Here is a 72,089-nt window from a genome sequence, read left to right on the forward strand (position 1 = left end):
ATCTATCCTCTTCCTGCCAAATGAGAGAGAAAAATGTAGTTTATATACTTGTCATTTAGGGCTGATAGACTGATTTTCCCGACCTTAGGCCGACTAGGAAAGTTAATTTCCAAATTGCAAACAAAAAGACTTGAGCCCCTTAGGAGACCGGGCCCAAAATAGGACCCAGGGACCAGGGCGCTGGGCGCCCTGGTCCTGAGGGACCAGGGTGCTGGGCGCTCTGGTCCTGAGGGACCAGGGTGCTGGGCGCTCTGGTCCCACCTCCCGGGACAGCAGGGTGCAAGGAGGTTCAGGCCAGGGTGCTTGAAAAATGCAGTTTTCAGTGTCATGAGCAAGTTTTAGGGTCTCCATTCAGGTTGCGTGTTGCGTCGCCATCGTGAAGACCAAAATGCAGTCGAAATTGCAAGTGTCGCAATTTTAGGACGCTACACAAAGGAAAGAGGAAAAGGCCCTTGGAATGAGAAGTCACGAGGGAAGTCAAAGAAAGGACGCTCTCAATCTAGAGGAAAGAAAGATTGCTGGTACTGCAGAAAGCCTGGTCATCTAAAGAAAGACTGTTGGTCTCGGAAAAACAAAGAAGGAGACAAAAATGAAAATGACAGTAAGGAAGCTAATATTGCGAGTAATACTTTACGAGATGCTTTAATCTTATGTTTGGATAATGTTAATGATTCATGGTAATAGATTCTGGGGCTTCATTTCATGCTACACCCCATAGAAAATATTTTCTAGATTATGTTCAAGGTGATTTTGGACAGGTATATTTGGGTGATGATGAGCCTTGTCAAATTGTTGGAAAAGGAAAGATAAAGATCAAGTTGCAGAATGGAAATGACTGGTTTTTGCAGGAGGTAAGACGTGTTCCTAACGTAAGAAGAAATTTAATTTATGCAGGGCAACTAGGTAGTGAAGGTTGCATAGTTACCTTCTTAGACAGTATCTGGAAGGTCAGTAAAGGATCATTAGTAGTAGCTAAAGGTGCGAAGGTAGGCACATTATATCTATGTATTGGTAACACTTACTCTACCTTAGCTACTACAGACAAAGTTACTGCAAGGACAACAACAACAGATGTTGCAAGAACAGATTCGATAATGTGGCACCATAGGCTTGGGCACATGAGTGAGAAAGGGATGAAAATACTTCACTCCAAAAATCTATTGCTAGGACTAAAGAAGATTGATTTAGAGTTATGTGAAAACTGTGTTTATGGCAAACAAAAAAGAGTCTGATTTCTCAAGGTTGGGAAAGAGAAGAAGAGTGATAAGTTAGAGCTTGTGCATTTAGATGTATGAGGACCGAATCAGGTATCATCTCTTGGTGGCTCTTGTTATTATGTTATTTTTATTGATGACTCAACCAGAAAAAAAACATGGGTATATTTCCTAAAACAAAAATCAAATGTTCTTAAAACTTTTAAGAAATGGAAAGCTTTGGTTGAGAATGAGACAAGAAAAAAGTTGAAGTGTCTCAGATCGAATAATGGAGGTGAGTATTGTAGCAAAGCATTTGAAGATTACTACTCCTTAAATGGGATTAGAAAGCAGAAGACAGTTCCAAGAACTCCACAGGAAAATGGTGTGTCAGAGAGAATGAATAGGACTATCATGGAACGCGCGAGGAGCATGAGATTGCATGCTGGATTGCCCTTACATTTTTGGGCAGATGTTGTACATACTGCTATCTATTTGATAAATAGAGGACCTTCAACCCCTTTGGATGGTGCTATTCCAGAGGAGGCATGGACTAGTAAAAAGGTAATTATTCTTTTCTAAAAACCTTTGGTTGTGAAGCTTTTGTCCATGTTGATAAAGAAAACAGAACCAAGATTGATGCTAAATCTTAGAAATGTACCTTCATTGGATATGAGATAGATGAATATGTCTATCGGTTATGGGATTTTGAAAATAAGAAAATAACTAGAAGTAGAGATGTTATATTCAATGAGAAGGTTATTTATAAAGAACAGATGCAGGAAAAGAAGTATGAACAAGACAAGCAAGAATATGTGGTGTTGGATGAGATTCCCGAAAATGAAATGCCACAGGTACCTAATGCTCAGTAACATCAAAATGTCTCACAAACTCCTGCAAGTGTTAGACATTCTATGAGGTCAAGTAGACCCCCTGAAAGATTTTCTCCTTCTTTGTATTCTATATTATTAACTGATTCTGGTGAACCAGAAGAATATGAAGAAGCAATGCAGGTGGATGCCAAACAACAGTGGGAGCTAGACATGAAAGAAGAGATGGAATCCTTGATGAAAAATAAGACTTGGGACTTAGTCCCTTTACCTGTAGAAAAAAGAGCCTTGCCTAACAAATGGGTTTATCAGCTAAAGGAGGAGGAAGGAGGTCAGAAAAGATATAAGGCCAGACTTGTGGTAAAAGGTTTTGCACAAAAAAAGGGTATAGATTATGATGAAATATTTTCTCTAGTTGTAAAAATGACTTCAATTATAATTGTGCTTAGTCTTGTGGCTGTAGATGATTTACATCTTGAACAATTAGATGTGAAAACAACTTTTCTCCATGGAGATTTGGAGGAGGAAATTTACATGTTGCAACCACAGGGATATGAGGTCAAAGGTAAGGAGAACTTGGTGTGCAAGTTGAAGAAAAGTTTGTATGGCCTAAAGCAAGCACCCCAACAATGGTATTTAAAATTTGATAGTTTCATGGCTGAACACGGTTATCATAGATGTCATTCTGATCATTGTGTATATTTTAAGAGATTGGATAATGGCAGTTATATTATCCTGTTTCTTTATGTTGATGACATGCTTGTTGCTGGGTCTAACATGGAACACATAAATGATCTTAAACAGAAATTAGCCAGGTCATTTTCTATGAAGGATTTGGGTGCAGCTAAGCAAATTCTGGGTATGAGGATTACAGGGGACAGAAAAAATAGAACCTTGAATTTGTCCCAAAGTGAGTATATAAAGAAGGTGTTGAAAAGATTTAACATGGAGGATGCAAAAGCAGTTAGTACACCTTTGGCTAGTCATTTCAAATTGACTAAGGAGATGTGCCCAAAGGTATAGGAAGAAGTAAAGAAAATGTCTAACATCCCGTTTTCATCAGCTTTTGGCAGTCTGATGTATGCAATGGTATGCACAAGGCCATATATTGCGCATGCAATGGGAGTTGTGAGCAGGTTTATGAATAATCCAGGTATGGAACATTGGAATGCTGTGAAATGGATCCTTCGGTATTTGAAATGAACCACTATGAAGGTATTATGTTTCAAAGGATCTAATGCTGCTCTGAGTGGATTTGTTGACTTTGATCTGGTAGGTGATATTGATTCACGAAGGAGCACTACAGGGTATGTTTTTACTATAGGGGAACTGCAATCAGTTGGATTTCTAGGCTGCAAAAGGTTGTTGCACTTTTAACCACTAAAGGTGAGTATGTTGCTGCTACAAAAGCCAACAAGGAGATGATTTGGTTATAATTTTTTCTAGAGGAATTGGGTTAGACACAGGAGGATTGCCCATTGTATACTGATAGCCAGAGTGCCATTCATCTTGCGAAGAACTTTGCTTTTCATTCAATGACAAAGAACATTCAGCTCAGGTACCACTTCATCCAGACTGTTTTGGAGGAGGGTCAGTTACAGCTTGAGAAGATTCACACAAGTGAGAGTCCTGCCGATATGTTCATGAAGGCAGTTCCACAGGAGAAGCTGATTTCTTCATCAGTTTTTGTTGATCTTCTTGATTGATAATTGTGGAATTTATACCAGTCGAGTCCTAGTGTTTTATCCAGCAGATGTTGCATGTACAATGGTGTCGTGTAGTATCAGTCTCCAAGTGGGAGATTGTTCGGTGTGAAGCCTGATCAGTCTCCAAGTGGGAGATTATTGAAATGTGGCGACTGATCAACAAAGTACTGTACACTCAGCATGTATCCTTGCCAGGTTCTGGGATCAAATTTTTTTTTTTTTGGTATTTTTTTTGATGAAAACTGACATTGTAATAAAACCCTAAAAAGGCCAACTTTGTTTTTTCCCTAAAAATGCATGTTATAAGCGGTTGGGATGCTTAAGGCATTGTAAGGTTGATGTACTATTTTTGCTGGATAATAAGAAAGATTGGACGACTGTGTATGGTGGACGTAACCCATTCTGGGTGAACCATGTTAAATCTCCGTGTTATCTGTGTCCTGTTTTATTCCTTTATCTTTTGTATTTAAATCTACATATAATTGTTGGTTCATATTTGCTTTGGATATGCTTGAAACTCTAACAATAAGAATCTGTACCAACTTCTGAGATCTAAACAAAGCATGTCCTAAGGATGATTTCCCATTACCTAATATAGACATGATAGTTGACTTAACTGTTGGGAATGAAATGCTAGATGGTTTCTCAGGATATAACCAGATCAGGATTGCACTAGAAGATCAACACAAGATGACATTTACCTATCCATGGGGAACATATTGCTAGAATGTCATGCTTCTTGTTCTCCATTTTGAAAACTTCTGTTTCTTCTCTTTAAAAGTGAAAGCTACTGCCTCTGTGCTGTAATGGAAGAGAACAACAAAAAGTTTGAAATAAAGACAAAAATATGAGGTTCCAAATGAGGAAACCTCCTACACTTTAAGCCTTTAAAATCTTGTGTAGGTGAACCCTTTTAAGACTATTTCATTACAAAAATAGCAAAAGGTTTATAGAAAACCAGTGTAAATTCCTGTAAACTTCCCTTTCTAACTGGTGCAACTAAAACATAAATGGAAAGTTGATTTGATCTTTTGAAAAGGATCACAAAATGCACCCAAAAACCATCAGGTAAACCAATGCCTTATCTGGGCACTAGAGTCATCTACAACATACTACAACCTGACAAAAGAAACTTGTACACAAATCACAAGTTCCCGATCTATCAACTCTGAATATGCCTGACATATACAAAGTCCTAATCTGAACCAGACTTCATCATCAAATCCATACCAAAATTACTGATATCAATGACTTTGTTTAAAGTAAATTTATATTTTCCTCCTTGAGAAGAATACTAAAAACAACTTCATTAGATGCATAGCAAATCATTCAAATAAACAATCCTTAATTATTTAAGTAGAATGAACATCAGTACAATGACATAGAGACAATAAAAGTCCGAGTTTAAATTCTCTGGACTGTATATTTCATTCCTATGTCAAAAAGGTTACAAGTACATCATATCTGACTTAGAAATTGCTAGGAAAATTGCCTGGATTGATTTTGCTAGAGTTTAGCTACAAAATTTTGTGACCCTTTTCAAAAGATCAAATCAACTTTCCATTTATGTTTTAGTTGTACCAGTCAGAAAGGAAAGTTTACAAGAATTTACACTGGTTTTCTATAAACCTTTTGCTATTTTTTTTAAGAAAATGGTCTTAAAAGGGTTCACCTGCCCAAGATTTTAAAGGCTTAAAGTGTAGGAGGTTTCCTCATTTGGAACCTCATATTGTTGTCTTTATTTCAAACTTTTTGTTATTCTCTTCCATTGCAGCACAGAGGCAGTAGCTTTCACTTTTAAAGAGAAGAAACAAAAGTTTTCAAAATGGAGAACAACAAAAGTGGCGACTCTGCTGGGGACTGAATGAACTATTGAGAATCTCTGGTAAAGAAAAAATTGTTTAATATATAGTTGAGATTATCCCATCCGAGTCACAACAAAAATGGTGACTCTACTGGGGAACGACAGTGTCTTGTAATTGCATTTTCAGTAAGGCTGAGAGAAGTTGTATTCACCTTGTTGATTGCAGACAAACCCATAAGTCTTGCCAAAATTGATTTGGGGAAGAGTCTTAGAAGTTTACAAATTTGAAAGTTATTTTAAGATTTGAAAGTGTATACCCTGGAAGGTTTTGTTGTTGAGAAATTTTTAAAAAAATATTATGTGACTCTGCTGTGTGAGACCTAGAAATTTGAAATTGTTTTAGAGTGAAGATCAGTGGTTAAATTTTATTCTTCAGGGAGGTGGCGACTCTGTAAGAACGAACCTGAGATTTGGAGGAGTTCCTCAAATTTTCAATCAGAGGTGAAGTGGACAACAACAGTAAATTTACTCCAGGTATTCCTCATTTTTGAAATAATTATTTGTTCCTTATAAGGTGAAAAGGTCACCATAGAAAGGAAAATAAATCTGCACTTCACATACTTCTTGTTTTGAAAAGTTTCAATCAGAAATATTGTGAGAAGTATTTCAGGTTTTGAAGTTAATGACTGCATATGTTTTGAAAAGTGTTTGCAAAACATTAAGATGTATTGTCATTGTAATCGTTTAGTAGATGTTTCAAATTTGATGGATCTAGAGGCGGTTCCTAGATCTAAAATTTCTTTGTCAAATTTGAAAGACATTGATAGGGAAATTGAGATATGTTTTCAAAAGATCCAAGAAAAAATCATCTTGTTTTTAAGAAGGAAAATAGGGAAAAGAAAGGAAGAATCATCATGTCTTTTATGAAAGATTTAGTGCTACATTAAATGAGCTTCCAATTGATGTTAGACTCCATGAGTCTGTTTGGATTGAGTTATTCTTAGAGCTTGATGAGCCCGACTCAGTCAATTGGTCTACAACCTTGACAGAAGAAAGTGTTGCACACATTAAAGAGTGGATAGATGAGATTGAAATGAATAAATCTGAAAATGCACATAATATTGAATATAGTGATGGAGATGAATCTGTGAGTGGAGATGTCTCATATGATGCTGAAGATGACTCTTATTCTCAGCATGACAGTGCAAATATGTATTCAAAGCAAGACAAAAATTGTGAGAACATAAGTTGTTGTTCAAATAGCCAGGAGCCTGTTGAGGTTTCAAATTTGAATAATATAGATCATCTTGTTGTTTGTTTCAATCCACAAAGTGTTTGCAACCAGGGTTATGAAACCATGTTGCAACATATTGCAACACTTTATGAGCAACATGATAAAAGTAATGATGCAGATACAAGTTGTTGTAATGATGAAATAGATGTGCACAAATACATGAGAACAAAATATTTAATGCCTGCATCAGATTGGGACAATGTTTACAACACAGAAGGTAAAGCCAAGGAAAATGAAAATAGAGGAGAAGGTTCACTAAGTAGTGAACAAATCTCTGAACTCTTAGCTGCTGATCTTCAGAGGTATGCATCCAAAAGTGTCCCCAATCTCTCATACCCAACCAATATACATTTTGATACTGATAATATTTTTGAGGGTGTGAAGTATGATACATATACTGTTGATTCTCTCCCTATAGTTGATTTGAATAGTAGACAAGGTGAAAATGCATATAAGGTTGATATATGTGATAAAGTGGATTCATATGCTGATATGAATTCAGAATTTGATATGCATTGTGTGGATTTTGCTGTTAAAAAGAATGATAGATCTGAAGTTGTTTTCCTAGATTTGCAAGTGGTTAATGAACCATTACTTGATGATGTATTTCCATGTGTGCAAAGTGTTGATAGAAAATGTGATCAACAAGATCTTGAAATGCGGTCATTTTATGAGGAAATGTTCCTCTCTAGTTTGCAAGACAATATTAAGGATGAGTTTTGTCCTTTTGTGCAAACTAGTGGTCAGGAAGATAAAATTTTGTGACACTTTTCAAAAGATCAAATCAACTTTCCATTTATGTTTTAGTTGTACCAGTGAGAAAGGAAAGTTTACAGGAATTTACAATGGTTTTCTGTAAACCTTTGCTATTTTTGTAAGAAAATAGTCTAAAAAGGGTTCACCTGCCCAAGCTTTTAAAGGCTTAAAGTGTAGGAGGTTTCCTCATTTGGAACCTCATATTGTTGTCTTTATTTAAATTTTTTTGTTGTTCTATTCCATTGCAGCACAAAGGTAGTAGCTTTCACTTTTAAAGAGAAGAAAAATAAGTTTTCAAAATGGAGAACAACAATGCCGTTTGCTCTGAAGAATACATAAACAACATATCAAAGGGCTATGACAACACTCTCTCATGACATGATCCACAATATCATGGAAGAATATGTGAACGATCTACTGGCTAAATCATAGACAAGAGAAGGTCACCTTGAAGTCCTGGAAAAGATATTTGATCGATTAGAGCAATACAATGTTAGGTTAAACCCAAAAAAGTTTGTTTGGTGTAACAACAGGTAAAATTTCAGGCTTCATTATGTCTAACAGAGGAATTGAAGTAGATCCTGCAAAGGTCAAAGCAATCATGGATATGCACGCTCCATCAATACTTAAGCAGTTAAGAGGGTTACAAGGAAGACTATAGTTTATAAGAAGGTTCATAGCACAACTAGCAGATAAATGTCATCCATTTCAGTATTTACTTAGAAAAGGAGTTACTTTCAAATGGACAGAACAGTGCCAAGAATATTTTCAAGCTTTAAAAGGTTATCTTTTGAATACTCAAGTATTAGTTCCACCTACTCAAGGAAAGCCCCTATTACTATATATATCAACAATAAACTCATCTTTAGGAGCCTTGTTCACACAACATTATGATCAAGGAAAGGAAAGAGAAATCTACTATATAAGTAGAACCCTAATTTGATATGAGCTTAATTACACTCCTATAGAATGAGCATGTCTAGCAGTGATCTTCACATCTAAAAAACTTAGAAATTATATGCTAAGTCACAAAGTCCAACTCATCGCATGTTTTGATCCACTCAAATATTTGTTAAGCAGAGCAACATTGACTGGAAGATTGGTTAAGTGGGTCATGATTTTAAGTGAGTTTGATATAGAGTATGTGGATAGAAAGACAATCAAAGAGCAGATTATAACAGATTAGTTAGCAGAGGATCTCTTGCAAGAGAGTCACCCGCTACTAATAGACTTTCCTGATGAATCTGTGTTTACATTGACAACATCCACCATGTTGAAATTATACTTTGATGGGTCCTATACAAATCATGGAGCTAGAGCTATGATTCTTTTCATCACCCCTCAAGGTGATTCTATCCCTAAATCATTCAGAATAAATTTTCCATGTACGAACAATATTGCTGAATATGAAGCTCTCATCATAGGACTTCATACCGCTATACAGTGGAGGAAAAAATAATTAGAAGTCTACGTTGACTCACAATTGATTGTAAATCAAGTCAATGATGACTATAACACAAAAGATGATAAATTGCTGCCTTATAAACTATTGTGTTGTCATTGATGTCAATTGTAACCAGTAATGATGTTGTAATGATGTTGTTTTGCAACCGATAGGTGAGAAAGTGAAGGAAAAAGGTATTACTTTAGAAGCAGTGAGATCAACTGGTAACCCTACCTATTGATGTGCCAAAACCTAACCGATGGAGCTTGGTGAATTGGTTATATTGATTTATGATCAAATGGTGATTGGTAATGATTATGCCACATATGCATGTTGTATGTGTTAAGTTTCAAGTGTTTTTTGGCACATAGAGATAACGGTTTTATCTTGGGAATGATCAAATACATTGCATGAAGAGGAAATTGCATGATGAGTTATAGGAATCAATGAAGGAGAGATCAAGGAGTGGTTGAGGTTGTCTTGAACAATGTGCAATGATTTCTATGTAATCCAACGGTCATACTTGAACCAATTTGTTTGTAATCTCTATGAGATCTTAGGTTTGTGATGTGTTATCGACCTATTGTTTTGCTTATAAGGTCGATGAGTTGTTTTGTTGTATTATTGAAAATTTGGTTAAGTGTCAGTGTGATTGATTGCTGAACTAGGAGGAGTATCTGCAGTATGTGTGAAGGAAGATAGAAGCATGAAAAGGATCCGATCAAGCAGAGTAGTGCTATTTACCATATCAACAAACCCTGTTGTTTTCTAACAATTACAATAGTTAAATCCCTTAACCAGGTAAGATTTAACAAGCTTGGTGCTTTCTAAATCCTATAACTAGGTGATCCATTAGCTTGGATTTCAAATCCTCTACCAAGGTTACTCCTAATAGGGTATTGCTTCTAACAGGGCATTATAGTCAATCCCTTAACCAGGTGGTCCCTAACAGGATCTGTGTTGGCATATGCACACTCCAATGAGACATTGTATGTGATTGAAGGTTTTGTCATTGATGGCAACCTTGCAATCTTATGGCACCGACAAAGGCATTATATCGGCATCAACATATTACACTCTACACCGACACCGACACAGAAGAAAAGAAGTATACCGGTACACAAGAAAAGAAGTATACCAACACAGAGGCTAACATGATTTTTGTTATACAATATTTTGTTTATTATTGTAAGTCAACTTGGAAAATTGTAAAATGACTCTTATATATAAAGTAGATCATTGTAGACATTTTGTAATGTAAGGAGAAAGTGAGGTAGGAGCATAAAAGAAAATATTAGGTAGACCTAATGTGCGAAATATAGGTCAAGGGGTATATGTAAAGAACAGAGCAGGAACCGGTACTGAATCTGGTATTTAAGATGCTATTGTAAAGCAATATAAGTTATTGGATTTGTATAATCTTTATTGTAAGTCAGTGTGACTTCCCATTGAGCAGTGAGCTCTAGGCAGTTGGCCTTCCTGCATGTGCAGGCCCCTATTGTAAGTAATATTCTCTTATTGGCTAGTGAGTGAATATTGTGGGTCACAAATCCCACCGAGGTTTTCCCCACACTGGGTTTCCTTGTTAAAATCTTGTGTTATGGTGTGCTTTTCATGTGGATGTACTTGATTTTGTTTATTGCATTATTTCTTGCATATCGGTACACTGTTATATTATGTTCTGCATGTTTTAAGTTAAGAAAATCTAAATACCAGTTAGATATTGATTCACCCCCCCTCTTAGTATCTGTGGGACCCCTAACAATTGGTATCAGAGCCTGGTCCTCTATTTTCAGAAGCCTAACAGCTTGAGGAAGATCTTGACACCGGTAAAAATGGAAAATCTGATGAAGCAACTTGAAGGAGCTCTTACAGACTATGATGCAGAGAAATTGAAAAATATCAAACTAGAAGATGATTTAAGGGCAGCTCAGGATATCATTCAGGCACTTCAAGAAAATTTTACTGTTGCAAGAAATAAGAGAAGAGAACTTTGTGAAAAATTGCAAAATGAGAATGATGAAAAGGAATCACTTAATGATATGATAAGCAAGTTGAAACAAGAGAACATGACAACAAAAAATGAAATGTAGGATATGACTATGAGATTTTGCAAAGAGATTGAGAACAAGAAGAAGAATGAAGAAGAATTGACCAGAAGACTAAGTGATGCAGCAAATGAGAATACAAGACCTAGCTATGAAAATGACATGTTGAAGACAGATCTGATGCATACTCAAAATGACTCAAATGAACTGATGAGACAAAAAGAAATCTTGGAAAGAGAACTTGAAACTGCAAATCAACACAAAGAAAAATTCAAGAAAAGCTTAGAGGAACTTGGCACCTTGCTGAAGAATCAAAAACCTAAAGGTGACACTTCTGGAATTGGCTTTGAAGTTGGTGAAAGCTCTGGTACTGCAAATACTCAAGATCACAGCAAACCGGTAAGACAACCTAATGCTTATAAATTCAATGGTAAATGCTTTAACTGTAATAAGTATGGTCATAGAGCAAATGAATGTAGATCTAGAAATTATCAGAATATCAACACACCCGCCAATTAATGTTCCAAATGCAACAAAGTTGGTCACAACTCTGAAAACTGCAGAATGAATGTGAGATGTTATGTTTGTGGAAGATTTAGACATTTATCTAATCAATGCAGAACACAAACCGACATAGGTTATGGGAAAGCTATTCAGAAGAATAATGTAACTTGTTATGCATGTAACAAGATTGGGCATATTGCTAAATTTTATAGAAGTAAAGGAACATCGGTAGACAACAAAATTTCTAGCTTGAAAGGTAAAGAAAAAGTTGAAGAGGTTAAGAAAGAATTCTCAAAACAATGGATTAGAAAAGCTGATCTAAATATTGGGAATCTTCTCCACCGGTAGAACAAACCAATGCTTCACCGGCAGGATAGAGTGATGCTTCACCGGAAGGAAAGAACAGTGCTCCATTGCCAGGAAGTTCTTCATCCAATTGAAGAAAATTTCCTTGAGGGTTTGGCAATCTATTGATACATGTGCTATTATTCCCTTGGTTAAGATAAGAAGTTGGAAATTACTTATTACCGACAAACAATGTTAAGTGAATACTTAATCGGCATGCAATTAATGTGGTAGATGGCGAAAAGACACTATAAAGTTAAGGTTTTGGCTCCATTTCATTTCACCAAGATTTCAAATTTTCAGAGAGCACGAAGACTCCTAGCTAAGGCATTTCGAGCAAGAAGCAAGCACACTCCAAGCAATCATCCATCCAAGGTAGTAAAGGTATTTAATCATGGCATCCACCTCTACAATTGAATACAGAGCAAACCCTACTGTTGTTGAAGTAATAAAGAGACCTAGGCCCATATTTCAGTTAGTTCCTAAGATAGCAAAGAAGGATGATACCTTAGGTGCTTTTTCTCAAATTCCTAAGGGAGTTGTTTATGCTGAAGACCCCCAAATGTACATCCACTATAACATTGAAGAGTTAGGAGATGAGGAAATCAAAACCATGTATAAAACCGTGAGATGTGATAATACCAACAATGTAAAGGATGAACACAAAATCATTGAGACCCTAGGATTTACAGAAATCCTTAGTATTCCTGAATTTCCAAAGGATGTTATTAGGATAGTTTTAAGCAGGGTACATGGAGAATTTTTCTGGTTAGATGCAATCCATAAGATCACCAAGGAAGTTGTAAAAGCTATCACAGGGTTACTGACCACCGGTAAGAGACTAGATAAAACCAAGAAGGTTTCCAATGACCTAGTTATTAACCTAACTGGTGCAACATTTGACAAGAGGTCTCTAAGGGTTAATGATGTAAAAGATATCAATGTGAGATTTATCGGCATGATATTAGGGTATAAAGCTACTCATGCTAATAGACTTAATTCAATTTCAAGTTTATGCATTAAGAGTGCTTATGACATGGTCACAAACAATGCAAAAATTGACATATGTGAATGGTTAAAGGATGAACTAATTGACAACCTTGGAAAGATCAAAAAGGACAAGAAAGGAACTTTCAGATTTGGAAATCTGTTAGTATGTCTAATGCTACACATAACAAAATAGGTTCCCAGTATAGGTTACAAATAACTTGGATATGACATACCGGTAGGAAAACAATTGACTAAACTATTCAATAACATGGGTGAGAACAAGGAAAACAATATTAATGACTTCTTTCAAGCATTAAAAGCTAAAATGAAGAAAAGAGTAAGACTATCTCAGAAGATTGTAGACAAATACAAAGATGATATATGCTTTGTCATCAAGAAAGATGAAATCAGGATGGAAGCGGTCATCCCAAGGACAGTCTGGGTAACCGAGATGGGATATGAAATAGATGATCACATAGTTGAAACATATGCCAAAGCACTTCTGGAAGCCCCTAGAGAACCAAAAGAAGAAATATTTGGTAGTGTTGAAACCATAGAAAGCCAAATTCAATCAAAGAAAATAGTGAAAAATGTTGAGGCAGTTGTGAGGAAAGGATCCAGACAAGTAAAATCCATTAAGGAAGATGTATTGAAGAAAACCGACATAACAGAGGATGAGTTAGCAGCTCCACAACCTGAAACTCACCTATCACCAGGTACTTCTTTAGGAAGTGACATGCTTGCAACTTTTAAAAGAGTTGTAAGGAAAAGAGATCCTTCACCGGAAACCACACCTTCACCTAGGAGGACAAGACAAAAGCAACAAGCAGTGAGATCTCCGGTTAGAAAGGCCACACCAAAGAAGAAACTAACACCTAAGAAGAAGAAAAGGACAAACAAAGAATTGGCCCCTCTTGATATACTACTAAATGAAATCATAGAGGAAGGTAAACTAAAGAACATAGAGAAAATATATGACACTCTAATAGCTGATGAAAAAGAGCAAGTTGAGAATAGTGTTATATTACATATGGATATGTACAAGAAATTTTTGATGGAAGTAGTCAATGAAATTCCTGATGAATTATTCAAAAAACTAGAGGCAAGAAGACAGGCAATGATAGAATTGGATAAGAAAATAAAAATTGAGAAGCTACTTGCTGTATATCCGGTAAACTCTCCATAGGAAATTGATGATCTGATTGCAAAGGCCAACTAGTCAGTATTCTCTACCGCACACCGACATATTTCACTAATGGCAGGAAGAGTTAATGAAGTGACATAGGAAACAAAAGATGGATGGGATATATTCCTGGATGAGAAAGAAAAACAAGAAGAGTACAGGAACCCTAAACCTATAAAGGTATATCAGAAAGACAGAGACAAGGGGAAAGGTAAAGTTGGTGGACCACCAAGTATCAAGGTTAGAGACAACTTACCCCCACGTTCTTTAAATACTCCACCGGTGAAAACAACAACTACTGAAGATCAACCGACAACCGAAAGTATGGATGTAGACGATAATAATCCTAATTTTTAAGTCCTATATACTGTGGATGTTGATACTCAGAAGATCAACATAGTAGTAGACAAAGATACAACTGAAAAGTCAAATATGGCTAGTGAGCCTCCGATAGCAGGGGAAATTGATAAACCAACAAATGATAAAGAGAAAAAGGTAGAGACTGAGTCATAGACTGAGGCAATTCAACATACTGAGAAACAGACAAAGAAAAAGGCTCCAGAACAATAACAACCAGAATAGGTACATAAGGAAATAGTGCCACCGACAACTAGTGAAGGAGGAAAACCAGTGCTTAAAGAAATGCAGACACAAACTGACCTACCAGAGGTCAATACAAGATTGGTAACTTCCACCGGTACTCAGATTGTTGGATCGTCATCAACATACAAATCAACAAATGTGACTGAGGCATTACTAGATTCTATCAAGAAAATAACCGACTGTAGCTCACAGGCTTACAAAGCAATTGATGATACCATACCAATTTTGAAGGTAATTGCACCTAATTGTAACATAGATAACAAAGATTCTTTAGGACAATTGGATACATTGTGTAAATATATCTGAGAGAACATTGAGAAAATAAAGGAAGATTCAGTAAAGGATAAAGTAGAAGTTGAAAAATAGAAATTCTTTGATGAACAAATAAAGAAGTGTAATAGAGATTTTGACAGACTTCTACTGGAATTATGTAGTTTGTTGAAAGAGTACAAAAATTTGTATAAAGATACCTATAAAACAAACTTTTTGACTGTAGATATTGACAAGAAAATGAGCAAGGTACAGGATGAGATCAATGAACTTGCAGATAGCTTTGTCAACTCACCTGATACACTATCAATTTTTGAGGAGAAGATAACAAATTTTGAGGAAGAACTACTCAAATTGGAAAGGGAGAAAGAAAGAATAATAAATAAGGCAAAACATTTGAGATCTAAACTAAGTCCAAGATTGGACTATCTAGCATCTCTGCGGAAGAAAATTTTTCAGGCATTAATACAGGGAAGCAAAACACCGGCAGAGCATTTGCAACATCTCATCGGTATAGTGAAGAGAACTGAGACAACAATAAAGGATAGTAAGAAGTTTATGGATAGTATAAACTTGATTTTGGGAGATCTTTTTCAGATTATAACTACCCAGCTACAAGATTGAGTTTATGGATAGTTGAAACTACAAACTCTACTGTAATCTTGACAACCTTTGTCATTGATGCCAAAGGGGGAGTAGTGGGATGAGAAAGTTCAAAACACAGGAATCATATGCTCAGGGGGAGCTCTCACATTTTTGGTAACATTTTTTGGACTGCACACTTTTGAACACTTTTTGAAATTTCTCATGAGTGTTGCCATCAATGCCAAAGGGGGAGATTGTTGGCATATGCACACTCCAATGAGACATTGTATGCGATTGAAGGTTTTGTCATTGATGGCAACCTTGCAATCTTATGGCACCGACGAAGGCATTATATCGGCATCAATAGATCACACTCTACACTGGCACCAACATAGAAGAAAAGAAGTATACCGACATAGAAGAAAAGAAGTATACCAGCACAAAGGCCGATACGATTTTTGTTATACAATATTTTATTTATTATTGTAAGCCGACTTGGAAAATTGTAAAATGACTCTTATATATAAAGGAGATCATTGTAGACATTTTGTAATGTAAGGAGAAAGTGAGGTAGGAGCATTAAAGAAAATATTAGGCAGACCTAATGTGCGAAATATAGGTCAAGGGGTATATGTAAAGAACATAGCAGGAACCGGTACTGAATCTGGTATTGAAGATGCTATTGTAAAGTAGTACAAGTTATTGGATTTTTATAATCCTTATTGTAAGTCAGTGTGACTTCCCATTGAGGAGTGAGCTCTAGGCAGTTGGCCTTCCTGCATGTGCAGGCCCCTATTGTAAGTAATATTCTCTTATTGGCTAGTGAGTGAATATTGTGGGTCACAAATCCCACTGAGGTTTTTCCCACACAGGGTTTCCTCATTAAAATCTTGTGTTATGGTGTTCTTTTCATGTGGATGTACTTGATTCTGTTTATTGCATTATTTCTTGCATACCGGTACACTATTATATTATGTTCTGCATGTTTTAAGTTAAGAAAATCTAAATACCAGTTAGATACTGATTCACCCCCCCCTCTCAGTATCTGTGGGACCCCTAACAATCTATCCCTAATATGAAATTTTGTAAAGCATTAACAAGATTGGCTCCTAACAGGGTGAAATTCAAAATAATTTAGAATACTTGTGGGTATTCATTCTCGCTATGGTTTTTCTCATTTGGGTTTCCATGTTAAAAATCATTGTGTCAAGTGGTGAGCGATTTTTGTGGTTATGTTTGATATGGTTAATTTTCTTAACTATTAAATCCACTTAGATATGTTAAGATGACTGACAGTTATCTAAAATGTTCTTTTACTATTGTTAGTAAAGTATTTTGATGTTTTGGTTAAATGATTTGGGAGTTTCAGATTTGTTATACTGTTATTTTGATATGCCAATCAAACCGGTAAACTGTCAGTGCTATTGCAGTTTGTAGCTCAATGTTTGAACCAGTTTGTTTAGTGATTGACTTGTGAGATTGTTTTTGAGTTTGGTGAAAATTTAGTTAGTTTTCTATCTACTGATTCACCCCTCCTCTCAGTAGTTGTCTAGATCCTTATTGATTCATCATATTATCAATTGGTATCAGAGCATTTCAGGTCCTCTAGTGTCTAAGCCTAACAAATTGAGGTAAAGATCTAGAAGAGCACGATGAAGAAAGAAGGTCCAAATTTTAATAGGGAAAACTATAGAATATGGAGTGATAGGATGAAAATCTATATCAAGAGTCTAGGAAGTCAATACTGGGAACATGTTGTTACACAATATACTGCACCTAGTGGGACTTTGTCTGATGATCAAAAGAAAGAGCAACAAGAGAATAATCAAGCATTGGAGGTGATTATCAGTTCTTTATCTAATTCAAAGTATGTTGATGTCCATGGTCTGGAGACTGCTTATGATGCGTGGAAGAAACTTGAGGAGATCTATAGCGATGATGAGCATGTGAAGATTGCCAAAGAAGAGAGTCTGAGAGGTAATTTTGTTGACATGCGGATGTCTGAAGGTGAGAATATTCAATAGTATGGTCAAAGGATCAAGCAGATAGTCGGTGAGATAAAAAGTATTGGTGGTAAAGTGGAGGATGCCACAGTGGTTAGTAAGGTGTCGAGAACCCTTCTACTAGTCTATGCTATCTGAGTTGCAGCCATTCAGGAGCTAAAGTATATTGATAAAACAAAGGTAACCCTTGACTCCATCATTGGTAAACTTACTGCATTTGAGTTAAATGGTTATGATGGTAGTGCTCAGAAATTTGAATATGCATTTAGAGCTTCATTTTCTAACCCACCTGTGAGTCAAAACAAAGATTTTAGTCACAATTATGAGTCTAGATCTAGTAGAGAAGTTGATGATGAAGATAGTCTGATTGAGCTTGAAGCATTGTTGGCCAAGTAGTTACCTAGATGTACCGGTAAGTACAAAGGTAAATTACCTTTGAAGTGTTTTGCATGTAACAAGATTGGACATATTGCTGCTAACTATCCTAATGGTGACAATGAGCTTAAGTGTGAGAAGTACAAGAAGTACAAAGGAAAAGGCAAAAGAGATTGCCTCATTGCAGTTGATGGTGAAATCACTGATGAGGAATCAGAGGGAGATGCTAATTACATTGTCTTTGTTGCCATTAAAGAGGAGACATCTGATTAGAAGGCATTATTTTCTCGCATGGATAGTTCCGATGATTGGATCATAGATAGTGGTTGTTCACACCACATGACTGGCGACTAGAGTAAATTTCTTACTTTGAAGGAATTTGATGGAGGAGTTGTGAGATTTGGAAATGACTCACCCTGCATGGTAAAAGGAAAGGGAACCATTTCTCTTAATGGAAAGAGTAGTGCAAATGATGTCTACTGGGTTGAAGGATTAAAGCACAATCTGTTGAGTGTAGCTCAACTAAATGACAAAGGTTATCCATTGGAATTTAAGAGTAGAATGTGCAAAATCTATGGGAGCAAAGGTGAACTGATTGCAATCGACAAATAGACAAAAGGTAACCCATTTCACCCAAATCCTAAAGTCAACAAATGTTTAATTGCTAAAGTAGATGATAGTTAGCTTTGGCATCAGAGATTTTGTCATATAAATTTTGATAACATTGTCAAAGTCAGTAAGTCCAAGTTAGTAAGAGGTTTGCCTCAGTTGGACAAACCGGTGAATGCTCTATGTAAGGAATGTCAGTTAGGGAAGATGACATCCTCAACTTTTAAGAGCAAATCTTTCTCAGCAGAACATTTGTTAGATTTGGTTCATACATACCTCTGTGGACCAATAAGGACAAAAAGTATTCAAGGTGATAGATATTTTATGATTGTCACTGATGATTGCTCAAGAATGTTGTGGGTCACATTCTTGAAGGACAAAACATAAGCCTTTAGTAAGTTTAAGGCATTCAGGGCCTTAGCTGAAAAGGAAAGTGGTAAGAAGATAAAGTGTCTGAGGATTGATCAAGGAGGTGAATTTACTTCAGAGGAATTCACTAGATATTGTGAAGACAATGGAATTAAGAGGCAAATTTCTGAACCTAGGACACCACAACATAATGGTATTGCAGAGAGGAACAATCAGTCAGTTGTTGAAGCTGCTAGAACAATGCTAATACAATGAGGTGTAGCAAAAAATTTCCAGAGAGAAGCTGTCAGCACAACTATATACATTATGAACCAGATATTGGCAAAGAGAGGCAAGATCCTAATGAATACTGGTATGGTAGATCACCTAATGTCAATCATTTTAAGATTTTTGGTAGTAAATGTTTTATCAAGAGAGGTGACTATGCTGGTAAGTTTGATGCTAAAAGTGATGAAGGCATATTTCTTGGTTACTCCACCCATAGTAAGGCCTACACATGTTACAACAACCAGACAAAGAGAATAATTGAAAGTGCTGATGTTTGAGTGGATGAGTTACCTAAAGTTTTAGGAGAAACCAGTGAGGAGAAGAAGGAAGATGAACCTTACATTAGGATTTTGGAATCAGAACCGGTGAAGCCAGAAGTTGATGAGGTGAATGTTGTAGTACCAGTTCAATCGAAATAGGTAGATTTTATAGAAGATGATGATAGTGAGGAAGAAGAATGTGAAGATAATGATCATGTTATTCCAAGGTATGTGAGACTCAATCATAATCCTGACCAGATTATTGGAGATAAAGATGCTAGAGTGTTAACCTGAAGAAGAATTAGAGAGAATTCTTGCATGATCTCTACTATTGAGCCTAGAACTGCTAAGGAAGCCTTTGGAGATGATCACTGGATCAAAGCTATGGAAGAGGAGCTTGACCAGATTGAGAAGAATAATACATGGACCCTAGTAGCCAGATCGGTGAATAAAAATGTGATAGGAACTAAATGGGTATTCGGGAAAAAACTGAATGAAGATGGAGTAGCCGTCAAAAACAAAGCAAGATTGGTATGCAAAGATTATGCACATGAAGAAGGAGAAGACTATGGTGAGACATTTGCACCAATTGCTAGATTGGAAGGTGTTAGGACTCTACTTGCATTTGAAGCATATAGGGATTCAAATTATATCAGATGGATGTGAAGTCAACATTTCTAAATGGAATACTGGAAGAGGAAGTATATATTGAAAAACTAGATGGTTATTCTTTGATTGATGCAAAGGATATGGCGTGTAAACTACACAAGGCACTATATGGTTTGAAGCAAGCACCAAGAGAATGGTATGAAAGACTACATTCACACTTGATGAAGATAGGTTTCTAGAGAACCAGTGAAGACAACAACATATATCTCAAGACTGAAGGAGATAAGATACCGGTTAGTGAAGTGTTTGTGGATGATATCATTTTTGGAGGCAATGATGATATGAGTGATGACTTTGCAAATGAGATGAAAAGTGAATTTGAAATGTCTCTGGTAGGAGAGATAAAATTCTTTTTAGGTTTGCAAATTCAGCAGATGAAGAGTGGTATTTTTATCACACAATCCAAATATGTGAAAGAGGTATTGAAAACATTTGGAATGAGTGACTATAAACCAGTTGGGACACCAATGGTTGCAGGTTATAAACTGTCTAAGGAGGATGATGCTGCATCTGTTGATGAAAAGGAGTACAGATCAATGATAGGGAAACTACATTATGTTGTTCACAACAGACCAGATATTGCTTATGCAGTTGGATTAGTTGCCAGATTTTAGAAGAACCCTAAGGAGACACACATGATTGCAACTAAAAGGATATTCAAATATTTGAAAGGTACTATTGATTATGGATTATGGTATCCATATGTAGGTAACTTTGATTTGAAGGTTTATACAAATGCAGAATGGGCAGGAAGTGTTGATGATAGGAAGAGCACAACCGATGGTTTATTCTTTATTGGAGGAAGACTTGTATCTTGGAACAACAAAAAGCAGAGTTGTATATCATAGTCCACTGCTGAAGTTGAATATGTTGCAACATATATGAATTGTACCCAAGCAATATAGATAAAACACATTCTGGAAGGATTCAAGTTGAAGATCACAGAACTGGTACATTTTATGTGATAATGCCAGTGTAATAAATATTTCAAAGAACCTAGTGTTGCATGCTAAAACCAAGCATATTGAGCTAAAATATCATTTCTTAAGGGAGAAAGTGCAGAGTAAGGATGTATTACTGGAGCATGTATCTACTAAGGAGTAGCTAGTAGATATCTTTACTAAACCTTTGCCTAAGACTACTTTTGAGTATCATAGAGGTCATCTAGGGGTTGTGCCCCTACATGAGGTAAATTGAGCAGATGTTGAAGACATTAGTCCCAGAGCTAATTGAAGAATATTGAAGAAGGATTGGTGTAGAGTGGAGCTACTCCACAGGGGGAGCATCAAGTTGTAAATCATTGAAGCAGAACAGTGAAGTATGACACTACATGTTTTACTTTCACTTTGGGATTATTGTTAAAGGGGGAGAATAACTATATGATTATGGGAGAAGAATTGTATGATTGATAGAGAGAAGAACTATAGCCATTTACTAGCTGAAGACACGGTGACTTAGTTGAAGGAGAGTACATGGTAAAATGTAAACTAAGATTCCTATACCTGTGTATGTGTATTACTCTCAATCATCACAATCAAGGGTATTGATATTTGTATTACCATCAATGCCAAAGGGGGAGATTGTTGGTATTTGATTGAAGATTGCATTGATGAACTATTATGTTGTCATTGATGTCAATTGAAACCAATAATGATGTTGTAATGATGTTGTTTTGCAACCGGTAGGTGAGCAAGTGAAGGAAACTGATATTACTTTAGAAGTAGTGAGATCAACCGGTAACCCTACTTGTTGATGTGCCAAACCCTAATTGATGGAGCTTGGTGAATTGGTTATATTGATTTATGATCAAATGGTGATCGGTAATGATTATGCCATGCATGCATATTGTATGTGTTAAGTTTCAAATATTTTTTGGTGCGTAGAGATAACAATTTTATCTTGGGAATGAGCGAATACATTGCATGAAGAGGAAACCGCATGATGAGTTACAGGAATTGATGAAGTAGTGATCAAGGAGCGGTCGAGGTTGTCTTGAACAATGCACAATGATTTCTATGTAATCCAATAGCCATACTTGAACCAATTTGTTTGTAATCTCTATGAGATCTTAGGTTTGTGATGTGTTAACGACCTATTGTTTTTCTTATAAGGCCGATGAATTGTTTTGTTGTAGTGTTGGCAATTTTGGTTAAGTGTCAGTGTGATTGATTGCCAAACTAGAAGGAGTATCTGCAGTATGTGTGAAGGTAGATAGGAGCATGAAAATGATCTGATCAATCAGAGTAGTTCTATTTACCAGATCAACAAACCCTGTTGTTCTCTAACAATTACAATAATTAAATCCCTTAACCGGGTAAGCTTTAACAAGCTTAGTGCTTTCTAAATCCTCTAACCGGGTGATCCATTAGCTTGGATTTCAAATACTCTACCGAGGTTACTCCTAATAGGGTATTGCTTCTAACATGACATTATAGTCAATCCCTTAACCAGGTGGTCCCTAATAGGATCTGTTCCTAACATGACATTTTGTAAAGCTTTAACAGGTTTGGCTCCTAATAGGGTGAAATTCAGAAGAGTTCAAAATACTTGTGGGTATTCATTCGCACTGTGGTTTTTCCCATTTGGGTTTCCACATCAAAAATCATTGTGTCAAGTGGTGAATGGTTTTTGTGGTTATGTTTGATATGGTTAATTTGCTTAATTGTTAAATCCACTCAGATATGTTAAGATGACCGACAATTATCTTAAATGTGATTTTGCTATTGTTAGTAAATTATGTTTATTTTTTGGTTAAATGGTTTGGGATTTTCAGATCTATTATACAATTATTTTGATATGTCAGTCAAACTGGTAAACTGTCAGTGCTATTGCAGTTTGTAGCTCAGTGTTTGAACTAGTTTGTTTAGTGATTGACTTGTGAGATTGTTTTTGAGTTTGGTGAAAGTTTAGTTAGTTTTTTATCTACTAATTCACCCCCCCCTCTCAGTAGTTATCCGGATCCTTATTGATTCATCATATCATCAATCAAACCCAAGTAGGTTTCATTACTTACAAGTCAAGGCAACAAAATTAAAAGAAAAAGAGCTATGCCAAATATTCATCTCAAGGCAAAAGAGCAATGATATATAACTGAAATATCATGCATACAAAGTGAGACAAAAAGGATTGACTATGGGAACATGCGAGTAACTTCATCAGGGCTATGAACGCCTAGTGGCAATGGAGAAATATTTGAGAGATTACAGTCTATAACCTCGTCGGAGCTCTAAAAGCTTGCTGGTAGCGAGGCTCTATTCAAGATACTTTCAAAGTTAGGATAATCCATGTAGCTATTCATATAGGATGGTAAGGATATTTAGCGAACACAAGAGCAAAAATTAACTCATTTGCACACACATGGGCAAAAGAAGATCAAAGTTTCAAGAATCAATGGGGAAGTTTTCCGCGTCTCCATTTGTAAAATCCTAGTCACTAAGTATGTTAATTTGGATGTTCCAAGAGACCTTAAGGATCGATTGATTGCTTATCTATTAAATGTTTTGTACCTCCAATTTACTTGGTGTATTACAAAATGTTAAACAAACACAATCATCCTTGTTCGAATACGAAATGCATATTGCATTAACATAGGTCATGTCAAAAATTCATTGTCTCCACATGCATTTTGCAGATCATCATGTCATATAGGTCTGCACACTGGGGGCATAATTGAAAAAATCCTAAAAATCATAAAAAGCCCTGAAAAAATCCTAAAAATCGTAAAAATTCCTAAAAATACTAAAAATCATATAAAATCTTAAAAAATCAATCAAAAACATTCAGAAAAAGTCTTGAAAAAATCAATAAAAAACAATCTTGAAAAATCAATCAAAAACATTCAAATATGATTCTGAAAAAATCAACCAAAAACATTCAAATATCGATCCATAAAATCAACCCAAAAACAATCGAAAATCAATAAAAAAAAACTTGAAATAAAATGTCTTGCAAGAATCAAACACCCTAGTAGATATCCAGCAAAGGCTTCGCACAAAGTTAACAAAGGATGCAACTATCCAGTCAAACATCTGCAATCAACTGATCAAATTGTCTTATCAATCATATCATATTCATATCAAGTGATCATTATCTTGTCTTAAATAGAAGAGGATACACTCGAAATCAGACAAGTCAGTCTTAAACGGTGTCCGCAACTTTCTGAGATCAGACATTATCAACTATCACATCAAGCAATTGAGAAAAAAGGCACAAGGTCAGTATAGCTGCTGAATTTTGTTTGGATCAGTCTTTATCTTTTATCATTTGGTGATAAATTGTGTTCCTATGCTACTCAAGGATGTCCACAAGTGACTAGAGGAGACATGATGGGCATTATCTTTTTCTTTGTTTGCTGTTTGTGGTGTGAACCAATGAAGTTCTAGGGAAATTGCTCTAGTGGGTTTCCATGATAGGAGCATTCAACTTGTGAATGCCACACATACCTCGACCCCTAGTCTATTTCCTAGAATGGAGGGTTTCACTCCTGGTCTGCTACATGTTTGTTTCTTTAATGAGATATCTTTACATCTTGGTTCCTTATACCCTGATGTGCTAAGCTCCATTGTTCAATAATAAGGCTCAATGATGAATATATATTGTGCAATAAATAATGACATAGGTTCGTGAATCAATCATTCTCATTCTCATCTCATCCGTTTATTGATAGTTTGCTGATTTTTCATCTCTTTCTAAATCATTTTATGTCATCTAACATTATTCTTTCATCAATCTCTTCTTTCTTTCATCTTACTAACATTTCTTCAAGGTACATCTGAGTTAAAATAATATTCTGGCATTATCATACAAAAACAAAAGTTGCATCCATATAGTTTTAAGTTGCATCCGTATAGTGTAAATTGAATTTCTATAGTGTTAATGGCATTCATTCATAAACATCCTTAATAAATCATGTATAAACCATTGCATTCATAAACAATAATTTATAAATCATATATACATGCATCACATAACACATAGTATCATACAACATACATGGAAAACAAAGCATAATAGATCGTGGCCAAAAAAACTGCATATCATATATATATAACTCAAAAATGGTAATGTGTCAGAATACAATAATCATAAAATAGGCCCAAAGGCTCAAATAACATGGTCTCAAGGTATCAACCCACACTGCCTCTGTCAATAGGTGGATCTTGCCTGCTAGATCCTACTCTAGGATGTCGAGGTGGACCCATGAGACCACCATTGTTGGTCCTCCATGTAGAAGTCCTACTAGAACTATAATGACCTCTAACCTCACTAAAGCTAGGATCTCTCTATCCCTCACATACAACCCCATGGTAGAGTTGTCGATAATAAAAAGCCTCTTGTATACCATAATAAAGTCTGTTAGACTATCTGTGTGCATAGGTACCTATAGAAAAATGCTAATCATAAGCAGCCTGAACCATTTGCAATCATGTAGCGTAATCTCTCTCCCTCTGGAGATGATATCTCTCAGTCTCTAATGCACCATAGTGTCTGCAGAATGCCTCCCACTTAGTATCTCGTCACTGCCTATGTCTGGCAACCTCATCCTCTAGACTCTGAATCCATGCTCTGAGAATCTGCGGATAATCATCATCTCCATCACCACCCTATCCTCCTCCCCCCTCCTCTACAACAGGAATGTCCTCCAACTCTGAAATATCATCATCATCCCCATCCTCGCTACTCAATGACTCTGAGGAATCATCATCATCTCCACTGCTCATAGACTTGGTGTCTCCACTAATGTCTACATCCTCCTCTACCCCCTCATCTACTCCTTTGCCCTCCTCTCCTCCTCCACCCTCCTCTCCTCTATCATCTCCACTCCTCTCCCCCATGTCAATCCTCAGTCACTGTCTAGGATTATGTATCTGCTGTGCTATGATTGGAATAGTCAGATCAATCAGTGGAATAGGCCTATGTCTAGCCCACCATGCATCATACTCAGGAGTAGTCCCTCGATCTACTGCTCCTCCACTCCAACCCCATGGTAATGCCTGAAGAGCATCAAAATTGGCAGCCCCACATGTGGCTATATGCACACACCCCAATCAGAAATCTCACGAGAAACATGAGCAAAGTATGTTGTAACAACAAGTGTCACTTGTACCTCCCCAAACTGTCCGAGTACTCATCCTGGAAGAGAAATCTCAATAATCCTCTTCGTCTCAACACAATGCAAATGCGCAAATGAAAGGCCACACTCACTATTTATAGCTTCAAAATTAGGGTTTTTTCCATTTCGACGCTCGTGGTCCCTGTCAACTTCAATGGAATTGTAGGCTACTCAAATGATCTCGAAATTGCACGAAACTTCACACGATTGCTCATCATACTGATATCGAAAAATATGGTCTCAAATTCTGAATTTTTTAACCACCTTTTCCGAGGGGGCATATTTACACTATACAATGTTACCAAGGCATACTAGGGCATGCAATTTGTCGTTTTCTTTGAAACAATGTCGTATTGACTTTGTCTCAAAGAGGGGAAAATGTAGACACCTAAAAATATCTCATTGATCATGTACTAATTGTAGTCACATAAATCTGTCCACTTAATTAAATGAATATTTAGTATTTATTTGATTATTTAACCATCAATCAATAATTAATTAAATTAATATTTAATTAATTCATCTTAACCCTCTTCTCCTATTAATTAAATAGATTATTCAATTTATTTAATTTAATTCACTTAACCAAATTCAGACCATTAATTAAATAAATAAATCATATTTTTTTAATTAAATCTTCTCTCACATTTAAATAAATTAATATTTATTTAAATCTCGCAAAATCCCATCTCTCACATTTAAATAAATTAACATTTATTTAAATCACCTTTATCCTCCACCCACTTGCATTTTCCTACAAATGCAAGTTGCACAACTATTTATTTAAAATCCTATTTATCCTCACCCACTTGAAACCTTTAATGGTTTCCCTTAAAGTCTTCAAACTTAATGGCTTCCTTTTAGAGTCTTCTCAAGCCTTTAATGGTTTCCCTCAAAGTGTTCAAGCATTTAATGCTTTATCTTCCTTTTTCTCATGTAAATAAATTAAGATTTATTTAAATAAAATCTAAAATTCACATTCACATTTAAATAAATTAATATTTATTTAAATATCTACCCAAATGCAAATTACACCATTTAATTGAAATAAATGATTTTATTTCAATTGAAAATCCCAAAATTCCTCCCACTTGCATTCTCCTACAAAATCCACTTGCATGCCTAAATCCCTTCTAGATTCTTCTAACTCCTCCTAATTAGCCCAATCCTATCCTAATCATTGTCACATTCCTAAAGAAAAGGAAGTCACTTCTCAAAAACCTCCAAAGTCTTCAATAACCATTAAAGGCTTTATGTCTTCAAATGGTTAACCTCTAAAGTCTTCCAAACCATTAAAGACTCTTACATAACCATTTATGGTTAATCACCTTTTACCTTTGGTTAGAGACTTTCCTCTAACTTAACCATCCTTTTGACTCATGGGTCTCTTCAAAGCATTTATTTCTTTGACTAAGGTAACCAATTAACCCTTGCACATTCATTTATCCCTTGGATAAAAAGAATATCTATTAACCTAACCCTAACCCAACCCCCTAGGGTAACCATCATGTCCTCTCAAGCATTCAATGCTCCTTATCTCTCCTCTCAAGCCTCCTCATGGTGACACTTGTCAACATGGGATTGGGTTGAAAGTCTCACATGGATTGAATATCTTTCAATCCTAACCCTTGTTAAGATTGCTCAATCTTAACCCTTCATTTCCCCATTTCTTCTATAAATAGAACCCTTCTCCTCAAGCAAAGAAGGAAGCATTAGAGTATTTTTGTTATACTGGTATTAGCATAGAGCTTTTTCATAGCATCACTATCATAGCATTTATTTATCATATTCAACCATCTTGAATCTCCATATGACATCCATGGCTAGTGTTAAAAGCTGAGAGCTACACTTATTTGGGACTTGGAGAGGGGAGAAACAAGGGAGAAGCATCAAAAGATATCATGGAAGCATCTTAGGGAGGCTCTTCTCCTTTCTTTTGTATTTGTTAAATTTCTTTCATGCTTCTTTGAAATCTCTTTTGATATGTTTGGAATGGTTTTTAGTTCTTTGTTTTGGTTTTATGGTTGAAACTAACTTATTAACATTAAACTTTGTTGTTGCCTTGTCCCCATTTTCATGACATCACTAATTATTCCTCTAATTAGTTAAATAATTTTTTAATTCTTTAATTAAGTTAATTAATCTTATTCTTCTAATTTCATATTTCCTCATCATCTTACTAATTATTCTATTTTCAATTCTATCTTCATTTTATCATTCAAACCATTTTCTAATGTTAATTAAATATTTATTATTTAATTAATTATGATTATTCATTCTTAAATTTAAATAATCTTTATTATTTAAATAAATTCTTTTTCAATTTCTATCTCTAATCAATGAATCATCAACCCTTTTTCTAAATATTAATTATTTAATTAGTTGTGATTTTAATCCTTTAATTTGAATAATCTTTATTAGTTAATTAAATTCAATTTCTAAATAATTAAATACTTTCTTTAAATTATTTAATTAACTAATTAATTCTTCTAATTTCTAATTCCAAATTCTCAAATTCTAATTTCATTTAATAACTAATTAATTCTTCTAATTTCATCCAAATTCATTCAAATTCAAATTCATATTCTTCTAATTTCAAATACATGTGCATGATTTCAAAAATCAAATTGAAAATCAAAATCAAGTTCTAAATATATTCAAATACCAAATTGAATTTAAAATAAATTCAATATTTGAATTAAATCTCATGCAAAGATTAAATTGAAAATCAAAGTCAAAATGCAAGCACATGCTAAATTAATTAGTTAATTCAATTATCTTTTCAATTCCTATTTCTATCTTCTAGTTAGCTTTTTCTAAATAAAGCTTTCAATAAGCTTTCAATCAGTTAACTATTTCCTCCATTTTATTTCCTCCGATCACCCTTTTTCATCTTTCAATCAACTTTTTTCTCAAATCCGTTAACTCAATTATCTATTCAATCTATTCTATTTCACCTCTTAATCAACAATTCAACTATCAATCAACATGTGAGCTCACTCAAGTTCCACCTCTTGATCAATCTTTTCCACCTTTAATTCAATCCTCTCCAAAAATCTATAAATTGAGCATTCAATCTCCATTTTCAACAATCACAAACTTCGAATCTTTGTGTCACTTGCAGGTTGCCAGCGCAATATCTGAGAGCCACCTTACCACAAAGAAGAGCAGAACAATGGAAGCTACATGCATTAATGGAATAGGGAGAATTAATTGATAGATTTTACATTCCTATTTCTTGTTTTGCATTATTTCATTGAGTATTGTTTGAATTATTTGATTAGATAGGGAATCATGATTTCCCTTTGATTTCTAGTTGATTACATGATGAATTTTACATACGATAGCTACAGGTACCACTCCTTGTAATCTTGTTTACAACGCTGATGAAATTATGCATCTAAAATTATAGATTCCTTCATTTAGAATTTCTCTTAAGGGAATTATTGATGATGTTCCTTATAGAGAACAATGTCTTCAACATCTTGAAATGCTTGATAAACAATGTATAAATGCTTTTGAACATATTCAAGCCTACCAAAAGACTATGCAAAAAAGTTATAATGACAAAGTTATCCAACACTCTTTTTCAGTTGGTGATTTGGTGCTTTATGAGAATCAACACAATGTAAACACTCTACTTGGAGAAAAAATAAAGTTTAGTTTGAATTGGCTTGGACCATAAATCGACATTTGAATTCTATGGATCATGTGCTTACAAGATGGTAGATGTGGAAGGTACACCTCTTAAGGAACCCGTTAATGCTATGCAACTCCATTAATATTATGCTTAATTCTTTCTCTTATTTCTTACTAAATAGTGTGCTAGCATTTTTATCATTAGAACGTGTTATGCTAGATAGTTTGATTACCTTACCATTTGATGTATAATACTTCATTCTTAACAAAATAAATCCTAGTTTTGTCATAAATTTATTTTTTTCTTATTTGTAGAGATTACGTTTATTTATGTTAGCATATTTTTTAAGTATTCTTTATGTTTGTGTTAGTTAGACCATGATGTGTTTAGTTAGAAAACATGTTTAAATAGATCACATAGATATTTAATTTAACATAAGTACATCACATCATCAATTGTAGCGTTTAGTTACACACTTATCAAGTTGTTTAATTAAATCCCACATGCATCCATTTAATCATTGAAGCATTAATTGAAACAATCTACATTGGTCGTTCAAATTAATCATACATGCATTAAATGATTTCATACTGTTAGCATGATTGGCGTAACTGATGCGGATGGAGAATGATGACTAAACCAGTACAAGACTGTTTGAGATGACATTGTGATGAAGAGATTGAGATTGCATGATGGATGACTTTGATTAGTTATTTGTGTTGTAATTGATGGAAACTAATGTTTATTCATTTCTACTAATGCTTACTTATGTTGTATTGTGTCATCTAAATCTTTTGGTCTACTGAAAATAGCTTACCGGTAAATAATTAAGAAACTGGGAATTAGGACCTTAATTGGTAAACGAGGAAATATTTTGAATGTATCTGACAATTGGTGATGATTGAGGCTTTGTGGTTTTGAATGTGAGTTTTTATCATTGTAACATGTATCTGATCTAAACCGCATCATGTTGTGACAACCGGAAGCTATGTTTATAATTTCTGTTGAGTTTTTGCCATGGTTTAAGAAGGGTTTAAGGACCGACAAAGAATTCTCTTGACCGATAATGATTTTTGATTTGGTAGTGATCTACATCAAGTTCACATGTTGATGATGACATGGCACAAACCACATGAAGTGTTTGAAAGATGTTTTGGCACATTTGGAGAGCGAATTTCTTGGGAATGTGCAAAGTGCTTAGTGGAACGAGCTAAGGGTTTGAATTTGTATTATATCGACTTGCTGTGATGACTTATGGTCATTCAATGATTGATATTAATTTGTAATTAATTGTAATGATCCATATGATAATATGTAATGAGCTATAAATATTTGTGATGATCTATGTTTTAAGTCTTAGGGTTTTGTTGACGACCTAGTTGTAAAGGTTATTTATGTCGGTACAGTTGATGTTTGTTGTGTCGGTGATTTTGAGAAGTGTGTGAAGCTGAACCAGGGTGTGAGAAGATTTGCCAGAGTGTTGCAGTCTTAGAACTTAATTGGATCTGATCAAGCAAGCAGTTGAGTGCTATACACAAATCATTCACTATTCTCTAACAATTACAACAATTAAAATCCCTTAACCGGGTAGGTCCTAATAGGCCTCACATTGTAAAATCCCCTAACAGGGTGACTCAATATCTAAGTTCGCAATCCTCTTGCAAGGTTGATCCTAATAGATCAAAGCTCCTAACAGGGCTGAGGTAAATCCCTTAACCAGGTGACTCCTAACAGGGTTTGCTCCTAACAGGGCATCATTGCAATCTTCTAACCGGGCTTGGCTCATAACAAGGTGCATTCCGAAAGAGTGCAAAATATTTGTGGGCACCAATTCCCACTGTGGTTTTTCCCTATTTGTGTTTCCATGTGAAAATCATGGTGTTCATATGGTAAATGTTTTTGATGTGATGTTATGCTTTACTTTCAGTTTGTGCATGGTTAATGAACACTTAATGTGCAACATTGATATATCCATTTACCAGATGTTTATCAGTAGATACTGGTACTGGTAAATGACTCTAATGTTGGTCTATGTTTGATTTGGTGAAAGTTTTATGAGTCTAAGTTTCTAATTTCAAATTATTTTTAATATTGATTCACCCCCCTCTCAGTATTAACCGGATCCTCTAAGATTAACACATACATGTACAACACCATATTTGTTACTCTTGATCAAATTAATATAAAACACATTATTCACATTAATACAACAAGTATGAGATGCATCATCATATATAGGTTTTGATAAAAAAATATGCATCATATCACCACTTATGCAAAATGTGGTGACTCATCATACATCCGATGGATGATGGCTACCTGTACCCTTAGGCCCTATTTGTGGTGGTCCCATAGAGGTCTACCTATGAGATGTCATAGAGTGTGAATGAATCCTAGATAAGCTCCTCCTCCTCTCTCTCTCTCTCTCTCTTGGGTGATACCTCTATACATCATCGTCTCTACTATGTCCTCTGCAAGCTCACACTATAGTCACTCCCTTACCTCCCATGCAATCTCCATATATTCATGGGATCAAAGTTATCCTCGTATTGTCTTGCACTGCATTGTGCTCTAGGAGTAATTTATGAGGACTGTGGGATGTGCATTGATGTGATGATATCTCCAAGCACATGAGCCACAAGTTTACACAATTCCTATGCTAACGGTAAGATAGAGATATAAATTAGTGACATCATCATTTATATCGAAACCAAATTAAATCTATAGATTGTTACATTTTCTTGAAGACAAGAATAGAATGTTGATATTTGAATGATATACTCAAGAATAGAATGTTGTCCTAGAGATTGCTATGTTGGAGATCAAGATCAAGATTAGAATGATGCCATGGAAATCAAGGGTAGATGGAAACTTCTAAGAATGTGTTTTTGTTTTGTTAATAAAATAGTAGTTTAGAAACTATTGAGTTAAACATTGTCTTCATAATGGTCTTTGTTTTTATAAACTGCTATCTATGTACTGTTGAAAAACTGGTATTAGTTTTTTAGTTACTTTTCTTTTTTGATAGACTTGAGGAGTATATAAATGTAATCATTGTTATTGTAATTTTTAATTAAGTTTTTCATATCAATAATATTTAGTCTTCTTCTCAATTGATGACTTGTATTTTGTGAGTGTTAAATTATTATCATAATATTTCATTTGGTATCAGAGTGGGTTGTAGGATTTCTAATTGTGCGGGTAGCAAGGTTAGAGAAACGGCTATCTCTAGATGGCTAATAGCAAATATGTGCCATTTACAATTCTGTTGTTTTCCAGAGACAACTATGATTATTGGAGTATCAAAATGAAGACCCTACTATTATCCCAAGAACTCTTGGAATTAGTGGAAGGAGGATACCCAAAACCTTTAAATCAAAATACATCGAATACATGGATACCACACCAAAAAGCTCAGTTGAAATTAGACAGAAAGAAGGACAACAAATATCTTTACACCATTCAATTTGCATTGGATGTTTCAATCTTCCCTCAAATTGCCAATATGACAAAATCAAAAGATGCTTGGTAGGCTCTACATATTGCATATCAAGGTACAAACAAAATCAAATTGGTAAGACTTCAAATGTTACAAAGAGAATTTGAAAATTTTAGGATGAAGCAATCTGATTCCATTCATGAATTTATTACTATGACTCAAGGTATTGTGAATCAACTTAGAACTCAAGGAGAAATTATAATAGAACAAAAAATTGTAATTTTTTTTTGAGATCTCTTCCTCCTAAATTTGATCTAGTGGTGATATCCATTGAATAAAGTAAAGATCTAACTACTTTCCAAGTTGCAGAGTTGGTTGGTTCTTTGCAATCTCATGAAGTGTGTATGTGGTATTCTATGAAAAGTTTTGTGCAAGCTTTCCAATCTTCTGTCAATATTGAAGAAAAGATCAAATATCCTCCTTCTCACCCTACAAAATTTCAAGATGAATCTTATGGTAATAGAAGAGGAAAAGGTAGAGGAAGAGGAAGAGGAAATAATAGAGGAAGAGGAAGAAGTTTTTTGGATTGAAGGAGTATCTAGTGCAAATATTGTGAAAGATATGGGCACTAAGAATGTGAGTGCAGAAAAAAGAAATCTGACTTGAATAAGTCAAGAGAAAATTTTACAGAAGAGTCTTCTAAAGCAAAGGCATTCTACATTCTTCACATGTAATTTGGCGAAAGAAAACCAAGAGGATGTCTGGTTGTTGGATAGTGGTTGTTCAAACCACATGACAGGAAATCTAATCTCTTTGTCAAATTAGATGATACTGTAAGAAGTCGGGTTAAATTTGGAGATGATAAGGAGGTTGATGTATGGGAAAAGGTACCCTTGCAGTCAAGACTAAGCAAGGAGAAACTACTCATATTCATGATACTTTGCTTGTACCAAAGTTACAACATAATCTTTTGAGTATTGGGCAACTTGTAGGCAAGAACTATAAAGCAGTGTTTGAAGATAACTACTGCAAAATTTTTGATAAATCTAATAATTATCATCTTGTAGCAAAGACTTATATGACAGAGAATAGATTATTTCCCCACACATTGATTTCTAGTAAGTTTCATGCACTCAAATCAATCACAAATGATTCATGGTTATGGCATCAAATATATGGTCATTTGAATTTTTAAGGGTTAACTTTGTTGAATAAGAAGAATATGGTGAGAGGGCTTCCTTCAATTTAGACTAAAGAAGAAGTTTGTTCAGGGTGTTTACTTGGAAAGCATCATCGAGACAATTTTCCAGTGAACAAGTCTTGGAGAGACAAAACCCCTCTAGAGCTTGTGCATGTTGACATTTGTGGCGACATGCAACAAGAATAATTGGGTAAGAACCTTTATCTTTTGACTTTCATTGATGATTTCTCTCACCACACTTGGGTTTATTTTCTTAAGCAAAAGTATGAAGCCTTTGCATGCTTCAAGAATTTTAAAGTAATGGCTAAATAGAAGATTGGGTATCTTGTCAAGATACTCAGAATAGATAGAGGGGGAGAGTTTACCTCTAATGAGTTTGCTAATTTTTTAATTAAGAATGGCATACAAAGACAACTTACTACCACATATACACCTCATAAAAATGGTATTGCTTAAGTAGCCATGGTCCGCTAGGTCCTCAAAGAGAACTAACCAGATCATGCAACAAGAGTAACACAATGGAAGCAACAACAAACCATAGATAAAGTGAAAAATCAGATATCTACATCATCATATTATCATCATAGATCATCTAGTAATCAACCGGTTACATGCAGGCTAACATGCCAGATTACAATCCATCTGGAACTCTCTCAGTCATCCAGATCTGTAATCATTAATCTAGAGTCTCATCCTGACCAATCTCCCTCTAATGACTACACAAAACAATATATATACCCTCCGAAACACATCCGGGTCAGCCACAAAAGATTATATTTGTGTGTGTGAAAAGTGGACCTGTATCTGTACCTAGAATACATAACACTTCAATTAAGTCATTAGATGCATGGTTAGTAAATCAATAATCAATGAATAATAAACCATAAAAAGTGACCCATTGCCTTCTAGTAGATGCGAGTTTAGATTGCTCTCAGATTGCTAAGCTATCCAGTGACTAGACAACACCTAAACAAAGGATTTTTAAATCTATATGAGCATGAATATGAGCTAAATAGATGCAAGATTAATCTAACATGATTTAAGCAATTTGTGAATATTTAATTTGCAATATCTCAATGTAAATTCTCAATGAACCTAGAGCAAAAACATCATAATAACAATAGATTCTCCAATATTTTTGAATGAGAGATGAGAGCCTGAATTTATAGAAAATTCAGATAGAAACCAAAGGCTGAGATCAAATGATGATGAGCGGTCAAGATTTTCCAAGAGGAAGCACAATCCAGGTGAATTGATGTGATTGGATGCTTTTCTCAGTTTTAAAGGAAATTGAACTAAAATTAAGATAAATTTGATTTATTCTCTATTTCATTCAATTTTAAGATTTAATTGTTTTAATTGCTTTCTTTGAGATTATCTATCAATTTAATTTAATTTTTTTTTCAAGATTATCTCCAATTGATTTCTTTTCTCAATTTTTAATTCTTTTTTTGATTTATTTCCCTTTTTGAAGATTTGTGCTCATAATTTCCAATTCCTCTTTCTTGATTTGTTTCCTTTTTTGAAGATTTGTGGGAAATTGATTTATTTAATTAAATATGCTAGGATATTTAATAAAATAAATAAGATAATTGTTTAAAATGATTTACTTTGAATGATCAATTAATTAAATAAATATTTAATTAATATTGAGTGATTAATTTTGCCATGCGACATTTGATGATTTTAGAAATTAATTGTGTGCTCAAGATTGATTTAATTGCCTTTGGTTAGGACCTTGGTGACGTTGTCAAGATTAGGGGCTCATGGTTTAGATGACCATTTTTAGGGTATTACATTTGCCCCTCTTTGAATTAATGTGCGAGCAAGGCATTGGTTCAAAGAAAAGTTGATGTCTAGGAGATGCCAGTTTTGAACTTGATTGATCGCGAACTAGATGAAAAGTGAGGTGTTTATCTTGATTCGAAGAGATGAACCTGAATGAAGTCTGATTAAAGCAATACCGATCCTGAACTTGATTGAACTTAGGAACTATAGAAAACAAAAGATACCGAACTTGAACTTGATTAATCAATAAGAAAATCTTATTGATCTAGAACTTGATTGATCTAGACACAGTGAGTGATGATAAAATTGATCTTGAACTTGATTGATCAAGATGCGATGAACGAAGATAAACTGTCTAGCTTGATCCAAAGCGATGAATACTGAACACCTACTTAGATTGAGTGTGATCAAAGAAACTCTTTAAACCCTTGATTGAGTTTAAATGAATAATCAGCTTGATGAAAAGCGATGAAACTGATTAACGTTAAGAGATTGATTCAGATGAAGACAAATATCAGCTTGATTTGAAGCGATGAAACTGATATGCCCCTAGCGATTGATTTGATTTAGATGACTGAGAAATCTCAACTTGATATAAAGCGATGAAGTTGAGATGCCCCTAGCGATGAGGTCTTATTTGATTGATTTTCTTTAGTTGAAAAAGATTTTTTGCTCGACTTTCGATGAAGATTTGAAAATTTTCTCGATATTGAAGAATGTGAGGTCATAAGGTCACGAGTATGCCCCCTCGGGAGCGAAATCAAAAAATAGCGAGGGTACATGATGATAGGAAATTTCTTTAGCGATGATAAGTTGTTTTGAGTATAAATTGATTCAAAGGAATTTTTGAAAATTTTGCGTTGATTGATAAGAAATTGAGCGCAAAGTTGATTTGTAGAAATTAAATTGAGATTCAGTGTTGAAATTGAGCACAAAGTTAAAGAAAGAGCATTTGATGAAAAGTGCTAAGTGGTCCGAATTTTGTGAAATTTCGATGAGAGGGTTGACATCAGATTTCGATTTTGATCCCAAAAATGGACTCAGGACAGCCGATTTACAAGCTCGTGATTTGATTTCATTGTACTTGTGTTGATGGATTATGAGATGTTGTTCTATATGCTTTATTCTATATGTATGCATTTCTTTTCAGTATAGATGAATGAATGCAAATGGAATATGGGTGTTTATTTTTGTTTCTTTTTATGCAAATAAATGATGATGCAAATAAATGAGGAGAATGAGTAACTAGTAATGCAAATGTTTATTTTTCTTCATGCAATAATATGAATGCAAATAAGTATAAAATGAAATGTGTGAATCTATATAAAATGCTCATGTATGTAGCTAACATCTCAATACACAAGTACTCGATCGGAGAAATGATGAAAAAAGACCACTTAGCTAAGAAATGATGAAGCTTCCAACTTTCATTTAGAAGATACAGAGATTGGTGTTACCATACCGAAATCACTCTACATTCACGAGATGCAGAATGAAATGCAAGCTGAGATGCAAAATGCAACCTAAACCTAGTCACTAGATTGTGAAAAGCTTAATTTTCATCATTGAGCATTTTAAAATTATAGTAGGCAAATTAGAGTTCCTTGCTTTTCATGTGCAATATTAGTTATCTTGTTCGCAATGACCCTTTTTTTGTTCATATCCTTGGACAGATTTCGTAGGGACCTGGATTGCACAATAAAGAAATTCCCTCAAAATAGACAAAGAAATGATGGGAACCTCCCTGAAGCATTCAAATAAGCGGAGTCAAGGTATGTGAGGCGATTTCACCTTGATGTGAAGGCTCTTATCATAGACACCCAACTAATTTAGATATTTCTAGATCATTGGGATCATTCCTTCAAGCAAAAAACAAAGAAGATATTATGCCCCCAATCCTTGCTCCTCTTAGTCAAGATAGAATTCCTTGAGTTACTCAGAGGGATAATAATCAAAAACCAATATAAAAGATAACACAGAAAGAAAATTTTCATTCATAGCTCAAACTGTTTAGTGATTGTTTTCCATTATGTTGTTTTGCTTGTTAACTCAGTGATAAAACTCTTCAGTAGTCAGGAGACAGGTAACTGACTCAGAGTGGATGACTAGGTTTCACTGACGTAAGGTTGACTTGGTTGATACTGCTTAGGACATGTAATGTGCTTGGTTGATTAACCTAAGACTAGGACATTGATCAGTTTCAAGCCATGAGGGTACCAACGAACCAGGATGTCACAAAAGTGACCGAAATATGTACAAGCGAAAGCAAAGATGTATGAAGCGGAAATGCCAATGTTGCATTGATAGATGGAGCACTTGAGTACAAGAGGTGCCTATTTGCCAGGTTTTCACCTTCATGGCAGAGATGCATATATTTTTTACCAAGGTGCCTATTTACCAGGTTTTCACCAGGGCATTTTCTCTCTCTCTTTTTTTTTTTTTTTCTGATTTTTTGGATTTTTGCAAGACTTTTTCTGATTTTAAGGATTTTTTCAGGACTTTTTAGCTGTATAGGTTGCTGGAGCAAAGAATATTTAAGTGAATAATTTCTTCAGATGGATGGTGTTGATCGGTTCGTAGAGCTGTTCTCCTTCCGATGTTAAGAGTTGATAGGCACCAGAGCCAAAAGCTGCAGTAATGATATAGGGACCTAGCCAGTTGGGTTTGAACTTCCCTTTGTTGTCTCAAAACTATTGATTTTTAGGATTTTCTCTCAAAACTAGGTCACCAACCTAAAATTATCAGTTTCGAACCTTCTTGTTATATCCTCTAGACATTCGCTTTTGATACACTCTGAGATGATCAAACGCCACTTGTCGACGCTCATCCAACAATTCGAGCTCTTGCAATCTAGATACTTTATATTCTTCACCAGTAACAAGACCTTGCAAAGAAACTCTTAGAGATGGTATTTCCACATCAATAGGTAATACTACTTCAGACCCATACACCGAAGAAAAAGGTGTAGCCCTAGTAGGTGTTCTGATACTTGTTCTATAAGCCCACAATGTAGGATTGAGCTGCAGATGCCAATCCTTCCCAGATTTGTTCACTGTTCTGTGCAAGATAGTCAATAGGTTTTTGTTAGATGCCTCTGCTTGTCCATTACCTTGAGGGTAATATACTGATGACCAGTGTTGTTTTATTTTGAATTTCTCACAGAGTTCGTCTAGATCTTTGTTCTTGAATTGTCCTCCATTGTCAGTTGTAATGGATGAAGGTATACCATACCTGCAGATGATATAATTAAGAATAAAGAGAGCTACTTGTTTGCTGGTTGCCTTGATGAGTGAAACCGCTTCTACCTACTTAGTGAAGTACTTAGTGGTAGTGATAATAAATTTGCGTCCATTAGATGATGCAGGATATATTTGGCCAATTAGATCAAATGCCCACTGTTGGAAGGGCTAGTGTGTTACAAAGGGTATGAGATCCCTCACTAGAGCATGGATAAGGTGCCCATGCAGTTGGCACTTTTGACAAATTTTAGCAAATTTTATAGCTTCTTTCTCCATGTCGGGCTAGTAGTAGCCAACCCTTAGTATTTTTCGTGCTAAAGTTAGACTATTCGAATGAGATCCACAAACACCTTCATGAACCTCAAATAATGCGCATTGGGACTCCTCAATTTATAGACATCTAAGCAAAGTATTATCTAAACCTCGCCTGAATAGGTTGTGAGAAATGATGACGTACCATGATGCATTTCAGATTAGGTTCCTTTTTTCATTTCGGGAAAGATTAGTAGGGACAACTTGGTCATGTAGGTAAGAATAAGGTGGCTTTAACGAGATGAGTCATGTCCAATAATAGAACAGACCATCTGGGACTCAGGAGAATCATAGGCAAGATAATGTAACTCTTCCACCAGGAATTAAAAGAAAAAATTAGATTCCTGTAGCTGTGGTATAGATGCCAAGGTGGCCATTGCATCCGCTGCTCTATTTGCTATTCTGGGGATCTGTTGAGATGATACAAAGGTAAAGTATTTCTTGAGATCATCCACCATTCTCTTATAAGGCATTAGTTTCTCATCTCTTGTCTGATATAGATCATTGATTTGGTTGATAATAAGTTGATAATCTCCATAGATGTGTAATTCAACTATCTTCCACTCAATGGCCAGCTTGATCCCGTTTACCAAAGCTTCATATTTTGCAATGTTGTTTATGCAAGGGAAGATAATCTTGTAAGCTTTCAGAATTGAATATTTTTGAGGAGTAATAAAAAGTATTCCGGCACCAAAACCATGTTGAGTGAAAGACCCATCAAATAACATCTTCCATGATTGTTCAGTAAGGTGCATGATTGATTCATCTGGGAATTCTATATGCAAAGGTTGACTATCTTCAAGTGGAGCATCAACAAGTTGGTCTGCAATAACCTATCCTTTGATGGCTTTACGTTCCACATATTCAATATCAAATTCTATAAGAACCATGACCCATTTGGCTAGTCTTCCTATAAGCGTTGCTTTACTGAGAAGATATTTGAGTGGATCAATCTTAGCTACCAGCTTAATAGAGTGTGCCAATATATAGTGCCTTAATTTTTGTGATGCAAAGACCAATGCCAAGCATGCTTTATCTATTATAGTTTAGTTCATTTTATATGACACCAATGTTCTGCTGATTTAATAGATAGCACGTTCCTTTTTATTGTCATCCTGTTGTGCCAGAAGTGCCCCCAGTGAAGTATCTGTAGTTGATATGTATAGGATCAGTGGCTTACCTTGAATCGGTGGCATTAATATGGGTGGATTAGAAAGATATTCTTTGATTTGTTTTAAATATTGTTCACAATATTTATCCCAGTTGTATTGAACTCCTTTCCTTAATACCTTTGTGAAAGATTGAGCTTTTTCTGCTAGCTGGGATATAAAACGCCTTATTGATTGAAGACAGCCTTGTAAACTTCTCATTTGACTGATATTCTTGGGTGGAGGCATTTCCATTATAGCTTGGACCTTTTCAGGGTCAACCTCAATTCCATTATTTGAAATTATGTAACCAAGCAATTTTCCTGATGTTACCCCAAATGCACACTTTTTAGGATTTAACCGGAGCTTGAATCTTTCCATTCTATCCAGTATGAGACCTAGTTCTTGAATATGTGTAGATCTCTTCATAGTCTTTACCAGGGTGTCATCAAAATAATCTTCCATGTTTTTATGCATTATATCATGGAAGATAGTGGTTATCGCTCTTTGGTAAGTTGCTCCTGCGTTCTTTAGACCAAATGGCATAACATTCTAGCAGAAGGTTCCCCATGCACATGTGAAAGCTGCATTTTCTTGATCTTCAGGGGATATCTTGATCTGATTGTAACTAGAGAATCCATCCATTAATGAATACATCTCATATCTAGCAGTCATATCTACTATCATGTCAATGTTGGGTAATGGAAAATCATCTTTCAGACATGCCTTATTGAGATCCCTGACGTCTGTGCAAACTCTAATAGATTTGTATGCCTTTGATACAGGTACTATATTTGATATCCATTATGCGTAGTCTATAGCTATGATAAATCCAGCTTTTAGCAATTTTTCTAGTTCAACTTTGACTAGCAGTGCCACATGCGGATGCATCTTACAAAGTTTTTGCTTGACTGGTTTAACTCCTGGTGTAATAGAGAGATGATGCATGATGAGATCAGGATCTAGTCTTGGCATATCTGAGTATGTCCATGCAAAGTTGATCTTATTTTCTAAAAAAAAGTTTCTGAAATATTTTAACTCTTCTGCTAATAGTGATTGAGCTAAATGAATGATGTGTGGTGTCTCTTGACTCCCAATGTTCATTGGCCGAGTTGGCTCAATCAATATGGAAGATCTCTCCTAGAAGTGACTTGGCAGTATATCAAGTATCTCACCTTCAGGCACCTCAGAGAGGTTTTCACCTTTAGGTACATCCTTTATTTTCTCTTTTTTAGATTCTGATACCGCCACAATGTGGTTTTTGCCATCAGATCTTTTATTTTTATTTTTCTTATTTTGCGACTAAGATACTTGATATCTATTTCAGTCTTGTTTTCACTTTGTTCATTGGTGGAAGAGTACATGGGTTCAACTGCATTGAGATAGTAGGCTAATGTATAGTCATTGGCAAAAGTAGGTACATTCAAGGGTTGGTTATAAAGAGTACAATCAATTAGTTCCAGATGCATTAAGGATAAGGTTGGAACAGGCTCAAGGAATTTCACAGTACTATCATCATGGCTTCATACTGACCAGTCGAGTTCCAGAAGACTACCTTGTGTATGTGTCTCGAGACTAGGAAGAGTTACGACATAATTATCGAAATTCATGTTAGTATTTATTGGACCTAACCCAACCGACCTACTTCTAGTGTCGTCACCTACTTCAGACTGGACTATATACCATGGTGTGACAGTAACAGGGTGAGCGGACAACATCTCAACATTCATGACAGAGTAGTCATAATGTGTTGTTGAATAATCATTGTTATGAATAGAGCTCGTGTCTGAGTTATCAGAGTCATAAGATGAAGTTTCTGACTCATCTTCAAGTGGCTTAGTAAAAGTATATATAGTATCAACACCCACATCTTTGATGCTGCAAGTTCCTTCGTGATTTGGTTCATTGATTGCTTGTATTTGACACACTTGTGGACATAACCTTGATGGTTCTGTTAATCCATGTCGCCTGTTCCATTCAGCTTCCTCTGGACTGATCACTGGTTCTATTTCTGTAGCTTCTAGTTCTTCTTTTGTAGTTTTGTACATGATTTGTCTTATCTCATTAGAAGGAGAGTTAGTGGGTGAAGAAATTGCTTGTGTCCTTTCTTCCTCCATCTGTCATTCATAGTCTTCTTATCTTTTTAGTCTAATTTCTTCCATTTCCTTTTGAAATTTTTAGGCATATCAGCTCTTGTGCATCATCTATGATATCACTGGATTATTTAGGGGTTTCTATAGTAGATGTATCTGAGAGATGGTCAAGACCCCATTCATACTCATTTGAATCAATTTTTGAATCATCTACTTGTTGTCTGCCAGTATATGTGATTGAAATGTTCAGCAGTGCAAACAATTCTCTGATTCTATATACTTCATCTCTCATATCCTCTAGGACTTCTACTTCCTGTGGTATTATAGCTAATATAACTGGAACTTGATTACCATCTTTTCCCTCTCTCTAGGTGGGAAATTCTTTTTGTTCACCGTCACACTCTTCCTGAGTTTGTTGAGTACTAATTTATTGTGTTGTTAAAGGTAGTACCTTTTTCTTCCACTTACGTTGATGGTGGGGCATGTGCTTCTGATTTGATGACTTTCTTGGATCATATCCCAGTCCAGCTTTATCATTGGCAGACTTAGTTTGTAAATGAATAGGTTCAACAATACCTTTTTGACGTTTGCCTAGAGGACCAATACTTGAATATCCCATGCGTTGAAGCATCTTATAGCCTGGACCATATTGTGTCAGAGAAATCTCACAATGTTGTATTTCTTTGTTTGCACTATCTTCTTTGAAAAGTGACTTGAGAACATCATCCTCTTCTATTTCACTTGCAAGAGAAGTAGAGGACTGTATGAAGACACCATCATAAATGACTTTTGGAGTTGAAGTTTGTGGCTTCATAGCCTCTGATGGTTTTCCCAACTGTCTTGGTGATGGAGGAAGAGACATCAGTGAGAGTATAGGCTCTATTTTGTAGCCATCTATGCTAGTGTTTGTGATTTTCAATTTCTTTTGTAAATCTTTCAACAAAGATTTTGAACTTTCAGTTGTGGAGGCCGCTCTATTATGAGGAACAAAAGCATCAGCACTCTGCGTTAATGCATTGCAGGTATAACTTGTATCACCAGGAATATTGACTTCAACTCCATTATAAGGAGATTTCAAGCATTGATGATACATAGATGGTACTGCTTTCATTTCATGAATCCATGGTCTGCCCAGTAAGATGTTGTATGAAAGATGAAGATCCAGGACTTGAAAAATGACATCTCTTTCCATAGGTCCTACTCTGATTGGTAATAGTACCAGATCCTTAGAGGTTCTTTCTTCTTCATCATAAGCCTTGATTGTTATTTTCTTTGTTGGGTCAATAACATTTTCAGAGAATCCCAGCCGTGTCAATAGATTGTAGGTACAAATATTCAACCCAATGCCTCCATCTATCAAAACATGGTTAACGCAGTGTTTATGGATCATGGCTTCAATGTGTAATGGCTGGTTATGTGGGTGACTCAGTGAGTTATCATCTTCTTCAGAGAAAGTGAGGTAATGAGGTGAGGTCAAGTGATCGACCATAGATTGAAATTGATCTACGTCTAAATCTTTAGGGACACTAGTGGTAAGTAGAGCCTTGTCCAGGAACTCTCTATGAGCAGAAGAGATCTTAAGCAGTTCCAAAATGGAGATTTGAGCATTGGTTCTCTTCAATTGTTCGACAATACTATAACCAAGAGAAGACGATGAAGCCAATTGTTTTGATTTGGCCATGATTGTATCTGTTTACCTATTTGGTAGATTTGATGTTGTTTGATCGAAAGATGAGGAACTAGCTCCTGGGAGAGTAATCTTCCTTTGAGCACGAGTCACAACATTAGTAGTTTGTGCTTGACTTTGGTGATCCTGGACTATGATCACATTGCAAGATTCAGTTTGAGTAGATTCAATCATGTTGATCATATTATCGTTGTTAGTGTAGGTATAATTGACTCTATCTCCTCCCTTGGATTTTGAGGAATCTCCTTGTTCATAAGTTAGTAAGGGATCTTTAAAAGCCTTATGATCAACATTTGTCTCATGATTTCCAACAACGATCTTGTTTGCATCAATGAGATATTGGATTTCATGTCGAATTTTCATGCAGTTGTTTATGTTATGTCCCTTTTTCCGATGGTAGTCATAGTATTCATTTTCTCTCCACCATTTGGGTCTAATTTTTGGGTCATATGGTCTAGAATTGTCTAGCAATGTTATCAGATTATTTGCCAATAAGGTTTTGAAAGCTGATTCATATGACTCATCTAGAGGAGTAAAATCACGCTTAGGCTTTGAAACCCAAGGTTTTTCTTTAAACCATTCTCTTGTTTTCTTTGGAGGATTTTCTATCACAATTTTAGCTGCTTTGAGTGCTTGCGTGCCACTGGCCAAGTTAAATATTGTAGATTTTGTTTTTGCTTAGACAGTATCTACCACTCCATTACTAACAATGTTTCTATTGTTATCTTTTCCATATTTCCAGTACTTTCTCTTTTCTTTAGAGCTAGAACCTTGCGATGTTTCTTTCCAAAGCGATATATCTCCCTTGTTTATAAGCACATCTTCCATTCTGAGGGCGTTATCTACCATTTTGTTGAATGAAGGGTGTACTTGCATCTGGACACTATACTTTAATTTAGGGATTAGGTTGTTGACAAAGATATCCATTTTCTCAAGATCTGGGATAGTCCATGAATATCTAGAGAACATCTTTCTCCATCGTTGGAGAAAAGTGAGAAAGGGTTCTCCTGTCTTTTGTTTGGTATTGCAAAGCTCTATCATAGTCACAGGATGTTGAATGTTGTATGAGTATTGTTGTAAAAATAGTTGGACTAGTTCTTCGAACGTTTTTTTTCCTTTGGGTAGACTTGAGAACCATTCCATTGCTTGACCCCCTAAACTCCTTGGGAAAAGGTGCATGAGGTATGTTTGATCGTGCATGAACTCCATACAGGTGGCACAAAAATCTCTGACATGACCTTGAGGATCTCAGGTACCATCATATTTGTCAAATTTTGGGATCTTGAAGTGAAGGAAATGGAGGCATGTAAAGGTTTTTGTCAAATGAGAATGGGCATATTGTGTCCAGAGAATATTGTTTTGGTGTTTTATCTTTGTTTTGTAGTTTTGTGACCGCAGTTTGTAATGTTTGCATTTGTTTGCTTATTTTTCCCCATGGTGTCTCTTCCTCTTTAGCGACGAGGGCCTCCACATTATAACTAGTAGGGAGTTTGGCGCCTTGCTTTGCTAATTCTAGGAAATAATCTTCTTTTTCCCTAGCCATGATGACCTTCATCATTTTTTAGAACTCTTTATCATTCTGACATCTATGTACCTTGGCTTCAGGAGGTTCAGGAAGCTCAGATTTAGTCGATGAGGAATCACTATTAGTAGCATGATTGCTGAAGTCGTCGTGAGTGTCTCGTTTACTAGCTTCTCTTTCTTGTCTTTCCCCAGACATGGTGGGAGATAGGGGCTGACCAAAGAATGGTAGATCATAAACTGGTATCTATGATGAGGAGGGTTTATTGTAAAAAGGGTTTTCCACAAAGACTGAATTGTCTTTTGACAAAAGGGCATTTCTTTTTCTTTGTCTCTTTTGCTGCGAGAATTTCTAGTTTGAATAGGCATTTTGTAACCGATAGGACCGAGAGCTAGATGTGTTGCAGAAGTCAAGATCAAATTGTAACTAGTAGTTCGTTTAACATAGTGATTGAGTGAAGTAACTAAGATCTGGTCTAGTTTTAGGAATGATCTATCCTATGTAAGACATTATCTAAGTTAACTTAGGTTTGATAAGATGTTTGTTTGAACTAGCTTAAAGATGATCGACAAAATCGTGCAACACAACGACAGGGGTATACTATCAAGGTTGTTTAAGCTCCAAAGGATGATAACCAATTTTAGGCTTGTTGTAGACTGATCTGGGCAACTTTGACTATTTTGACTGACAAGATCAAGAATTTATACGATAGAGGATTGGACAGAGATGAGATTCTGACAGACAATTTTAATGACTGATGACTACTAGTTTTTGATAAGGACTGATGTTTCAATGACTGAAAGAGACCAGTTTGGACACAGACGGAGTTTATCACTGAATTATTTGATATTGTTTCATTTGTTTTCTCCAGTTTCAGTATTTCAGTTTCAGTTTCAGGGATGAAAACATAGAAAACAAGCAAGATATATAATAATTCAATCACAACACGCTAACCCTATGGAAGTTGGCTTAGAGAAGAAAACCTTTGCTTGCTGAATTAGGTACACACCCAATAGCTAATCAGAATATGACCGCTAAGTCTCACGCAATGGATTCTCAATGTCATTTTAGCCGACTCCAAACGCTAATGGGGGCAAAATATGGCAAGTGTCTTGGGAGAGTTACTATCTCTCTTGCACAAAGACTATCAACCTTTCGGAGGTGAATCGGGTAGCTTCTATCTTATAGTTCTTAGTCAGGAATTCCAGTTGAAATTACCCCTTGAAGTCACACAAGCATGATTGAGACCTATAGCCCAACAAGGTACCAAAATAAGATGTAGTCATGTAAACGTGATTGAGACCACGAGGCCCTACAAAATGCTCGATATGAGAGATCTCAAAGAGAAAAATCAAATAATCCCATCCTCTGAGACTTTAATCACCAGAGGCCTATTTATTATAGTGAGTTGGAATGCTCAGGTCCAATTGTACTCACTTGGGTCATTCTCACAGGGTGATTACTTTTTCCCACTGTGATAGGTCCGCTAAAGGTACACAAATCTCAAAACTTAGAAAAAGCTTCGAGGGTCTAGATTTCTGACTGTCTATAAAAGACAAGAGCATACTCTCCTACCTCTTAGATTTTTCTGAAAACATGAAAGACATATTTGTTCTTTAACCAGATAGCAATTTAAGTGCCTAAGAAAATACTAAATGAATACACAATGTTTAGTCGATTCTCCTTAGGCAACCTGCAAAACCAATATGTCAGTAGTCATTTTCTTCTTGATTCTTTGGCAGACGTATGTTTGATTGATAGAATCTTTAACAAGCATCCTGCAAACATTAAAAGCCGAAAATTAGTTGCCAAAATAACATAAAAAAAAAAATCATCAAAAGAAAATTCTAGCATGCAAACTGTAAATTAAACTAATCTAACAAGAATTTCCATTTTTTATGACTATCCTAGTTATGATAGTTTTGATAGTACTGAACTCTGTCGTTTATAACTTTTCAACTAGGGCTAATTTTGAAAATTTCTTCAGTGTAAATGTGGAAAACATGGTTTTACAGAACATATTAAAATTTTGTTTAGATCCAACAGTTAAATAAAAAGTTATGCCCTCCGCACCGAGACCATTTTTGACTGTCACAAAAGAATAAGTAAAATGATAGTACTGCACTCTGTCATTTATAACTTTTCTACGAGAGATAATTTGGACAATCTCTTTGGTGGACCTGTAGAAAACTTGGTTTTCAACAACATATCAAAAATTGGTTTAGATCCAACAGTTCAATAAAAAGTTATGCTCTCCAAACCGAGACCCTTTTTGACTATCATAGAAGAACAAGCAAAAAGAAAGATTTTTATTTGCAAATTTAACACATGTTTATTAGTTATAAAAACCAAATATTAAATTTGTTCAAGAAACATTATAAATCTTGTAGTCATGGGTTCAAGCCCCACGGTGGGCACCAAAGATGTGTGTACGAAAAGTGGACCTGTATCTATATTTGGAATACACAACACTTCAATTAAGTCATTAGATGCATGGTTAGTAAATCAATAATCAATGAATAATAAACCATAAAAAGTGACCCATTGCCTTCTAGTAGATGTGAGTTTAGATTGCTCTCAGATTGCTAAGCTATCCAGTGACTAGACAACACCTAAATGAAGGATTTTTAAATCTATATGAGCATGAATATGAGCTAAATGGATGCAAGATTTAAGCTAGATATGCAAGATTAATCTAACATGATTTAAGAAATTTGTGAATATTTAATATGCAATATCTCAATGCAAATTCTCAATGAACCTAGAGCAAAAACATCATAATAACAATAAATTCTCCAGCATTTTTGAGTTAGAGATGAGAGCCTTAATTTATAGAAAATTCAGAAAGAAACCAAAGGCTGAGATCAAATGATAATGAGGGGTCAATATTTTCCCAGAGGAAGCACAATCCAGGTGAGTTGATGTGATTTGATGCTTTTCTCAGTTTTAAAGGAAATTGAACTAAAATTAAGATAAAATCAAGATAAAATTGATTTATTCTCTATTTCGTTCAATTTTAAGATTTAATTGTTTTAATTGCTTTCTTTGAGATTATCTATCAATTTTTAATTTGTTTTTTTTTTCAAGATTATCTCCAATTGATTTCTTTTCTCAAATTTTCATTCTTTTTTGTCAATTAATTCCTTTTTTGATTTATTTCCCTTTTTGAAGAATTGTGCTCATAATTTCCAATTCCTCTTTCTTGATTTGTTTTCTTTTTTGAAGATTTGTGGGAAATTGATTTATTTAGTTAAATATGCTAGGCTATTTAATAAAATAAATAAGATAATTGTTTAAAATGATTTACTTCGAATGATAAATTAATTAAATAAATATTTAATTAATATTGAATGATTAATTTTGCCATATGACATTTGATGATTTTAGAAATTAATTATGTGCTCAAGATTGATTTAATTGCCTTTGGTTAGGACCTTGGTGACGTTGTCAATATTAGGGGCTCATGGTTTAGATGACCATTTTTAGGGTATTACAATATTAACCAAGGAAGGAAAATGAAACGTGTAAGATAGGTTGCCCCCAAAACATGAAGATCGCATCTGCCAAGAACAATTTGGAAGTGCGGCCCACAAAGGAAGGTTGGCCAAGGGCCTAAGAATATCGAGTGTGGTGAAAAAATGATCCATAATCCAAGAAATCACTTCGGAAAAGAAGAAATCTCCAACTTAGATGATAAGCTCAAAACTGCTCCGGAACCCAGAAACAGTTACTCCGGGAGGAGCAACTCGCCAAAAAAGTACCCAAATGAACTGGAAATCTAGAATAATGCACAATAACACGCCTAGAACCCAAAAACATGATCCTCAACAAAAGATAAAGAGCTACCAGAATATACCAAAAGAAACACAGAAAACTGCTACACGAACTGAGCAAGAACAAAACTAAGGAAATATTTTTTGGTTGATGCAAGATTGCTCATAGACCAGTGATGCTCCTGCATCAAAAACCCCAAGTAGGAAGAGATGTTCCATGAGTGACAACTCATGAACATCGAAAAGGATTTAGGATATAAACCCCATGCTCATTTTTGATCCAAACATCTTCCTTGTCTGTAAACCGTTTCCTTTCTTCTTCCAGAACCTCAGCCATATCCTCCAACTTCTGGTTCTCTCTATTCTTCTTTTCTTGCTTCTTACCTACACACCGTCTCTGCTTACTGCCTCTCTCTTTACTCTATAACTCAAATTTATTTCTACCACAAGACTACATCCGGTCTGCCACCATAACCTTACTGTCATCCAGTTCCATCCTACTATAAGACTTATTGACTTGATCCTTCTGCAAATCCATGCCACCAATCGGTGTAGCCTTTGCAAGCGGCTTCTCATTCTTTCCAAGAATCAAATTTCTCACTTCTTCCTCCTTCTCCCTTAAGGAAGTCAAAGTGAACTTCTGCCCACCCTTCTCAATAGTGATCAGGTTTCTTCTACAATCATAAATAGCTCTTCCATCAAACTGCCAAGGTCTACCCTGATGGTATGATGAAAGAATAAGTATCCGATCAACTACTAAGAGGGGGGGGGGGGGGGGGGGGTGAATCAGTAGATAGAAAAACTGATACTAACTTCACCAATCTCAAAAATGAATCTCTCGAAGTAAACTTAGAACTATCAATGTAATACCTCTATCAAGATAAAAACTCATAAGATAAACCGGTTGACTGTTACAACAAATTAACAATAAGCAACTTCTTCATTTCTCAATGCTTTCGGTTATCATGACTTATCAAAGTAGTTAAGTAAATCATCCATAAAAACATAACCACAAAAACATTCACCTCTTGACACAAATATTTTTGACGTGGAAACCCAAATAGGTAAAAACCACAGTGAGATGAAACTCACAAGATAACTATCTAAACTCTTCTGAAGTTCGCCCTATTAGGAGCCTAGCCTGTTGAATCTTTACAAAAAGTCCTATTAAGAACTGATCCTATTAGGAATCACCCAGTTAAGGGATTGACTACAATACCTTGTTAGAAGCAATACCCTGTAAGGAGTAACCTCGGTAGAGGATTTGAAAATCCAAGCTAATGGATCACCTTGTTAGAGGATTTGAATAACACCAAGCTTGTTAGCGATTACCTGGTTAGGGGATTTCAATTTTGTTGTAATTGTTAGAAAACAACAAGAGTTTGTTGATCTGTATGAATAACACTACACTTGCTTGATTAGATCCATTTCATGCTCCTATCTTCCTTTACTCAAACTGTAGATACATCATCTAGTTCGGCAACCACACACTCAAATGATCTTTTCTAACTCTTTGCCAACTCATTAAACTAAACAACTTCATCGACCTTATAAACAAATCAATCAGGTTGGTAACACAACAAAAACCTAATTCTCATAGAGATTACAAAAAAATCAGTTCAAGTATGACCATTGGATTACATAGCAATCTCTGCACATCAATCAAGAAAACCTTGATCACTCCTTGATCACCGCTTCATCAAACTTAGTAACTCATCACGCGCTTTGCATTAGATGCAATACATTTGCTCATTCCCTAGACAAAAACCGTTACAACAACTCGCCAAAATCTCTTCAAATTGTCTTCATACAAAACCATATGTGTCATAATCATTACCGCTCATCATCAGATCATAAACCAATATAGCCAATTCACCAAACTTAATCGGTTAGGATTTATAAAAAACAACAGGTAGGATTTACCGGTTATATCAATAGATAGGGTTTACACTGGTTACCGATTCACTCCACAAATTCTTCCTACCAGTCATAGTAACAATATTACAATAATATCAACAATATCATTACCGATTAATTGACATCAATGAGAATATAACATATCATTAATGCAATCTTCATGCAAATACCAACAACAAAACATGACAAGCACTCATAGACACAACATCACATAAGACCTCATCTCTAAAAGGTCCAATATTAAAATGCTTTAAACACTGCTCCTCCACTTCTATCTTTTGATCATCTTGTAACCAACTCACCTTGTAAGGACAATGATGCTTAAGCCTCTACAATCCAAGCTTCTAAACCATCTCCTCAGATACCAAATTATCAATACTTCCACTATCTACAATAACCTTACAACACTTACCACCTGATTTGCATATAGTCTAGAAAAGACTCCTTCTTTGAGTAGGTCCGATATCTTCACTTCTCTACTCCATCAAGTTTCTCCTAAACATAAGAGATTCTCCCCACTCCTGTGCACATTCAAATTCAACAACTCTAGCTTCTCGATCCTCATTTGCCACACAATTTCTTGCCACCCCTTTCTTGCACTCATAAGATCTATGTCCGACCTCTCCACACTTGAAACATCTGCCCAAAAATCCTCTATTGCTACTGCCATTGCCTTTTCTCTCTATCTTCTGATCCAGTTCTTTATTCCACTTAGGTTTTGGTTCTTCATCCACTCTCTACTTCTCTAAACTGTCACTCATCTTCCCCTTATATCTCTCTTTTTCTCTAGGGTTATTATGTTGTCTTCTTCTCACTTTCTCCTCAACTTTGAAAGCATATTGGTAAGCCTCCTCAACTGTAGAAATATTTAGCATACTTATCTCATCCTGAATGTTAAATGCAAGTCCATTTATGTATCTAGCCACCTTCTACCTATCCATCTCTCTATGTCTAGACTTGATCATCACCTTGTAGAATTCCTCAGTATACTCTTTCACACTCATGTTTCTTTGCTTCAGGTTCTACAACTTCTTGAACAATTCCAATTCATAGTCTCCCAGAATGAACTTAGCCTTCAATCTTGCAACCATCTGTCTCCACCAGGTGATCTTCATTTTACCATTCTCCACTTTGTCTCTCTACAACTCTTTCCACCATAAGGAAGCACGCCCTTTCAATTTAGTTTGTGCCAACCTAACCCTCCGCGGGTCCTTAATATCCTCAAATTCAAAGTAGTCCTCCAACTCTCCAATCCAATCAATCAAATCCTCCAGATTCAGCTTTCTGAAAAAGTTTGAAATCTCCACTCTATGTATTTTACTTGCTTGTTCCACTACTCTTAGAAATCTTTCCTCTCTTCTGTCTTTCAGTCCTTCAACATCTTCCACCTCAAGCTCTTCTCCAACTTCTTCATATTCATCATCAGACTCCAGATTCCTCTGCAAACCAGCCAATGCATTCTGCATCTCATTCCTCATCTAATTCTTGAAATCCTCCATCATCTTCTCTCTCCAGGAGTTCATCCTTCTAGGAGGCATCTCCTCCTTTGCTCTAGTGCAACTGCCTCAACTCGATGATCTAACTATAGGTTTCAATTGCATCAAGCTCGATGGTCTATTGAACACACGTATAGCCTGCCTCTACTCATCGATCTGTTCACCCAAAGGAATACCTCAAGGTTTGCAACCAGCTCTGCTACCACTTGAAGCAGCCATGGTCCGGTGGGTTCTCAAAGAGAACTGACCAGATCATGCATTAAGATGTTACCTTGTTATTCGTCCCTCATAACAAGAGTGATTCACCTAGCGTGCACTTCACTAACATGAACTTGCAGGTAAATTCTCTTCATATTTGTGTACAATTTTAATTCTCTTCATAGATTAATTTAAATATATATATGTATGTACATGGGTTGTCCAATTTTCTAAAGCAAGAGCTTCTGTACATGTAACACCATACGTAATTCTAATGATATTGTTGAATGGTGCAAAAATCATTTTTCTGGTCGTGATACAACTTACAACAAGCATTATTTTTGGGAAGTTAAAGTTATATATATGTGTGTGTGTGTGTGTGTGTGTGTGTGTGAAATGAACTAAAATGGACTAAATAATTTATATTATCAGATATTGATCGATCAAATCCTTATAATTATCAATCAATTAATGGTATTAGAAGTTTTCATCAAGTCATGACTACGGGATTTAGCAAGCCTCGTGTTAGTCTTCCAAGAGGAAAATCATGCTTTTGTGTTGATTGCATTGCGAACAAAACATATACTCATTGTCTGAGTATTGTTGATGGATATGTTTTGCAATGGGAAATGAAAGAATTTTACACAATGCCTCCTTACGAAGATAGTGACATTATTGATATTCACAATTCTCTATATTTAGTTGATTATGAACGTGTTTCTGATTTAGTTGTTACAAGTGCATGCATGCATATTTTGTAAATTATATATGTACATGTACAAATTTTTAAATTCTTATTTAATTTAATATTGTTCAAAATTAATTTAAAAATGTATAATGAACTAATATTGCTTTAAATATATATACACGTGGTCTATTTTCACAGGTGATATTTTTGCAGTGATTGTTGATCTTGACAATACTGAAAGTGTAGATTATTGTCTACTTAGATGTACACAACCAAAATGCAAGTTATTGGAATCAGTCAATGATGATGATGGGCAAAAATATCCCACTAGTTCAGTTGTTATTGAAGGCACCTATTATCTGTTGGCCATATGATGGAATTGATTATGTGTTGCATTGATCTTTTGTCATTGATGTCAACACTAGTTGTTATGGTTGTTTACCGACTTCTGGTAGAAGGATTGGATTGGGAAGACTATCAGTTGATTGTCACCGGTATGATCTAGATGATGGAATAATTTTGTATGGATGGTTCATATACTTTTTGAAGTATGTTTCAGACAGCTGGTATTGACTTAATGATCAGATGCTATCTTATGTTCTAGTAACCCTGCTTTGTAGGTCCGGTAAGGGTTTCACTGGCAGAGCTTTATTGAAGATCCTTGATGTAATGCATAAGTGGTGTTGATGTAGATTATAGAAGGGATTTGGGATTGAGATGGTGATTGTGTTTGTGCCTCAATTGATTGGTGTCATTGCTTTGGCGTGTGTGGAACTAATTTAGGTCTGGTTCTATCTAGGTTATGGATCGGTTTTCATGTAATGTGTTGGTGGATCCTCCAATGCACTTCCATGATGTTTTATTGATTTGATGATTTTTGGTTGGCCTTAGACTGACATGTTTTATGATTTTATTTCAGGATTATGTAATGAATCTATTGAGTTATCATTTGGGGTGGCCGACCTAATTGGTTAGGTCTCAGGTTGGTATAAATATATGTAAGATCTCATTGTAGATCATGGATGGATGTATGAATGGGCAAGGAGAAAATAATATAATAATAATTTGTACAGAGGATTTGGTCGATCATAGGTGATCAAGTTGGGCTTATGTAAGATGTTTTAGACCTTCGGTATTGAGCTTAACCGGAACTGTAATCTAGCATGTTTGATGCTATCACCATCAGTTCTTCTCTCTGGATTGTTGTCCAAATATTTTGAGGTGGTTGGCCTCTTTTGTATTCAGTGAGACTCCATTGTGATGAATAGTGTGTTCAAGGCAGTGTGCCTTCCTGCATGTGCAGGCCTCTATTGTAATCATATACTTTTTGTAAAAGTATCATTTGACTGTGGATAGGGTTTCCCACCATGGTTTTTCTCTTTACCAGGTTTTCCACATACAAATCATGGTGTTATGTGTTATTTTTGCATGGTATTGATTCTCTGGTTTTCAATTATGCTTTAATGCTTTATTAGTTATTCTGGTATAAGGTTTTAAGTACTTTAATTCACATAATATGTTAACAACTAATTCACCCCCCCTCTTAGTTGTTCACTGGGTATCCTAACAATTGGTATCAGAGCTTGGTCCTCTTTTTGTAGAATCTTAACCTCTTGAGGAAGATCCTATGGCAACTAATAGTTCAACTACTATTTTCTAGAAGGGCAGCCCTAGGATTGATGGAACAAACTATGGAGTATGGAAGATTCGAATGGAGACTCATTTAAGATGCATTGGAAAGGAAATTTGGGAAATAACTCAGAAAGGTTACACTACTCGTGATCCAACATCTGGCAATCTTGCATCGACAGACTTGGATAAGAACATTGAGGATGATTGCAGAGCTAGAGAAGCCCTCTTAAGCGCCTTATCAGATCAACAAATCATGGGACTATCAGATAAATCATCGGCAAAATCTATATGGGAGAAGTTGGACACTTTGAATGAAGGCGATCTCACTGTTAAAATTGCAAAACTTGAATGTTACCGGGTAAGATATGAAAGTTTGAAGATGGAGGAAGATGAAATAATTTTTGCATTCATGGAAAGGGTATAAGAAATTGTATTAGGAATTCAGTGTTGTGGTGGATCTCTGAGCGAGGAAGAGATTGTTTCAAAAGTATTATGGGTTTTTCCATCGGCATATAAGATGAAGGTAACTGAAATTAATGAGATAAGAACCATGCCTAATTCTTCTGTCAATAGAGATACTCTTGTTAGGAAGATATCTGCTTTTGAGGTTGAGGAATTTTGTCCTCCTAGAGCTACAAAGATTGATACTGCATTTAAGGCATCTACATCATCAACCGACAAGCAAGATTGGAAAGATTAGGAAAGAAGATGAAGAGCTCGAGCAACTTGAAGCCATATTTTCTAGAAGGATACCTAAAGCTCCAACAAGAAGTAAGTATGAAGGAAAATCTCCTTTTAAATATTTTGCATGTAATAAGATAGGTCATTTTGGGTCTAGATGTCCTGAAAGGAATTCAAAATTAGAAGAAAGAGAAAGAAGATCTTTTAAGCCTAACCCTAAATATCAAATCAAGCATTAGTAAAGGAGAAACAAAAACAAATCATGTTACTATGCTGATGAGGAAGGAATAATTGATAAATCAGAAGAAGAACCAGTCGGAGATGCAGCTAGTGGATCTGGTAATGGAAAAGACTGGGTATTTTATGCTATGAAGGAAGATGATCCAGAACAAGTTATCATATATGAGGAAAAGGCCCTTGCAACAAAAGTTGAAAACAAAGATGAATGGTTAATAGACAGTGGATGTTATCATCATTTGACAGGTGACAAAAGAAAGTTTCTAACCCTGCAAGAATTTGATGGTGGTCAAGTTAGATTTGGTAATAACAAGGCATGCATGATCAAAGGAAGAGGAACCATTTCATTGGATGGTAAGCATAACATTGATAATGTCTATTATGTTGAAGTTCTAAAGAATAATCTTTTGAGTGTAGGATAGCTGGTAGACAAAGGATTTTAATTACAATTCAAGGATGGAAAGTGCAAAATCATTAGGAAATCAGGATTGGAGATTGCAACCAGTACATAGTCAAAAGGTAGCATCTTTCATTTGAACTCCAGTGAAAAGACATGTTTGATTGCACATATTGATGAAAGATGGCTATGGTATAAGAGGTTATGTCATGTAAATTTTGATTGCATTGTAAAGATTAGTTCAACTAAGGCAATTAGAGATTTACCTAAGATTGTGAAGCCTCATAATCCAGTATGTAAGGAATGTCAAATGGGTAAGCAAATCAGAACTTCTTTTAAGAGCATACTTGATAAATCTAATGATATTCTTGATTTGATTCATACTGACCTATGTGGTCCTGCTAATACAAGAAGATTTCAAAGAGATAGATATTTCATGTTTATCATTGATGACTATTCTAGAATGATGTGGGTTTCTTTTCTAAGGGAGAAATTTGAAGCCTTTGAGAAATTCAAGATCTTTAAAGCTATGGTTGGGACAAAGAAAAGAATGAAAATCAAGTGTTTGAGATCAAATCAAGGTGGTGAATTCACATCCGGTGAATTCAACAACTATTGTGAGAAAAATGGCATTAGGAGATAGTTATCTGCACCTTGGATACCTCAGCAAAATGGCATTGTGGAAAGAAAGAACATAACCATTTTGGATGCAACCAGAAGCATGATGATGGAAGATAATTTGCCTCATATCTACTAGAGAGAAGTAGTAAGTACAACAATTTATACATTCAATAGAGTTCATATCAAAGGAGATACTGGTAAGACACCTTATGAATTATGGTTTGGTCATCCTCCTATTCTTAAGTATTTTAGAATCTTTGGAAGTAAGTGTTATATCAAAAGAGATGATTCCATTGGAAAGTTTGACCTAGATGTGATGAAGGAATATTTATTAGTTATTCAACTAAAAGAAAAGCATATAGATGTCATAACAAAAGATTGCAGAGAATTGTGGAGAGCGCTAATGTGAAAGTGGATGAGCAGTACAAAGACTAAGCTAAATCTTATGGTAGTGAATCGACAGTGGAAATGATCATAACTGATTTGGTAATACCTGTACAGGAATAGAATACTGAACCATTTACCCTGACATCATCAGAAAACTCAACTGTAACTGAAGAGCAGGACAGAGAACCTGAAAATCAGAAAACACCAAGGTATGTAAGGCTAAATCACTTTGAAAATCAGATCATTGGAGACAAAAACAAGGGAGTTATGACAAGGAGAAGATTAGAAAATCAAGAGGTATGTTTCATTTCTTAGAATGAACCGACATCAGTAATTGAAGCTTGTAAAGATGAATGTTGGATGAAAGCTATGGAAGATGAATTAGATCAAATAGAAAAGAACAATACTTGGACTCTAGTTCCCCAACCTAAAAATAAGAATGTTATTGGAACTAAATAGGTTTTTAGAAACAAACTAAATGAGGATGAAAAATTTGTAAGAAACAAGGTTGGACTGGTCTGCAAAGGATATTTGCACAAGGAAGGAATTGATTATGGTGAAACTTTTGCACCAGTAGCTAGAATTGAAGCTGTTAGACCATTTCTTGCTTATGCAACCTATAAGAACTACAAGGTCTATCAAATGGATGTTAAGTGTGCATTTTTGAATGGAGAACTTGAAGAGGAAGTTTTTATTGAGAAACCTGATGGATTTTTACTGACAGATGACAAAAATATGGTTTGCAGATTAAGGAAAGCTCTATATGGACTAAAACAGGCTCCTAGAGCTTGGTATGCAAGGTTGGATAAGTATCTTTTGAAGCTTGATTTTATATTAAAAGATAATGGTTACAGTAACCTATATTATAAAATCACTAATGATGATATTATGATTATTGAAGTATTCGTTGATGATATCATTTTTGCTGGTGAATAAAAATTATGTTTGGAATTCTCTGATAATATGCAGAGTGAATTTGAAATGTCTATGACTAGAGAAATAAGATTTTTTATAGGTTTGCAGATCACTCAGACTGAAAAAGGAATCTTTATCTGTCAAACTAAGTATCTAAGGGAATTATTGAAGAAATTTGGTATGGAAAATTCCAAACCGATTAGTACTCGTATTGTTACAAGTGAAAAATTGTCAATTAATGATGTATCCCCTCCAGTAAATTCTACAAGATATAAATCCATGATTGGTGGTTTTCCATATTTAACTCAAACTAGACCGTATATAATGAATGCAGTCAGTATTGTATCAAGATTTCAAAGTAATCCAAGAGAAAATCATGAAAGTGCAATAAAAAGGATATTTCGGTATTTGCAAGGAACAACTGAATATGGTTTATGGTACCCTAAAGATGATGACTTTACTTTATGTGCATATATAGATGCAGATTGGGCAAGTGATGTTGATTGCTGGAAAAGCACATCCGATGGAGCATTCTTTCTTGGGAAGAAGTTGGTTTTATGGATCAGCAAGAAGCAGTCATGCATTTCTTTATCTACTATTGAAGCTGAATATGTTGCAAACGCAACCAATTGTACTCAAGTTCTATGTGTAGCATGTAAAATTCATCTTATTCAATATAAAAATATCAATTAGAAACAAAGGGAAATCATGAATCCCTATCTAATGAAAGAATTCTAACAAACTAACAATGAAATAACACAATCAAGCAAATAGGAATTAAAATAATTCAAATCAAACTCCCTATTCCAAGATCGCATATAGCTTCCATTGCTCTTCTCTTCTTTGTGGTATGATGGCTCTCAGATATTGTGCTAGCAACCTGTAAGTGACACAAAGATTCAAAGTTCATGATTTTTGAAAATGGAGATTGAATGTTCAATTTATAGATTTTTGGAGAAGATTGATTGAAAGATGGAACATATTGATCAAGAGGTGGAACTCAGGTGAGCTCACATGTTGATTGATAGTTGAACTGTTGATTTAGAGGTGAAACAGAATAGATTGAATAGATTAATGGAGTCAACTGATTGAGAAAAAGCTAACTGAAAGAAGAAAAAGAATGATTGGAGGAAATAAAGAAGATGACAAAGAAAGCTTATTTTAGAAAAAGCTAACTAGAAGATGAAAATAGAGATTGGAGAGATAATGATTTAATTAATTGATTGATTGAATTAATTAATTTAGCATGTGCTTGCACTTTAACTTAGATGTTCAATTTAATCTTTGCATGATATTTATTCAAATAATTGAATTTATTTTAAATTCAATTTAGTATTTGAATATATTTAGAACTTGACTTTGATTTTCAATTTGGTTTTTGAAATCATGCACGTGATTGAATTTAGAAGAATTTGAAATTAAATGAAATTAGAATTTGGGGATTTGGAATTGAAGAATTAATTAGTTAATTAAATAATTCAAAGAAACTATTTAATTATTTAGAAATTGAATTTAATTAAATAATAAAGATTATTCAATTTAAAGGATTAAATCATAATTAATTAAATAATAAATATTTAATTAATATTTAGAAAAGGGTTGAATGATTAGATGATCAGAGATAGAAATTGAGAATTAATTTATTTAAATAATAAATATTATTTAAATTGGGGAATTAATTTAGAATTAATTAAATAACAAATATTTAATTAACATTTAGAAAATGATTAAAATGATTAAATGATGAAAGAATAGGAAATAGAATAATTAGTAAGATTATGAGGAAATATGAAATTAGAAGAATAAGATTAATTAAATTAATTAAATAATTAAATAATTATTTAATCAATTAGAGGAATAATTAGTACATGATCAATGAGACATTTTTAGGTGTCTACATTTACCCCTCTTTGAAACAAAGTTAGAACGACATTGTTTCAAAGAAAATAATTTTTTTTTGCCGCAATATGCCTTGGTGATACTTAGGGTGTAATTACCCCTCGAGAGATTGTTTGTGCATTAAAGACATGAATGATCTATCGAAAAAAGAAGAAAGTGAGATTAAAGATAGAAGAATGGTTAGTTGATTAGAGATAGAGATAGGTGATGTGAAGACGATATTGAGATAGAATATGAGAGAATGAACCTTAGAATGAAATAGAATAATGTTAGATGATAGAAAATGATTTAGAAAAAAGATGATGATGAGAAAAGAATCAACAAACTAGCAATAAGCAGATGAGATGAGAATGAGAATGATTGATTCATGAACCTGTGTCATTATTTATTGTGCAATATATATTCATCACTGAGCCTTATTATTGAACAATGAAGCTTAGCACATCAGGGTATAAGGAACCAAGATGTAAATATATCTCATTGAAGAAACAAACACGTAGCAGACAAGCAGCAAACAAAGAAAAAGATAATGTCCATCATAGCTCCTCTAGTCACTTGTGGACATCCTTGAGTAGCATAGGAACACAATTTGTCGCCAAATGATAAAAGATAAAGATTGACCCGAGCAAAATTCAGCAGCTATACTGACCTTGTTCCTTCGTTCTTAGTTGCTTGATGTGATGGTTGATAATGTCTGATCTTAGAAAGTTGCAGACCTCGTTTAAGACTGACCTGTCTGATTTCGAGTGTATCCTCTTCTGTTTAAGACAAGATAATGATCACTTGATATGGATAAGATACGATTGATACGACAATTTGATCAGTTGATTGCAGATGTTTGATTGGATAGTCGTATCCCTTGTTAACTTCGTGTGAAGTGTTTGTTGGATATCTGCTAGGGTATTTGTTTCTCACAAGACATTTTATTGCATTTTTTTCTGATTAATTGATTTTCGATTTTTAGTTCTTTTCCAAGAGCTTTTTCGATGCATTTGGATTATGTGGATTGATATTTGAATGTTTCTGGATTGATTTTTTTAGGATCGTATTTCAATGTTTTTGGTTAATTTTTTTAGGACGTTATATGGATGTTTTTGGTATTGTTAGATTTTTCACTGTTTTTGGATATTTTTTAAGGACATTATATGAATGTTTTTGGTATTTCAAGTTTTCAATGTTTTTGAATTTTGAGTTTTTCATTGTTTTTGAATTTTGAGTTTTTTCAATGTTTTTTGGATTTTTTCAGGACTTTATATGATTTTCAGGATTTTTTCAGTTATGCCCCCATTGTGTAGACCTGTATGACATGATGATCTGCAGAATGTATGTGGAGACAATGAATTTTTGACATGACCTATGTGAATGCAATATGCATGATGAAGATGCATTTCTTATTCAAACAAAGTTGACTTTGTTTGTTGTATCATTTGTAATACACCAATTGAATTGGAGGTGCAAAACATTTCATAGATAAGCGGTCAATCGATCCCTAAGGTCCTTTGGAACATCCAAATTAACACACTTAGTGACTAGGATTTACAAATGGAGATGAGGAAAACTTCCCCATTGATTCTTGAAACTTTGATCTTCTCTTGCCCATGTGTGTGCAAATGAGTTAATTCTTGCTCTTGTGTTCACTAAAGATCCTTAGCATCGTACATGACTAGCTACCTAAATTATCCTAACTTCAAAAGCATCCCGAATAGAGCCTCACTACAAGCAAGCTTTTAGAGCTCTGATGAGGTTATAGACTATAATTTCTCAAATATTGCTCCATTGCTAGTTAGGCGTTCATAGCCCTGATGGAGTTACTTGCATGTTCCCATAGTCAAGCTTCTTGTCGCATTGTATACATGATATTTCAGTTATATATCATTGCTCTTTTGCCTTGAGATGGATATTTGGCACATCATTTTTTCTTTTTATTTTCTTGTCTTGACTTGTAAGTAATGAAACCTACTTGGGTGTGACAATTACAGCGGTGGTGAAGTAGAATTTTAGATTTTTCACTTAGTCATATGATCAACTAGGTGTCTAGAATGAATTAGAGATCTTCTTAATATGTTTGAGATATAGCAATTGATAGATTTTGGGTTAACAAGTCTCAAATAGTGAAATCACTACCCAACCATAAGTAAAGTGTCGTCAGAGGGTAATGTTTCAAATGAATGACCTTAGGACCTCAAAGAATTCATGTCTGAATATCTAAGAAAGGAGACAACCCTTTCTTCTCTTGAATGCAAACAGATGATAAAATTGGTCAGTTGCCTCGTTTTATTAATGCCGCTCTATGAAAATGCAGAAATTTTGTGAATGCGACTTTTGAATATGATGTGCTTAGAAAGAGACTATATGTGATGCAGTGCTTTGTATAAAATGATATGCAATGCGGAAAGTAAAACCTAAACTAACCCAGCCCTTTGATATAATATCGTTTAAGGTTCTTGTTGTTCATCGAGTCAGAGAGCTTTGTGTAGGTAGTTCATTGGCCTTTGTTTGAAAATTCGGATAAAGATGTCTTTTCCAATAGGATATAAGGACTCAGCTAAGTGTATATGTTCAAAATCTCCAATGTTGATTTTATTAGTTTTTTTGATTTTGTGGATCATTGTAAGGAAATCTAGCTCTGGAACCCATGAATTCAGCTATAGCCTTATCAGTTTCAAAGAAATCCAACTGTGGTAGATTCTCTTGCCCCCAATCTATCAAGTGCGGGTGTATGAGACAAATTCATTTTGAAGTTATGACATGAGCAGGTGTTATGCCTATTTTTATTGATGCACTGGAAGAGGATAATGAAGTCAACCAGGCGTTGATCTCATTAGTTGGTGTTATGCTTGTTTTTGTCACTACATTAGCATTTGATGATGGCACACATACAATTGCTGACAAGTTTCTCTATGTAGTATGATCTAGATTGGTGATTTCATTGATAAGGGGTTCATGAACGATTTGTGTAGAGGGATTGAGATCATTGGGAGAAATGGTAAGTTTGTTTGAGAGGGAATATTGTGAAGAACATGGAGGATTATGACATGGATCAGATGAAGGGATGGAGGGACCTTGATCAAGATTTGGAGAAATAATGGGATCTTGTTTAGGATATGAAGGTAAAGGTATGATTTTAATCTTGGTTTGTAAAGGGATTATTAGGGAGGATGGAAGGGATGTCTTGATCTTGCTTAGGAGGTGGATGTTGACTGGGACTTGAAAGGACACTTTGTTCTTGAGATGGAAGGGTTTGATTATGAATGGAATAGAAAAGAGCGAGGGGATCATCATAAGATTCTTAGTCTGTGGGATCTTGATCAAAAATTGGGTAGGATGGAAGCGGTTGTTCTTGATCTTTATTTGTTTCAGGACTCATTTCTTCTGATTTTGGATCATCATCTTGACACAGGGAAGAACTTTGGATATTCATGGGAGATTCTTGGAATGTTTCAACCTTTTGACTTGATGAGAAAAGATTTTGAATGAGACTTTCTAAATCATGACTTGGATTGGATTGGTTCTGTGCTATGGATACCCCTTGGGAGGCTGTGTTATTAGCTAAAGATGGTGTGGATTGGTCGTGCATGACTTCAGGGGATGATGAAATGGTGGATAGATATGGTTGATTTAGGATTTGGTTGAAAGGGATTTGATTTTGGTTGAAAGGAGTATGATTTCGGGTGAAAGATGTTTGATTTTGGTTGAATGAATTTTGATTTGGATTTTGGTTGAAGGGGGTTTGATTTTGGTTGGAAGAGGTTTGAATGTTGGGTTGGTGTGAGTTTTGTTTTGGACTTTGGTTGAATGGGATTTCATTTTGGTTGAAAGGGGTTTGATTGTTGGGTTGGTGTGAATTTTGATTTGGACTTTGGTTGAATGGGGTTAGATTTTGGTTGAAAGGGGTGTGATTGTTGGGTCTGTAAATGGTATGATTGATATAGTGGGTTAAAAGAAAAAGAAGGTTTACATGACTCTAATGTTGGTTGAACTGAGGTAGGAATGATTTTATTGAAGAATGAATGTTGGTATGTTTTAATAGTCTCACAAGAAGAAGAAGGTTGGTCTAATACTAATCCCCTCGTGGTCATCACTTCTCTTATCATATTTTCTAACCAACCCCTATGGTTGTCAGGACTAGCCATGTCTGTCACTTGTTGTTGCAAAGTTTTGATTTGTTGAGCTAATATTTTTATGGATGGCGATGGAATAGGAATGGAAGGGATGAATCCTCCACCTTCCCTACAAAATGTATAATTCCAATCCATGATGTTTGCTTGTTTGGTTTGGACCTAGGATCACAACATGTAAGATATTTTCTCCATTTCTCTGAATGTGACAATGTTTGATTGAACTTAACCAACTTGTTTGAGTTGAGGTTGAGTTTGATTGATCCTCTGATTGTGTTTTGGATGTTTGGGGTATGACTTTCTAGGATGATTATGCAAATGATGATGAACTAAGACAAACACATATGAGATCTATACAATGACGTATATGAGGATGATAATGCGGACTCAAAATTAGGACTATGCAATGACTATTGATGATAATGAAGATGTGAATGACGACTATGCAAGGACTTTAGGACGATAATGAGGATGTAAGTGAGAACTATGCAAGGACTTAGGACGATAATGAGGATGTAAGTGAGAACTATGCAAGGACTTAGGACGATAATGAGGACGTAAGTGGGGACTATGCAAGGACTTCCTAGGGTCACAAGTATGTAAAACTTTGAGTTTTTGTTTTCAAAATGAACTCTGTTTTCAGTAATTCCATGTCTGGGACAAGTTCTGTAGTTTTCCAAATCTGAGAACAATTACTTGAAGGTAGGTATAGCTGACTGACTCAATTTTCACACAATCTCAGAAAATTTAGAGATACGTAGGATAGGGCCTGAAATAGCCCACATGACTGACTCAATACTGGTCTAACACAACGATACATAAAAAAAAGAACGAAATACAATCTTAGGCTGGAAAGTGGACACCATTCAAATGAGGCCCTTACAATAAAATACCGAAACAAAATGAACAGATAGAGAGTCTGGCAGCACTGGCTCCACTCCATGACACACACTTCTCGGGCATACCAACCTCTCTTACCCCAAAGATCTGAAGATCTTATAGCCAAGGGAGTTTTGTATCATAGTGTAAGGTACATGAAGGGTATCTATAGGGTATGATCCGCACTCTCGAAATCACTGAATGTAGGATTTTTGGCAACTAAATTGGTTCATAGTATTAGGTTTTGAGGGATCCCAATCCAACGAAAGATTCTCAGAGCAAGCCACTTAAGACTTTAGTTGAGCTTATCGGTGCACGGAAGGCTTCCACATACGTCAAATTCAATCAACACTCTAGCTACCTGACCATTATATTTATATAGCGGCTCAAAATACCCACTTGTTAGTACGATGGGAGAGATGATATCCCCAACGCATCCCAATTCGAAGTACCTCTGTGGGGTGATGAAATCCCCAGTCAAATATACCCCTCACTATGTAGAATAAAATAAAAATTGGATGTCGTTGTCACCTCCTTCCTTTCTCCCAAGACCCCGAAGGCGGGTGGAAAGTTGGTTAATGAAACAATAGGTCCACCCCAAACACGATAAAAATTCTTTACCTTAAGAAAAAAGAAATATGATTTAATCTAATGCAACCTGATTCACGTTCATTTTATAGCCCAAATTTAAATGTTGAATATGCATGTGCATGTCCATTTTAAACACCAACTCAAAATATGAAGGCATACATGTCAATTTTAACCATTTGTTGATTTTAAGCACCAAAAGACAAAGTGTGAGATACATGCATGACAATTTTAACCCATGTTTATTTTAAGCACCAAACAACGAAGTGTGAGATTATCCATGCATGTCCATTTTAATTGTTGTTGATTTTAAGCACCAAAAGATGAAGTGTTAGATGATGCGTGCAACTGATCTAATACTAATCTAATCCTTTCTATAAATTTGCCACAGGCTGTAAATAGGAGATTAGTACTAAAACCAAACCAACAGAAAACAAAAACTAAAAATTTGACAGAGGCAAATGCGTGACAATACCTGTGCGATTGCATGATACTGACATCTCGAATGTGTGAACCTAACAGAGCGTATGTGTAATTCTGATAGGAAAAATGTGTGATGATAATAGATCAGTTGTGTAATAAAAATAGGGCGATTACGTGACAGACAGGCAGACAACAAAAAAATAAAAACCAAAAAACAATAAAAATAAAATAAAGCTAAACCCGATCAGAAACCTGCAAAACCAATTGTGAGGCCCTAGCCAAATCTCTCATCATCCATTCAATATTGATTAAATCATATTTAAATTGATAAGAAAGAACTAAGTTGTTATATCTATCAAAGGCCAGTTGTTCTTTTGAATCTTGTATCTGTTTTTCTGCTTGGAGAACCTTTTGATAGCATTTGGCTTCTCTTCTTTGTTCCTTCATCCTTCTTACACCTGAAATCATGAACTGTACCTTTCTTGCCATAAATTGTTATAATCAAATCATTAAATAGAAGTAATCTATTTCCAGATTAACCCAATTTTAGACAAAATTAGACAGATCAAATAATAGACAGAATAAAAAATTAATCAACAATTTTCCCTACGAATGCGTGATTTGGAAAGGGCGATTGCGTAACCTGGAAAGGGCAATTGCGTAACCCTGTCATATCGAATGTGTGACCCCAAGGGGTCAAATGCGTGGTGTTGTCTATGCGATTGTGTGACGATGTAAGCACGACTGCATGATGGAAGATCTGTTCTCAAAATCTGTGCGAAATCTATAAAAATAAAATAAAAATCCGTATGACCTGCAAAAATTACACAAAGAACAGAGAAGGTAAATTAGTTGTGTTTCACATCGGGTTCACCAAAATGTAGCATGTAAAATTCATCTTATTCAATATAAAAATATCAATTAGAAACAAAGGGAAATCACGAATCCCTATCTAATGAAAGAATTCTAACAAACTAACAATGAAATAACACAATCAAGAAAATAGGAATTAAAATAATTCAAATCAAACTCCCTATTCCAAGATCGCATATAGCTTCCATTGCTCGTCTCTTCTCTATGGTATGATGACTCTCAGATATTGCGCTAGCAACCTGCAAGTGACACAAATATTCAAAGTTCATGATTTTTGAAAATGGAGATTGAATGTTCAATTTATAGATTTTTGGAGAAGATTGATTGAAAGATGGAACAGATTGATCAAGAGGTGGAACTCAGGTGAGCTCACATGTTGATTGATAGTTGAATTGCTGATTTAGAGGTGAAACAGAATAGATTGAATAGATTAATGGAGTCAACTGATTAAGAAAAAGCTAACTGAAAGAAGAAAAAGAATGATTGGAGGAAATAAAGAAGATGACAAAGAAAGCTTATTTTAGAAAAAGCTAACTAGAAGATGAAAATAGAGATTGGAGAGATAATGATTTAATTAATTAATTGATTGAATTAATTAATTTAGCATGTGCTTGCACTTTAACTTAGATTTTCAATTTAATCTTTGCATGATATTTATTCAAATAATTGAATTTATTTTAAATTCAATTTAGTATTTGAATATATTTAGAACTTGACTTTGATTTTCAATTTGGTTTTTGAAATCATGCACATGTGATTGAATTTAGAAGAAATTAGAAGAATTTGAAATTAAATGAAATTAGAATTTGGGGATTTGGAATTGAAGAATTAATTAGTTAATTAAATAATTTAAAGAAACTAATTAATTATTTAGAAATTGAATTTAATTAAATAATAAAGATTATTTAATTTAAAGGATTAAATCATAATCAATTAAATAATAAATATTCAATTAATATTTAGAAAAGGGTTGAATGATTAGATGATCAGAGATAGAAATTGAGAATTGATTTATTTAAATAATAAATATTATTTAAATTGGGGAATTAATTTAGAATTAATTAAATAACAAATATTTAATTAACATTTAGGAAATGATTAAAATGATTAAATGACGAAAGAATAGGAAATAGAATAATTAGTAAGATTATGAGGAAATATTAAATTAGAAGAATAAGATTAATTAAATAATTAAAGAATTATTTAATCAATTAGAGGAATAATTAGTACATGATCAATGAGACATTTTTAGGTGTCTACACTATGGATGAAGTAGATGTTGAAGGATATACAAGTGAGTTGCAATGATCCATTTGTTATCCATTGTGATAACTCTGCAGCTATTGACATATCCAAGAATCTGGTATTTCACTCCAAGACTACGCACATATCAATCAAGTATAACTTTTTGAAGGAAAAGGTAGAAGCAAAAGAAGTCAGATTGGTTTATGTGAACACTAAAGAACAGAAGAAGACATATTCACTAAACCTTTGTCTCGAGAATTGTTTAAGTATTTGAGAGACATATTGGGGGTTTCTACCCTTCCGGTAGAGACTTAAATGATGCAGATGTGCATCAGTTTGGTATGCATTATCAAAGCTATCTTTTTCTCTAGATTGATGAAATATTGCTACTACTCAGGGGGAGTAGTCAACGTTGAGATTTAGAGTTTTTTATTATGTTTGATTCTTTGGCATTGTTGTCAAAGGGGGAGGAATATATGTGAAAAACATTGCTATTTATTTTTCATATTGATTGCATTCCTTAGAGGGATTTTGGCGGTATTTGGTCTTTTGATTCAGATTTGGTTCAGAGCTTCATTGCTATATCATTTTATGGGAGATTGTTGGTGGTCTTCCATAGGGGGAGACTTGTTTGGCATTTCTTGGCACTTGGATGTTTTTCACATCTAGTGTTGCCATCAATTCCAAAGGGGGAGATTGTTGGCCATATGATGGAATTGATTATGTGTTGCATTGATGTTTTATCATTGATGTCAACACTAGTTGTTATGGTTGTTTACCAGCTTCCGGTAGAAGGATTGGATTGGGAAGACTATTTGTTGATTGTCACCGGTATGATCTAGATGATGGAATAAGTTTGTATGGATGTTTCATATGCTTTTGAAGTATGTTTCAGTCAATTGGTATTGAATTAATGATCGAATGCTATCTTATGCTCTAGTAAGCCTGCTTTGTAGGTTTGATAAGGGTTTCACTAACAAATCTTTATTGAAGATCCTTGATGTAATGCATAAGTGGTGTTGGTGCAATAGAAGGGACTCAAGATGCATATGGTGATTGTGTTCGTGCCTTGATTGATTGGTGTCATTGCTTTGGTGTGTGTGGATCTAATTTAGGTCTGATGCTATCTAGGTTATGGACTAGTTTTCATTAACATGTTGGTGGATCCTCCAATGCGCTTCCATGATGTTTTATTGATTGGATTATGTTTGTTTGGCCTTAGGCCAACATGTTTTATGATTTTATTTCAGGATTATGTAATGGATCTATTGAATTATCATTTGGGGTGGCTGCCCTAATTGGTTAGGTCCCGGGTAGGTATAAATATATGTAAGATCTCATTGTAGATCATGGATGGATGTATGAATGGGCAAGGAGAAAATGATGTAATAATCATTTGTATAGAGGATTTGGTCAATCATGGGTGATTGAGTTGCATTTATGTAAGAGATTTTAGACCTCTGGTATTGAGCCTAACTGGAATTGTAATCTGGCATGTTTGATGCTATCACCAATAGTTCTTCTCTCTGGATTGTTGTCCAAATATCTTGAGGTGGTTGGCCTCTTCTATAGTCAGTGAGACTCCATTGTGAATCTGAGCAGTGCGCTCTAGGCAGTGTGCCTTCTTGCATGTGGAGGCCCTTATTGTAATCATATACTTTGCAGAAGTATTATCTGATTGTGGGTAGGGTTTCCCACCGTGGTTTTTTCCTTTACCGGGTTTTCCACATACAAAACATGGTGTTATGTGTTATGGTTGCATGGTATTGAATCTCTGGTTTTCAATTATGCTTTAATGCTTTATCAGTTATTCCGGTATAAGGTTTTAAGTGCTTTAATGCACATAATCTGTTAACAACTAATTCACCTCCCCCTCTCAGTTGTTCACTGGTTATCGTAACATTATCAACAAATAAAGATAGATACAAATGGTGTAACATTAATTGATTATATGCCTGGCCAAAAAGTTCTACACTACAATCACTTAGTAATGGTGACAAGATTGCAGTTGGAGACATTGTTAAAAAGAGGACATGGCAACCAAAAGTGGAGGTTGCCTATTAGAGATCATGAAAAAAAATTAGAGATTATAAAAGATAGGGAGGATCCAGATTATATGTACCAAGAGCTTTAAGTTCACTTGTCATGTTTGAACAAGTAAATTATATTAGATAGGTCTTATTTTGATAAACTCATATATATTTAGATATTTAGACATGTGTTTACATTCAGATAACTTGTGGAAATTTAGTTTTGCTGATGCATCTATTTTACGTTTTATACGTTGATTTTAAATGTTTTAGTCTTAAATTAAATGTTTTGTGTCTATGCATTGAACATGTATGTATTGATTTTAATTTTAATTTTTATTTATGTGTATGAATTCATTTCATTACATGTTGTCTTAAGGGCTCATTTAAACACATGTATGGATTCATTTATATTTTTACACATGCATGGATTCATTTTATTCATCTATGCATTCATTTAATTTATATTTACACATGTATAGTTTCATTTAATTATGTTGTATGGATTCATTTAATTGTGTTGTCCTAAGGTGTTTTAAGTAGTCTTAAGGGGATTTCTACAAAGTGGTCATAGTGTATGTATATATAGTTACACAGATATCTTGATTTTTCAATGTGTGAATCACCTATTAAATCATCTTTAAATGTATGTATACATGTATCGATTCATTTATAGATATGCATGATCGAAGAGATCATATATATATATATATATATATATGTTGTCTTAAGGGGTCTTAAGGGGATATTTATGTCAAGAATTCATTTATATTTTTACACATGCATGGATTCATTTTATTCATC

General features: G+C 34.9%; 1 protein-coding gene across 1 annotated transcript; it reads right to left on the reverse strand.

The window, feature by feature from the left end:
• Positions 1 to 25,710: 25,710 nt before the first annotated feature.
• Positions 25,711 to 53,456, reverse strand: LOC131875692 (uncharacterized). The gene is made up of 3 exons (XM_059220303.1): positions 53,300 to 53,456; positions 26,036 to 26,135; positions 25,711 to 25,930 (listed from the first exon to the last, which is right to left on the reverse strand). The coding sequence occupies exons 1-3, from the start codon at positions 53,454 to 53,456 to the stop codon at positions 25,711 to 25,713; spliced, it is 477 nt and encodes a 158-aa protein (XP_059076286.1).
• Positions 53,457 to 72,089: the final 18,633 nt, after the last annotated feature.

The sequence above is a fragment of the Cryptomeria japonica genome, chromosome 5 (assembly GCF_030272615.1).
Source record: "Cryptomeria japonica chromosome 5, Sugi_1.0, whole genome shotgun sequence".
NCBI classification, from domain to species: Eukaryota; Viridiplantae; Streptophyta; class Pinopsida; order Cupressales; family Cupressaceae; genus Cryptomeria; species Cryptomeria japonica.

Bases quoted from the DNA above. Each gene is read 5' to 3' on its own strand.
- LOC131875692 (XM_059220303.1), bottom strand. From the start codon at position 53,456: ATGAGGAATGAGATGCAGAATGCATTGGCTGGTTTGCAGAGGAATCTG. The intron at 26,136-53,299 runs GTAAAATACATA...GTGTGCATATAG, and splicing joins AAGAGTAGTGGAACAAGCAA to CCACATGTGGGGCTGCCAAT. The intron at 25,931-26,035 runs GTGGGCTAGACA...CATGGGGGAGAG, and splicing joins ACTCCTGAGTATGATGCATG to GAGTGGAGATGATAGAGGAG.